Raw genomic sequence first — 72,089 nt, 5'->3', positions numbered from 1 at the left:
TATTGATATTGAGTTCACAAGTCACAGGAGCAGAATTAGGTCATTCCGCTCATCGAGTCTACTCCACAATTCAATCATGGCTGAATTATCATTCCCCCTCAACCCCATTCTCCTGTCTTCTCCCTGTAACTTTTGACACCCTCACTAATCAAGAACCTGTCAAATGTCTGCTTCGTTACTTTACTAGGTTTTATATTAAAGTGGTGCATAGCTGGTAGAGCTGCTGCCTCACTGCACCAGAGACTCGGGTTCAAACCTGACCTCGGGCACTGTCTATGTGGAGTTTGCACGTTCTCCCTGTGAATGCATGGGGTTAACTCCAGGTGCCCCTTTTTTCTCCTGGTCTCTCCCACATCCCAAAGACGTGCAGGTTTGTAGGTTAGACCTCTGTAACTAGTGCCGGGAGCAAATGTGAAAATGGGATAAAATAGAACTAGCTAACAATAAGCCAGTCTACATTTCCTTGACCAACGTCTGCTTTGATCTGTCGTTTTCACACTTTGCCCTTACTTATCTCTAGTCTGCCTCTCCCCTGACTCTTGACCCAAAACATTACCCATTCCTTCTCTCCAGAGATGCCGCCTTTCCTCTGAGTTACTCCAGCATTTTGTATCTTGTCTATGGAACTAGTGTGAACGGGTGATCGATAGTCATCATGCTCAGTAGGCCGAACGGCCTATTTCTATGCTGTATCCTGCAATCCATATATATATACTGCAGATTTAATCATATTTTGCAGTGTTAATATTTTACTCTTCTCACAAGAACAGTTCCATCGCAATAAATATATGAAAGGGCTGTGGTTTGATCCCCAGTTATAGCAATGCATTGCAATGAAGTGCAGGAGATGAGACTTTATTCACATAGATTCTTATCAGAATGGGAGTAGATTATCACAAGTGACAATTGAAAACAAGTCAATCACTACATTGGTGGGGAAATTGGATCAGTGTGCAGCTCTGCAGTGAATGATGGAACAATTTATTCGGTTCTTAAGGCAGGCTTTTTTAAATGAATGATTTTATCATTGTGATGTAATACATTCTCAGAATTATTCAAACAATACCGTGACCAGCCGCATTCAATAGATCTTCCCTGAAATATACCTTAAGAGTCATAGAATATCCAGCTAGATTTAGTTTAGTTTAGTCTTAGAGATACAGCATGGAACCAAGCCCTTCGGCCCACCGAGTCCAAACCGACCAGCGATCACCCGTACACCGGTTCTATCCCACACACTAGGGACAATTTACAGAAACCCATTAACATACAAACCCGCATGCCTTCAGCGTGTGGGAGGAAACTGGAGAAAACCCACACGGTCATAGGGAGAATATACAAACTCCATCCAGACAGTGCCCGTAGTCAGGATTGAACTTGCGTCCCTGGCTCTGTAAGGCAGCAACTCTACCTCTGCACCACCGTGCCGCACCTAGTTGAATGTTATGTTCGGAATATTGGACATTGGGGCATATTAATTTTATGTTGATGGCATTTTGAATGTGAGGTTTTATATTTAGATATTGATAAAAAAAAGAGAACATGTACAGATTTGGGAGAAATATTTTGTTGGACATCTTCATGATTCTGCTGAAGGAAATCTTTCCTTTGTTCCATTACATAGTTATATTAAATCATGAAACATATAGACCTCCCATCTACCTCATGGGTGAACTTTGAACTCTTTAATCGGACTTTATCTTGCGATTAACGTTATATCCGTTTTCCTGTATCTGTGCACTGTAATCACGTGGTCTTTTCGCTGACTGGATAGCATGCAACAAAAAAAACATTTCACTATATCCCAGTACATGACAATACAATAATGAACTAAACTAAACTGAACTAAACAGGACAAAGACACAAAAAGCAGGAGTAACTCAGCGGGACAGGCAGCATCTCTGGAGAGAAGGAATGGGTGACCTTTTGGGTCGGAGACCCTTCTTCAGACTGGTTAGGGATAAGGGAAACAAGAGATATAGATGGTGCTGTGGGGAGATAAAGAACAATGAATTAAAGGTATGCAAAAAAGTAAGGATTCAGATTCAGAAAACTTTATTGTCTGTCGTAACAGAAAATCTTCTTTGACGTGGCTCAACATACAGACAGGACTATGTACTGATAAGCAGTCATACAACACAGATTTCTGCGAGCACACACAGTGTGTATCGATCTTAAGAGCAAATATAAAGATTAAAAACTGTAAAAATAGACAAGATAAAAGTTGAGGATATGTGTAAAGTGACAATGCGTCAGGGTTAATTTGTCCATTGCTCATTTTTTATTTAAGCTGTTTATGGCAATGGGTATGAATGAGTTTTTGTGGATGTTTTTCTTGGATAGGGGGACTTTATATCGGCGGCCTGATGGCAGAAGTTGGAAAGACTTGTGCAGGGGGTGGGTGGGATCCTGTGTAATGAGATTGGCTTTCCTTTTAACTGCCTGGGTGTGGAGTACTGATAAAGGAAACCGGGTGGGGGAGGGATAGAGAGAGGAAATGTCGGGGCTACCTGAAGTGGGAGGAATCAATATTCATACCACTGGGCTGTAAAATATGAGATGCTGTTCCTCCTAAACAGGAAATCCCTCTGCTTTTCATTTCTCCTAGTACCACCTATATCTCTCCCCTGACTCTCAGTCTGAAGAAGGGTCCCGACCTGAAACATCACCCAGTCCTTCTGCCAGAGATGCTGCCTGTCCCGCTGAGTTACTCCAGCATTTTGTCTCTACATCATCACAATCGACCCGTTTGCAGTGTGTAGGTGCATGATAAGGGAAGAATGTTTAGTGCAAGGTAAAGCCAGCACGGTCTGATCAAGGTCAGTCCGAGGGTCACCAAAAAGGTGGATAGCAGTTCAGTACAGCTCTCTGGTTGTGGTGGGATGCTGCCTGATCCGCTGAGTTACTCCAGCATTTTTGTGTGCATGTTTGGCTTAAACCAGCACCTGCAGTCCCTTCCTGCACTAAACAGGAGTACTCTTTGTTTTGTTTCTTTCAGGTTGTGCTGGGCATACAGTGCGAACTGCAGAAGCAGCTGAAAAGCTTCATCTCCCTGGAGCGGCTGCCCCAGGCCTACATCAGGAACTACCACAAATGCCAGGACAAGCGGCCGAGGTTTGCGGCGGTCGCCTCCGTCTTCGGCAGGGGGGTCAAGTTCGCCGTGAAGGACGGCCAGGTGACGGCCGACATCATCGGGGTGGCCAGCGACGACAGCAGGCGTATCGCCGCCATCCTGAACGGGGCCGACTACCTGGAGAACCTCCACTTCACCGTGGACGGCCGGGACACGCACTACTTCGTCAAGTCGGGGCCGCTGGAGGAAGACCTGATCATCGTCGGCAACACGGGGGGAGGCCGCGTGCTGGAGAACGGCGTCAACGTGACCGTCTCCCAGATGACCTCGGTGGTGAACAGAAGGACTAGAAGGTTCGCAGACATTCAGCTGCAGTACGGGGCCCTGGGCTTCAACATTCGCTACGGCGCCACCATCGACGAGGAGAAGGTCCACGTGCTGGAGATGGCCAGGCAGCGGGCAGTAGACCGTGCCTGGGCAAAGGAACAGCGGCGGCTGCAAGAGGGGGAGGTAGGGGCGAGGCCCTGGACTGATGGGGAGAGGCCACAGCTGCTGAGCAATGGACGAGTGCAAGGCTACGACGGCTATTTTGTATTGCCCGTGGAACAGTTTCCGGATCTTTCCGACAGTGCCAACAACATCCAGTTCATGAGACAGAGTGAAATAGGAAAAAGGTAACGGCGTGGGAAAGCCTGCCTTTCAGTCACCAAAGACTGCCTGTTTTTCAAAACATTTATTGATTTGCTGTACTCTTTTTCTAGAATGATATCCTGTACATATTGTGATGGAGAAATGTCGATTTTCAAGCTGCCTTCAAATGTGATAAAAAATATGGTATTTGAATAATACCATTGTTTAGCATTCCTTTGAGAGGTTGGAAACTGATCGGGCTCATAATCAGACGTCACACCAGGGGTGATCAGTCCAGATCAGACATAAATCTATACTATAGTTCCTGATTACACTAGTAGGAGTTGAGTGCATTCATTAAATACTGTACTTTGTCCCTAATGTACAACGAGAAAAATGCCAACTGTGTTCCTCGCAAGAGTTCAGAGTCACTTATTTTCTGTCACACAATGACTGTCCACGGATACATGGCATTACTGGGCGACATAGGATAGCTAAAGATGTTTAATTTTGATATTCTTTATTTTTTATTTAATTGTGAATGGTCTATAATACTGTGAGCAAGAAGACTATGTCGATCGGTGTGTAATGCACAGTACACCTATTTTAAACTGCTTTTGGTGGTGGGTGGTAGTGAAAGGCTGATGTTCATTATTTTCCCAGTAAAAAAACATATCTTTGTTGTTCACCATTAAAAAAAAAACAGTTATTTCCTCAATTAAAAAAATCAATTTGATGGTGTAATTGCTAGTTTAAAGAGCAATTTGGTTTTATTTTTCAGGTATAACCATACCAAGAGGTATACATTGAGATGTGACTTCTTCACTAACTTTTGTGTAATTAATTTTAGAATGTAGTCTTGGCCTGACCCCAGTACATATTTACAATATGCGCAGGGCAAGCCGGACAAGTTGTTAATATTTTTAATTATGTTGTAAAGTTCCTGGTAAACACTATTAATGCCAGCCATTGCGACCTGCTAATTGTTACGTGTTTTCATGTACTAAGTATGCAATCTGCATTCAAAAGCAAGATATGATGGACATTAGTTCTGGATTTGTGGAATCAACTGATTCTGTATGGAAGTTTATAAATAAATGTAGCGCAATGGGGCTGGATATTAAATCTCATTCATTCACCAATAGTTGAGTGAATCAATGCAGGACTATGCCAAAATGTGATGTTGCTCAACTTCTCACTGGTCAAGAGTGGTTTATTGTCAAATGTCCCAGACAGAGCAATGAAAATTCTTACTTGCAGCAAGCACAATATACAAACATATGCAGAATATGTAAACATAGTACACTATAAATGAGATAATAACCGATAAAAAGGTATATATATATATGTGTGTGTGTGTGTGTGTATGTGTAAATTGTGTGTGTGTATAAATGTACGTGCATATACAGTATATATCAGTGTATATATATACGCATGTGTGTGTGTGTGTGTGTGTATATATATATATATATATTTCACACAATGTACACACAAATGTATACACACAGACACACACACACACAAATATATACATATGTATGTGTGTGTGTGTAGTTTGGGCTCTACTCCTGGACAGGTTTAGGAAGATTTGGAGGGATATGGGACAAATGGGGCATCTTTGTCGGCATGGACAAGTTAGGCTGAAGGGCCTGTTTCCGTGCTGTATGACTGACTCTATGACATTGGTTTGGGTCAGACCTTGGTAGCCACCCCTGCCTCACCTGGAAAGACTTCTTGGGTCCTTGGTTAGAGTCAAGGGGGGAGGTAAAGCGACACGTGTAGCATTTCCTGCGGTTGCAAGGGAAAGTACCAGGGGAGGTTGGGTGGTTTGGGTGGGAAGGGACGAATTGACCAGGGAGTTATGGAAGGAGCGGTCTCTGCGGAAAGGTACCGAAAGGGGAGGAGATGGGAAGATGTGGCCAGTGGTGGGGTCCCGTTGGAGGTGGCAAAAATGTTGGAGGATTATCTGTTGCCTGGGCAGTTTACACCCCAGCTGTATGAACATTGACTTCTCCAATTCCAGGTAGTCCTTGCTTTCTCCCCCCCCATCCTCCACATCAGTCTGAAGAAGTGTCTCGACCCGAAACGTCACCTATCCCTTCGCTCCATAGATGCTGCCTCACCCACTGAGTTTCTCCTGCATTTTTGTCTAACTTCGATTTTTCCAGCATCTGCAGTTCCTTCTATTCTGCCATTCAATCATTGGCTGATCTATCTCTCCCTCCTAACTACATTCTCCTGCCTTCTCCCCATAGCCCCTGACACTTGTACTAATCAAGAAGCTATATACCTCTGCCAAAAAATATCCATTGATATATGTAACATATATTGATAATACATTATAATATTTTGTATAATATATGAAATTACATTATAGCACATCTAGGTGAGTACCTCGATTTCCTAGTGGTCAATGATTAGTGTGGCCGCCCACATCTACATCATGGAGCTAAACGACTCAATGTTTAGCTTATTGTGAGTAGCACTAACTTAATATCCAATTGATTATTGGTTCTTGAATCAATAGCGCTTCAATGTGGCATTTAAGAGGCTTTTGGTTATGCAGGGAGAGGAGAGATATTGATTACATGCAAGCAGAAGAGATTGGTTTAACTTGGCTTCATATTCGCCATGGATATTGTGGGTCTTTAGACGTTAGTGATACAGAGTGGAAACAGACCCTTTGGGCAACCGAGTTTGGGCTGACCAGCGATCCCCGTACACCAGCAATGGGGTTAACACTGGGGTACGCTAGAATGGGGTTAGGAGGAATAGATAGATCTGCCATGATTGAATGGCGGAGTAGACTTGATGGGCCGAATGTCCTAATACTACTTTTATCTCTCATGACGCTGTCCGACACACTAGGGACAATTTACAATTTATACCACAGGCAATTAACCTATAAACCTGTACGTCTTTAGGATGTGGGAGGAAACTGGAGCGCCCGGAGAAAACTCACGGGGAGAAATACAAACTCCATACAAACAGCACCCGTATTTAGGATGGAACCTGGGCCTGTTCCTGTGCTGTACTGTTCTATATTGTCTTCACGTTAAGCCAGTCCACCACACCTACACTAACGCCTTCATTGGCAAGACCTCAAGTGATGCCTTGACGATCAAGAGAACTCAGGAGTCGTCGTGCACTTTCCAAATGACGTAGAATTAAATAATATTTTGACACAAAGGGAGCCTAACTCCATTGAATCTATGACCGGTTTTAATTTTGCAACAGTGGAAACCGAAAATGCCAGAAATGCTCAGGGGTTTCACGTAGAACCTGCTGAGAGAATAGAGCAGAGGGCAGTGTAAGGTAAGGTGCTAAAAGGGTACGTTTTGGTGGGCCAAAGGGCCTGTTTCCATGCTGTATCTTTCAAATAAACATATTCCAAATTTAACTATAAAATGAAAGAAGATTGCTGCTTTTCTAATGTAATTCCCTAATTATTAAAATATACAGCAAATGTGATGGTGTGTTGCTGACATCCCAGCAATTTACAACAGATACCAGCAGATAAAGAGAATGCAGCAGTACATTACTGCTTTCCTTTCCCATTGTTGTCAAAATTAAGTTGGCGACTCATCTTAAAGCTATAAGATTCTGACTCATCTGATAGGATTGGTGACACAGCATCCATGTGTTGTGTTATGAAACACATCACTCGGGTGGCAGTGTGGCCCAGCGGTAGAGTTGCTGCCTTACAGCACTTACAGCGCCGGAGACCTGGGTTCGATCCCGACTGCTGTCTGTACGGAGTTTGTACATTCTCTCGGGTTTTCTCTGAGATCGTCGGTTTCCTCCCGCACTCCAAGTGTGCAGGTTTGTAGGTTAATTGGCTTGGTCTGAGTTCAAATTGTCCCTAGTGTGTGTAGGATAGTGTTAATATGCGGGGATCGCTGGTCGGTACGGACTCGGTGGGCCGCAGGGCCTGTTTCCGCGCTGTATCTCTAAACTAAACTAAACTTGAGACTGCGTGTGATATCGTGGTTGATATTAAAGAATGCCCATATGGACTCACCTGTGAATTTTGCAGACAATCAGCATGTTTTCTGCTGGTGTCAGAACCTAGCTTCAAACGCAAGAAAGAATGATGGATTGTTGCTATTTCAGAAGACTGTTTCATTGCAAGTACTCTTGGTGGATAGGTGATGCTTGGAAAGTCAATCGGAAACAATAAAAGGATAAAAAGTGCTGGAGTAACTCAGCGGGTCAAGCAGCATCTCTGGAGAACATGGATGTTATATGGAGGTTACAAATAAAAGGAACAGAAACAACACCTTGTGTTGTTGTTCACGTTTAATGGCTTCTGCCGTGCACTATCTTCTGGAAGGACATTCTTGCTATTGAGGGAGTGCAGCGTAGATTCACCAGGTTAATTCCCGGGATGGCGGGACTGTCATATGTTGATAGAATGGAGCGGCTGGGCTTGTATACTCTGGAATTTAGAAGGATGAGAGGCTATCTTATTGAACCATATAAGATTATTAAGGGTTGGACACGCTAGAGGAAGGAAACATGTTTCCGATGTTGTGGGAGTCCAGAACCAGGAGCCACAGTTTAAGAATAAGGGGTAAGCCATTTAGAACGGTGATAAGGGGAAAAAGATTCACACAGAGAGTTGTGAATCTGCGGAATTCTCTGCCTCAGAGGGCGGTGGAGGCCAATTCCCTGGACGCTTTCAAAAGAGAGTTAGATAGGGCTCTTAAAGATAGCGGAGTTAGGTGATATGGGGAGAAGGCAGGAACGGGGTACTGTTTGTGGATGATCAGCCATCATCTAATTGAATGGCGGTGTTGGCTTATGCTGAATGGCCTACTCCTGCACCTATTGTATTTGTCTATTGTCTATTGCTCTCATGATGGCATGGTGGCACTGCGATAGAGTTGCTGCTTTACAGCGCCAGAGACCCGAGTTCGATCCTGACTACTGGTGCTGTCTGTACAAGTAAATAAGTTTTGTTTTCTGTATAACAATTTGCTGTGATTCCAGGCACATCATTCTGCTGTGCTTCTAACTCACCATGTGGCACCTTGTTTGCTGTTCCAGCAACATCATTTAAGGGCCTGTCCCACTTTACTGAGTTATTCACGAATTCTCCCGACTTTTCAAACTTGCAGAATGTTCGTAAAGAGTCCGTAGGAGGCTGTGGATATATCGTAGCGGCTCGTTATGCCGGCCATTTTTTTACTCGTGGACATTTTTCATCATGTTGAAAAAACGTCCCGACTTACCTGATGCCCCGAGTACCTACGGCTGGCATTACGAGCTGCTACGATATATCCACGGACTCCTACGGACTCGTTACGAACATTCGGCGAGTTTGAAAACTCGGGACAATTCGTGAATGACTCGGGAAAGTGGGACAGGCCCTTTACTGTTGACACAAGGAACTGCAGATAGACACAAAATGCTGAAATGACTCAGCGGGTCAGGCAGCATGTCTGGAGAACAAGAATAGGTGACGTTTCAGGTCGAGACCCTTCTTCAGACAGGGGAGAGGGAAACTAAAGACATGAAAAGCTGCAGAACAAACTCGAGAAGGTAATTTACTGTCCTAGCTCAAGCAAGGCCATCCATACTAACCTATTAAAACATCTTTCCACAAAGGACATAGCACAGATGTTTCCATTGCTGTCACACGATATAATAATCCTCAACTATTGTAAATATATCTTCCTTCTATTTTTCTAAAATCAATTATTCACCATAATTAAACTCGCCTTTCCAGAAAGCCGAATTAGAAAAGAAATGTGGCATAACCATATTAATGTAGCCTTTTCATTAATAAAATTCATGCTTATCACAAAAGATAAGATGAAGTAAAGCACAGACTAGCCAAGGCTTTTGATTGGTGTTGAGAAATGTTATAATTAATAAGATGGCACGACAGAAATAGAAAGAGGGGAGATTTTAATTAAGGATCAAAAAGAAATATTAAAAAATAACTATCTCAATCGTGCTCGAGACAGTAGAATGGAAATAAAAGAAAGGAAAAATATATGTAGTAGTTTAGCATAATATACAATCAGGTGAAAACTGTTATCTAAAGATATGGAACCGTGTAGGAAGGAACTGCAGATGCTGGTTTAATCCGGAGATGGACACATAATGCTGGAGTAACTCAGCGAGTCAAACAGAATCTCTGGAGAAAGGGAATAGGTGACGTGTTGGGTCAAGACCCTTCTTCAGTCTGAGAGTCAGGGGAAAGGGAAATTAGAAATATAGACAGTGATGTTGCGAGAAATGGAACAAATGAATCGAAGATATGCAAAAATGTAACACTGTTAAAGGAAACAGGCCAATGTTAGCTGTGATTCAGATCAGATTCAGATTCAATTTAATTGTCATTGTCAGTGTACAGTACAGAGACAACGAAATGCATTTAGCATCTCCCTTGAAGAGCGACATAGCAAACGATTTGAATAAATAATAATAAGTGTCCGGGGGGGGGGGGGGGGGGGGGGGGGGGGGGGGGTGGTGATTGGCAGTCACCGAGGTACGTTGTTGAGTAGAGTGACAGCCGCCGGAAAGAAGCTGTTCCTCGACCTGCTGGTTCGGCAATGGAGAGACCTGTAGCGCCTCCCGGATGGTAGGAGGGTAAACAGTCCATGGTTGGGGTGAGAGCAGTCCTTGGCGATGCTGAGCGCCCTCCGCAGACAACGCTTGCTTTGGACAGACTCAATGGAGGGGAGCGTGGAACCGTGGAGCGTGGAACTGTGTGTTAGGTGAGAATGAGTTACAGGTAGTGAGACTGAACAAGACGACTTTGAAGCTGGTATTACTTGGCTGGGGGAGGGATGGAGAGAGAGAGGGAGGGAATGCAAGGGTTACTTGAAGTTAGAGAAATCAATATTCATACTGCCGGGGCATAAGCTGCCAAAGCGAAATATGATATGCTGTTCCTCCCATTTGCGTTTGGCCTCACTCTGATAAAGGAGGAGGCCTAGGATAGAAAGGTCTGTGAGGGAATGGGAAGGGCAATTAAAGTGTTTGGCAACCAGGAGACCAGGTAGGTCCAGGTGGACTGAGCGAAGCTGTTCAGCGAAACGATCGCCCAGTCTACGTTTGGTCTTGCAGGTGTATAAGAGTCCACATCTGGAACAACGGACACGGTGGATTACAGTCCTGGAACTACTGTTCACCATTCACATTTATTATTTGTTTGCTGGAATTGGAAGTGTAACTTTAAAAGCATGAGGAATACATTAATGAACGTGAATAAATGGGTATGCAACTGGAAAGTAAACTTCAGGATAAATGAGTGGGAAGTAGTCTTCTATGATTAGAAGGGTAAAGGGCCTGTCCCACTTAGGCTATTTTTAGGCGACTGTCATAGTTGTTGCAGGTCACCGAAAAACCGGCGACTGGACGCCCCCTTCGACATAAAATTTGAAATAGAATCACTACTTTAACAACAACAAAAAATGAAGTCGTCACCTGGCGACAACCTACGTTAATCTGGCGACAACCTATGACAGCGCCGACGTCAGGTGAAGTCAAGTTACGCTCATTGGCATCAAACCCACTGTCGCGGGCTGTCTCCGAAAATTTTTCAACATGTTGAAAATCCAGCGGCGATCAGATAAACGCTACGACTCATTGGGCGACTGAGGAGACGACTCACGACCATACAGGCGACACCCCAGCGACCATGTGTCGACAGCCTGGCCGCCTGCAGTCGCCTAAAAAATAGCCTGAGTAGGACAGGCCCATGAGACAGCCACACAATTTTTAAGTGAGGTTGAAGAAATCAAGCATTACTCCAATTAAAAGTAGCGTCGTCGGCAAGGCCATAAAACATGGAAGTACTTAGATTGAGTTCACAAGGGTCAGAATTGTAAAGTAAAATGTTAAAGTAAAGGCAAACAAAGTTAAAGAAATATAGACACAAAGTGCTGGAGTAACTCAGCGGGACAGGCAGCGTCTCTGGAACGGAGGCATGGGTGAGGTTTAGTGTCGAGACCCGTCTTCAGACACCCATTCCTTCTCTCCAGAGACGCTGTCTGACCTGCTGTTACGTACTCCAGCATTCTGTGTCTATCTTCGGTGTAAACCAGCATCTGCAGTTCCTCCCTGCACAATGTTAAAGGTATGCTTGATCTAACCACTCGATACGTTCGAGAATTAGCTGGACGGTCTGTACGGAGTTTGTACGTTCTCCCCGAGACCACGAGGATTTTCTCAGAGATCTTCAGAAAGAGATGAAACAAGGTGGGAGAAAATCATAGAAGAATCGTCAAAGGGCACAACAAGCTTGAGAAGCAATTGAGCTGAATATTATGTAACCCCATATAATAGAGAATATTATAATTGCATGTGTTCATCACACTTATGGACTGGTACAGAATCACAAAATAAGATCACACCAATTATTTTGTACACAAGGAGATCATTTGTCTCATCTTGGGCCAGCTATTTAAAATCTTTCCAATTAATCCTAATCTTTTTATTCCTTCACACCGCCCCTGCATCTTATTGTTTGCTGTGATTTATCCCTTTCATTTTCAGCATTTCACATTGTAATCATTTGCACTGTAAAAAAAATTGCCTTATGGTTTGTCTGTGTCCTCTTGACATTAACACTCCCTTCATTAGAAACATTCTCTCTGTCAATTTTCTGTATCAGGACTACGGAAGATTTGCTGAATACATTATATCTATCTTTACTGAATATCTCCATAATCTTCTCTGATCTGCAGTGAACAACCACTCTACCCTAAGTTCATAAGCCCGAGGGGCAGAATTAGGTCATTCGACACCTCAAGTCTACTCCGCCATTCAATCATGGCGGATCTATCTCTCCCTCTCAACCCCATTCTCCTGCCTTCCCCCCATGACTCCTGACACCCGTATCGATCAAGAATCTGCCAATCTCCACCTTAAAAATATCCATTGACTTGGTCTCCGCAGCTGTCAGTGGCAATGAGTTCCACAGATTGACCACCCTCTGAGTACAGAAATTCCTCTTCATTTCCTTTCTAAAGGTACGTCCTTTTATTCTGAGGCTATGGCCTCTGGTGTTAGACTCTCCCACTAGTGGAAATATCCTCTCCACATTCACTCTATCCAGGCCTCTCACTATTTGGTAAGTTTCAATGAGATTTACCCCTCATCCTTCTAAACTCCAGCGAGTACAGGCCCAGTGCCTGGAATGACCATTAATGTCACAAAATGCCTAGTATCAGTTCTTTATAAGCAAAAAAATGTCATTATTACTTCAAAAAAAAGATATAGCAGTAGATTTTTAGTTTACCCACTGCTGGTACATTACAAATGTCCCAAAAGCCAAAACAGCCAGGATGCCGGTAGCTATGGCGCAGAGACTGATGGAGCTGGTGAGAGATGTGGGATGGGGGAATTGGTATACAATGGTTCTATACCGTCACATACGCACTGCACAGTAACATTCTTGCACAGGGCGGCACAGCGGTAGAGTTACTGGCTTACAGCGACGGAGATCTGGGTTCGATCCTGACTACTGGTGCTGTCTGTACGGAGTTTGTTCGTTCTGCCTGTGACCAGCGTGGGCTTTCTCTGGGATCTCCGGCTTCCACCCACATTCCAAAGATGTGCAGGTTTATAGGTCAGATGTCTTGGTGTAGTTGTAAATTGTCCCTAGTGAGTGTCGGATAGTGTTAATGTGCGGGGATTTCTGGTTGGCGCAAACACGGTGGGCCAAAGGGCCCGATTCCACGCAGTATATATAAAGTAAACAAAACTAAACTAAGGTCACCATATTTTGGCAGCATTTACAAAAGAAAAAAAGTCCACAAAGTCCCGTCCACATGTTGGATGCACTGGAGTGGCCCTGATCAAGTTAAGCCAAGTTCAGCCCAGGGCCTCCTCCGTCTCCCTCGGCCTGCGAACCAACGTCCCTCTCCTTGCCCGACCGCCTCTGTGTCCCGAGGATGACACCTGTCAGAAAAGGGATTGCCCTCTTGAGTGTGTTGTCCGTCCTCTAAAGATAACTGTATTCATAGCCCCACCATTGGAACTCTGCCAATGCATGTTACTTGTTAACCAACTAGTCCAGACTCCCAGAGAAAACTGTGCATTCCCCACCCCATATGATATAGGGATAGAGCAGGAATGTGGTGGTGAGGTTGAATATTAGCTATGATATGGATAAATAGTGTAGAGGCGGGAAGAGATCTCTGGCACAACTTGTGATATATAGTGGAGATAGATATGCTGGAGTAACTCAGTGGTCAAGGCAGTATCTCTGGAGAAAATGGATAGGTGATGTTTCGTGTTGGGAACCTGAAGTCTGAAAAAGGGTCCCGACCCAAAACATCACGTCCATTTTCTCCAGGGATGCAGCCTGGCCTGCGGAGTTACTCCAGCATTCTGTGACTATCTTTGGTGTGAGCAGGAATCTGCAGTTCCTTTTTGTTGCATTGCGACATGATGGATTAGTTGGCTGATGAGGTGATACAGAGCAAGAGTACTGGCAGAGAGACGATGTTGTATTGTATAAAGGAAGTCATCCAGACAGTGGGCAGAGCTCCAACTCACAGCAGAATGCCTCAACATCCCACACTAACTCTACAATGACAGGTTGTGGAGCTACAGTGAAACCCTGCCAACTCGTTTCTACATGGACGCCTAGATGCACAACGGCAATGTCCGAGCTCACAATGACAGACGTCTTATATAATCTCAAGCCCCAAGTTTTCAGCTGGAACCTTGGCCACTCCATCGCTCTTTTCCGCGGTTTGACCATGTGCCCACAGTCTAACCCTATGTACGCCCTATTTCTCAGATAACGTACACAGGGCAAAGTCTTCAGGAGCACCTAAGCTGGTGGGGAAAAGCCGCCATGTTGGATGAATCCTTCACTCATGCTTGTTAAACTTCCAACAACTTGGCAGCACAGTGACCCAGCTGGTAGAGCTGCTGCCACACTGCGCCAGAGACCCGGGTGCAATACTGACCTCAGCTGCTGTTTGTGTGGAGTTTGCACACTCTCCATGTGACCAGGTAGGTTTCCTCCGGGTGCTCCAGCTTCCTCCCACACCCCAAAGACGTGCAGGTTTTTAGATTAACAGGCCTCTGTAAATTGCCCCTTATGCCCCTGTCCCACTTATGCCCCTGTCCCACTTAGGAAACCTGAACGGAAACCTCTGGAGACTTTGTGCCCCACCCAAGGTGTCCGTGCGGTTCCCGGAGGTTTTTGTCAGTCTCCCTACCTGCTTCCACTACCAGCAACCTCTGGCAACCACCTGCAACCTCCGGGAACTGCACAGAAACCTTGGGTGGGGCGCAAAGTCTCCAGAGGTTTCCGTTCAGGTTTCCTAAGTGGGACAGGGGCATGCAGTGTGCATGGGAGTGGATGACCTGAAGAAGGGTCTCGACTCAAAACGTCATCCATTTCTTCTGTCCTGAGACGGTGCCTGTTCCGCTGAGTTACTCAAGCATTTTGTGTCTATTATGGGAAATGTATGTATTTGTTCCCAAAATTGTCTGGGGGCCTTTGATATTCATTTCCTGATACTGCCATAGCCGAATAAAAGGACAGACGACTGCAATAATTTTAAAGCACTTTGAAACCTGACACTAATAGCAATTAGCTCCCAACTTCCCGACCTGTGCTGCCATCAGCAGAATATTAGTGGTATTGTCATTTTCAACCTGCGCATTTGTGAAATTTTACAATTGCAAATTTGGATCTATTCACTAATCGCGCCCTTATGTGACATTGGTTGAATTATAACTTGTTATTAATGCAGTATTCAATAATCATTGTGCTAATTTTCACAAAGGGATCCAATAGAGAAATCTCTAATAAAATTCATTAGAAATTGAATATCCAATACTATCGTGCTATAAATTATTTTCAAACTTCCCAAAATCAATTGGAGATTCCATTCGGTACTCATAAGTCTCGACCCGAAACGTCACCTTTCCCTTCGCTCCATAGATGTTGCGACACCCGCTGAGTTTCTCCAGCATTTTAATCGCACCTTAGTTTTTTTTCCAGCATCTGCAGTTCCATCTTAAACAGATGGAATCTATAGTCATTTTTGTAGATCAGGTCATAGAAACATAGAAACATAGAAAATAGGTGCAGGAGTAGGCCATTCGGCCCTTCGAGCCTGCACCACCATTCAATATGATCATGGCTGATCATCCAACTAAGTATCCCGTACCTGCCTTCTCTCCATACCTCCTGATCCCTTTAGCCACAAGGGGCCACATCTAACTCCCTCTTAAATATAGCCAATGAACTGGCCTCAACTACCTTCTGTGGCATGAAGTTCCAGAGATTCACCACTCTCTGTGTGAAAAATGTTTTTCTCATCTCGGTCCTAAAGGATTTCCCCTTTATCCTTAAACTGTGACCCCTTGTCCTGGACTTCCCCAACATCGGGAACAATCTTCCTGCATCTAGCCTGTCCAACCCCTTAAGAATTTTGTAAGTTTCTATAAGATCCCCCCTCAATCTTATAAATTCTAGCGAGTACAAACCGAGTCTATCCAGTCTTTCTTCATATGAAAGTTCTGACATCCCAGGAATCAGTCTGGTGAACCTTCTCTGTACTTTTTTCACACAGAGAGAGTGGTGAATCTCTGGAATTCTCTGCCGCAGAAGGTAGTTGAGGCCAGTTCATTGGCTATATTTAAGAGGGAGTTAGATGTGGCCCTTGTGGCTAAAGGGATCAGGGGGTATGGAGAGAAGGCAGGAACGGGATACTGAGTTGGATGATCAGCCATGATCATATTGAATGGCGGTGCAGGCTCGAAGGGCCAAATGGCCTACTCCTGCACATAATTTCTATGTTTCTATGTAAAGACACACTGAATCTAAAGTGAGTTGAGTTTAAGATGCAGCTGGACACAAGGTGAAAATTGGGTGGGATATTCATGGATGTAATTTATTCCCAACCAGTGTGAGGTAATACATTTTGGGAGTCAAATAGGGAAAGGAAATAGGCTGTAGATTACAGGACACTCGGGAATTTTGGTGAACAACGGTGCCTTGGTGTCCAAATCCATAGTTCCTTCTTCTTAGGCCTCCTTTGGTCATGGCTGACCACGGGTGTCTCCAGGGTGCTATTCCCTAAATGAAGGACGCCAGTGTGTGGCTTTCTTTAACGTGGGGAGACTGGTGCACAGACAGCCACCCCACGGTCCTCGACAGATCTGGGTCAGGATCCAGTGGCATGGAGTCCAAAACGACCGGAGACCCTTTCCTGCTGCAGCCTTCATCCGCCTTCCCAGCCGTTGTGACGCTCCACTAAGGTCAGCCATCGTCCTCCGCCTGTTCCACCGTTGAGGTCTTGGTTGGATTGCTCTTTGTCAGAGACCTTCCCCTCGACCTTACCGCGATGGGCAGCCCTGCAAGGAGCATCGCTCCAGACGGCATCGCTCTCAGGATCTTAAGTCTACACAAGCTTCTCCACCACGAAAAAGGTGACAATCCACAGAGAAGAAATAGTTTTGTGACAGTGGCCACACAGCTACATAGAGTGCTGAAGATTGCATATGGCATGCTTGCCTTCATAGGTCAGAGCAGAGAAAGTAAAAGTCTGAAGAGGCATCCCCACCTATCTGTGTTCTCCAGAGATGCTGCCTGGCCCATTGAGTTACTCCAGCACTTTGTTAGTTACACTACGATTTTACAAAACACTGGCGAGAGAAGGTGCTGCAGACAGATACAGTCATAACATTTAAGAGATATCCAAACAGGAATTTGATATAGGCAAGACTCAGAAGGATATGGACCCAGTGTGGGCAAATGGGATTATTGTGAATGGGCAAAGGGATCGGCATGGATGTAGTGGGCTGAAGGGCCTTTGGTTGGGATTTACAACTCTGTGACTCTATTTGGTTCTTTAGTGAATAGTATGCAATGCCACCACCAATATAGCTGCTGCCTCATAAATGTAATGACCTGGGTAAATCCTACAGCTTTGCTACTGTCTGTATGGAGTTTGCATGTTCTACTTGTGACTGCATGCACTTCCTCTTAGTTAGTTTTGTGTAGACATGCATTGCTGAAACAGGTCGTTCGGCCCACCCAGTCTGTGGCGACCAGCGATCCCTACACACTAGCACAATCCTACACACACTAGGAACAATTTACAATTTAACCGAAGCCAATCAACGTACAAATCTGCATGTCTTTGGAATGTGGGAGGAAGCAGCAGCTCCCGTGGAAAACCCACTCAGTCCCAAGGAATGTCTAAAACTCCATACAGACAGCAGCCGTAGTCAGGATCAAACCCGGTTCCCTGGCGCTGTAAGGCAGCAATTCTACCGATGCGCCGCCGTGCATCAGTTTTCTTCCTATTTCCCAAACGATGCGCTGGTTTGTCGAATAATTGGCTGCCGTAAAATTACCTCTGATGTGTATTCAATATTGTGTAGGGATTTGATGTGAAAGTGGGAGAATAAAGTAAGATTAGAGTGGGATTAGTTTAATTGGGTGTTTGATGGTTAGTGTGGATTCAGAGGCCACAAGGTCGGGTTCCGTTATCCTAGGCAATGATCGATCTTGGTTAGCTGCTCGTGGAGAGCGCCTTGATTAAACAAGAACATGTTCTCAATCGCCCAAGATGTGGAAGCTTTTGTTATAGATTTTACAGCAGAGAATTTAGATGATTATCAGGGAATGGTTTTGCGAAATGAAAATGATGTTTGACCAACTTATTGGAATTCTTTGAAGTTATAACATGTGTTGTGGATCAAGGAGAATCAATTAATATACTGTACTGGGATTATCAGAAGGTCTGAGATAAGGTATCAAATCAAAGGGTATTGCAGAAAACAACAGCTCATAGTGTAAGAAATAACATATCAAGTGGATCGACATTTGGCAAAGTAACAGGAAATAGGGAGTAAGCATAAATGGTCCGAAGATAGACCCAAAATGCTGGAATAACTCAGAGGGACAGGCAGCATCTCTGGAGAGAAGGAACGGGTGCCTTATCGAATCGAGACCCGTCTGAAGAAGGGTCTCAACTTGAAATGCCCTTATTTAAGGATGGATACAACTGCAATGGAGGCAGTTGAGTATTACTAGACAATACCCAAGTGGTTAGGGTGAAGCCTGAGATAAGGAGATAAGAATGGACAGGCTTGGCTCACATCGGTTGGAATGTAAAAGACTGAGAGGGGATTTGATTGAAAACTCTACAATCCTGATGAGTCTTGACAGGGCGAAACAAGAAAAGGTCTTATTGTAGGGCAGTCTACAACTGGGTGCCATTGATTAAAAGATGGGATTGCCTATTTATGATAGGAATTGGATTTTGCTCTCAGTGAGTGTTGTGTCGAAAGGAAGTGGAGGAGGGAGGTATGCCCTAGATTGGGGAGAGAGTCCAAACATTTTCCCCAGAGTCAAGAACCAGAGAACATCGGGTTCCTCGGGACATCGGAACCAGAGAACAGCCTGGGTTTCAACAACTAAGTTACAGAGATAGGTTGAATAAGTTAGGTCTTTATTCTCTGGAGCGCAGAAGGTTAAGGGGGGACTTGATAGAGGTCTTTAAAAGGATGAGAGGGATAGACAGAGTTGATGTGGACAAGCTTTTCCCTTTGAGAATAGGGAAGATTCAAACAAGAGGACATGACTTCAGAATTAAGGGACAGAAGTTTAGGGGTAATATGAGGGGCAACTTCTTTACTCAGAGAGTGGTAGCGGTGTGGAATGAGCTTCCAGTGGAAGTGGTGGAGGCAGGTTCATTGGTATCATTTAAAAATAAATTGGATAGGCATATGGATGAGAAGGGGATGGAGGGTTATGGTATGAGTGCAGGCAGGTGGGACTAAGGGGAAAAAAAGTTGTTCGGCACGGACTTGTAGGGCCGAGATGGCCTGTTTCCGTGCTGTAATTGTTATATGGTTATATCAATAACCCGTGCCTGCCTTCTCCCCATATCCCTTGACTCCACTAGCCCCTAGAGCTCTATCTAACTCCCTCTTAAATCCATCCAGTGACTTGGCCTCCACAAATTCACAACCCTCTGTAATTGTTATATGGTTATATGGTTAACATAGGTTTACGGTGAGGGGGGAAAGATTTTAAAGGAACCTGAGGGGTTTCAGGAACAATTTCTTCTCAACTGAATCATCCTATCACAACCAGAGAGCAGTGCCGAACAACTATCTACCTCTTTGATGACCCTTGGACTATCGACTATCTTTGGTTGGACTTTGCTGGCTTTACCTTGCACTAAATGTTATTCCCTTATCATGTATCCATACACTGTAAATGGATCGATCTTTCTGCTGTCTGGTTAGCACGCAACAAATGCTTTACACTGTACCTCGGCACACGTGACAATAAACTAAACTGAACTGAGCTGAACTGGTAACTCTGGAACGAGCTGCCAGAGGAGGTATTTGCGACCAGATCAACGTTTAAGAAACATTTGTACTAGTACATGGATAGGATTGATTTAGAGGGATATGGCCCAGACACAGGCAGGTGGGACTAGTGTAGATGGAGCATGTTGGGCGGTGTGGGAAAATTGGGCCATAGGGTTTGTTTCTGCACTGCATGACTCTATGACTCTCATTGAGTGGAAATGGCAAATACTAGAGGACATAACTTAGTATAGTTTAGTTTAGTTTAAAGAAACAGGCCCTTTCGGCCCACTGGGTCCGTGCCGACCAGCGCATTAACACAATTAACATTATCCTAAACCCACTAGGGGCAATTTTTACATTTACCAAGACAATTAATCTACAAACCTGTATGTCTTTGGAGTGTGGGAGGAAACCGAAGATCTCGGAGAAAATCCACGCAGGTCACAGGGAGAACGTACAAACTCCGTACATAGAGCACCCTTAGTCGGGATCGAACCCGGTTCTCCAGCGCTGCATTCGCTGTAAGGCAGCAACTCTATTGCAAAGTTTAAAGAAGACGTGCGGGGCAAGTTTTTTTGACACAGAGAGTGGCGAATGCCTGGAATGGTGGTGGAGGCGGATATGATAGTAGTGGTTAATAAGCTTTTAAGTAGGCTCTTGGATATGCAAGGAAATGAGGGATATGGATCATATACGATGAGAGTAAATCAGTTTAACTTGGTATCATGCTCGGCACAGATATTGTGGACCAAAGGGCCGGTTCCTGTGTTGTACTGTTCAACGATTAATGTTCCACCAGACTAAGTGGGACCCGTTGGGCCCCGTTCCCCCAACGCAAAATTCCACCACTCACCCATAGTACCCAACTGCGCAGGTGCCGCTCATTTCCCCTCATCCCCCAACACTTCTTCCCTCTCCTCGTCACCCCTCCCTCTTCTCTCCCTTCTCCTGCTCTCTGGGAGCACGCATGCACACAGAATCACAAACAAGATGAGAGTTTTAGTAATATATAGATAGATAATCATTAAATGCTCTGCTCCCCATTATATCTGCATATCTACAATGTTTGCTTCATATCTACAACATTATCTTCATCCTCAAATTCATCTTACATTCCTGTGTCTCCAAGATGATAAAACAAAACAATCTATAAATATTTAATAAGGTATGCCACAGTTGTAGTTTACCGTGGTACAGTGAAAAGCTTTTGTTGCGTGCTGACCAGTCAGCAGAAAGACATGATTACAATCGAGCCATTTACAATGTACAGATACATAATGGGGGAATAATGTTTGGTGCAAGGTAAAGTCCGATCAAAGATAGACCGAGGGTCACCAACGAGGTAGATAGTAGTTCTAAGGTACACAAAAATGCTGGAGAAACTCAGCGGGTGCAGCAGCATCTTTGGAGCGAAGGAAATGGGCAACGTTTCGGGCCGAAACCCTTCTTCAGACGAAACGTTGCCCATAGAATAGAATAGAATAGTTTCTTTATTGTCATTGTAACATGAACCATGTACAACGAAATTTAAAATGTCAGCCAGTCAGTGCAGCATTCAAACATTTCTAAAAGCTAATGATACATACAAGGTAAAATATTAAAGATAAACAACTAAATAAATATCACGGACAAAGCACGCATACACACCCAACCCTCCATCCTTCTGTCGATTCCACAGTTACCACAGTCCCTTAGTCTGTATCGCCCCTGCGTTCCTTGGCGGCTACATTTAGTGCTTTTATAGCAGTGGGGTAAAATCTGTTTTTTAGTCTATTTGTCCTTGTCCTTGTAGATCTGTACCGTCTGCCTGACGGCAACAGTTCAAACAGGGAGTGTCCGGGGTGGGAAATGTCCTTTATGATATTCTGGGATTTTTTGGTGCGGCGGGAACTGTGTAAGTCCTCCAAGGTAAGGAGAGGGCAGCCGACAATCCTCTGGGCGTTGTCAATGGCCCTCTGGAGCGCTTTCCTCTGAGCCGCTGTGCAGCTGGTGTACCACACGCATACACAGTATGTTAGTATGCTCTCAATGGAGCACCGATAAAAGGACAGCAGCAGTCTCTGAGTGATGTTATTCTTCCTGAGCACCCTCAGGAAGTGCAGTCTCTGCTGGACCTTTTTCAGCAGCGCAGTGGTGTTCACGCTCCACGTCAGGTCCTCCTGCATCCATTTCCTTCGCTCCATGGATGCTGCTGCACCCGCTGAGTTTCTCCAGTATTTTTGTGTTCCTTCTTGAACAGATAGCAGTTCTATGTAGTTTCTAGAGAAACAAAGTTAACGGTATCATTTTTGGCACAGGCATTGTGGCCTGTTCCTGTTCTATGATCTATATAAGACTTACTCTGTTTAGTTTAGAGATACAACGCGGAAACAGGCCCTTCGGCCCACCGAGTCCACGCCAACCAGCGATCCCCGCACATTGACACTTTCCTACACATGTAAGGGACAATTATTTTATACATACACCAAGCCAATTAACCTACAAACCTGCACGTCTTTGGAGTGTGGGAGGAAACCAAACATCTCGGAGAAAACCCACACTGGTCACGGGGAGATCATCCAAACTCCGTACAGACAGCACCCGTAGTCGGGATCGAACCCAGGTCTCTGGCGCTGCAAGCACTGTAAGGCAACACCTCTACCGCTGCGCCACCGTGTCGCCCTTGTTATTGTAACAATTGCCTGAGCTAGATCTAGTTAACTCCATCGAAGCAACCAACATCTTTTGAACTTCATGGGTTGATGCTTTCGAACATCTATCCAAAATTGAATTCCTTAACTGCTGAATTTTTGCTCCTGCTGTTTCAATTATTCTATTTAACTTCAATTAGAATAACAAAGAAGGGGAACTGATAATGATAAGCGTATTTAGATGCTTGTGAGTGGCAGATAATTAATTAAACATTAATTTAAATTAAATACAGTGGAGCATTATTGTCAGACAAAGGAATGGTATGGTACAATTATTAAACTTTAGATTAATTGTTCAGATTATTGAAAAGAGAACAATCTTTGGACATGGTACATTGACAGAAAAAATTGTTCAGTAACTTTATTCTAAGTCCGTGTAGGAACTGCAGATGCTGGTTTAAACCGAAGATAGACACAAAATGCTGGAGTAACTCAGTGGGACAGGCAGCATCTCTGGAGAGATGTCTGAAGAAGGCAGTGAAGAAAGCGAATGGTATGTTAGCTTTCATAGCAAAATGATTTGAGTTTAGGAGCAGGGAGGTTCTACTGCAGTTGTACAGGGTCTTGGTGAGACCACACCTGGAGTATTGCGTACAGTTTTGGTCTCCAAATCTGAGGAAGGACATTATTGCCATAGAGGGAGTGCAGAGAAGGGTCTCCAGACTGATTCCTAGGATGTCAGGACTGTCTTATGAAGAAAGACTGGATAGACTTGGTTTATACTCTCTAGAATTTAGGAGATTGAGAGGAGATCTTATAGAAACTTACAAAATTCTTAAGGGGTTGGACAGGCTAGATGCAGGAAGATTACTCCCGATGTCGGGGAAGTCCAGGACAAGGGGTCACAGCTTAAGGATAAGGGGGAAATCCTTTAAAACCAAGATGAGAAGAACTTTTTTCACACAGAGAGTGGTGAATCTCTGGAACTCTCTGCCACAGAGGGGAGTCGAGGCCAGTTCATTGGCTATATTTAAGAGGGAGTTAGATGTGGCCCTTGTGGCTAAGGGGATCAGAGGGTATGGAGAGAAGGCAGGTACGGGATACTGAGTTGGATGATCAGCCATGATCATATTGAATGGCGGTGCAGGCTCGAAGGGCCGAATGGCCTACTCCTGCACCTAATTTCTATGTTTCTATGTTTCTATTAGTCTGAAGAAGGGTGTTGACCTGAAATATCACCCATTCTTTCTCTCCAGATGTTGCCTGGCCCACTGAATTACTCCAGCATTTTGTGTTTAATCAAAGTCTCTTCCATTAACTCCATTCATCTCTCACGCTGCCTCGCCAAGGCCAGCAGCATAATCAAGGACGAGTCGCACACTGGCCACTCCCTCTTCTCCCCGCTCCCATCGGGCAAAAGGTATAGAAGTGTGAAAACGTACACCTCCAGATTCAGGAACAGTTTCTTCCCAGCTGTTATCAGGCAACTGAATCATCCTACCACAATCAGAGAGCTGTCCAGAACTATGATCTACCTCAATGGTAACCCTCGGACTATCTTTGATCAGACTTTGCTGGCTTTACCTTGCACTAAACGTTATTCCCTCATTATGTATCTACACACCATAAATGATACAAATGTAATCGTATGTTGTCATTCTGCAGACTGGATAGCACGCAACAAAAACATATCATTTTTAAGGCAGAGATAGATATATTCTTGATTAGTACGAGTGTCAGGGGTTATGGGGAGAAGGCAGGAGAATGGGGTGAGGAGGAGGAGAGATAGATCGGCCTTGATTGAATGGCGGAGTGGACTAGATGGGCCGAATGGCCTAATTCTGCTCCTATCACTTATGTACATGACTCTATTTCTACCATCTGTTCGACCCGTGTTGTTTTCACTGCCCAGGGAACGATCAGGAACAGACAATAATCGCCAGCCCTATCGTGGCATCTCCATCCCGTGAATGAATGAATTAATCTCAACTGCCTGGTGGGCAGTTCGTTCTTTTTTTAGATTACGGAGAGGAGAGTTATTTTTAACCACAAAATCAAATCTGATTTGGCTAACGTTTCTTGCATCCGTGGAAGATCAAATAATGACAAGTTTGATTTCAGAATCAGAATTGATGTAGGATTCTGCAGTGGAACACATATCTGACAGCAGTCTGTGTCCATTTAATTTAATCATTCAATAATCACCCTCTTTCATGATAAATTGATATTAATTATTCATAAACTGTGATAACCATGAACCTGGTCAGATGTCAGCAACTTCCCTCATTCCTTTTGAAGCTCCATAAAGTTTTGTGTCCACCACCTGTACACACAGACTGCTTCGCACGTCGATTATTATTTTGCTGAGGAAATTTTGCCACAGCTGCACCTTTCACTTTTGGTCCATTTTGTATTGAGTTAAGTGTACCCACACCTCCAGATTCACTGAAGAAGGGTTTTGTCCCGAAACGTTGCCTATCTCCTTCGCTCCATAGATGCTGCTGCACCCGCTGAGTTTCTCCAGCAGTTTTTTGTACCTCCAGATTCAGGGACAGTTTCTTCAGCCCACAGCATCAGGCAAACCATCTTCACTTCCACTAACAGTTGACAAAAGTGCTGGAGAAACTCAGTGAGTGCAGCAGCATCTGTGGAGCGAAGGAAATAGGCAACGTTTCAGGCCAAAACCCTTCTTCAGACTGATGTCGGGTGGGGAGAAGACAGGAGAAAGGAAGAGGAGGAGCCCGAGGGCTGAGGGAGAGCTGAGAAGAGGAGGAGACAGCAAGGGCTACTGGAAATTGGAGGTCAATGTTTATGCCGCTAGGGTGCAGACTGCCCAAGCGGAATATGAGGTGCTGGTCCTCCAATTTCCGGTGGTGCTCACTCTGGCCATTAACTCCATCTACACCTCACGCTACCTCGGCAAGGCCAGCAGCATAACCAAGGACCAGTCTCACCCCCGGCCACTCCATATTCTCCCCTCTCCCATCAGGCGAGAGATACAGAAGTGTAAAAACGCACACCTCCAGATTCAGGGACAGTTTCTTCCCAGCTGTCAACAGTCAACTGAACCATCCTACCACCAACTAGAGGGCAGTCATGACCTCCCATCTACCTCATTGGAGACCCTTGGACTATCTTTAATCAGACTTTACTGGACTTTATTTTGCACTAAACATAATTCCCTTCATCCTGTATCTGTACACTGTGGACGGCTCAACTATAAGCACATATAGGCTTTCCGCTGACTAAATTAAATAACTAACTAACTGGTGCATCTTTCTACACATAGAAGTGCAGCTTCAAATAATCAAAGATCTTCAATATGAAATGTTTACAACTTTTCCTTATCAACACCCCTTTCCTCCCACCCCCATTCCCACTCCCTGCATCCCCCCAGCTACAGCCTGTTCTTGGTGAGAACAGAAAAACGCAAAGGTTCTGTATCAACCTATTACCTTCCACGCTTTGTCCTGCCCCTTCTCACTTCCAGTTTTCTTCCCCCCTACCCCCCCATCTGCAATTACCTTCCCCCCCGACCCCCCCCACCCCCCCACTCTCTCCACCCCAATCTGTCAAAGACAGGTCCCACCCCAAAACTTCACCTATTCGCCTGTCCATATTCATCAGGGATGCTGCCTACCCCATTGAGTTACTCCAGCACTTTGTGTCTTTTGTCCCACAAGGTTCCCTGATGTTAAAGGAAGGATGTTGCAGAGCTGGAAAGGGTGCAGAGATTTACAACAATGTTGCCAGGACTCGAGGGCCTGAACTATGGATAGAGGGAGCGCAGGTTAGGACTCTATTCCTTGAAGCACAGGAGGGTGAGAGTCTCTTGCCCAGAGCCCAGGGAATCAAGAACCAGAGGACATAGGTTTAAGGTTGAGGGGGGGAAAAGATTTAATAGGAACCTGAGGGGTAACTCTTTCACAGAATGGGTGGTGGGTGTATAAAACGAGCTGCTGGAGGAAGTAGTTGAGACAGGTACCATTGCAATGTTTAAAGAAACATTTAGACAGGTAAATGGATAGGACAGGTTTGGAGGGATATGGACCAAACACAGGCAGGTGGAACTAGTGTAGATGGGACATGTTGGCCAGTGTGGGCAAGTTGGGCCAAAGGGCCTGTATCCACGCTGTAAGACTCTATGACTCTATAATGCAATAGTTTGTAGTGTTTAATAGCCGGATGGCTGTAGAGAAGAAGCTGCTCTTTACCGTGTTCAGACTCCTGTACCTTCTTCCCGATGGTAGGGGTGAAATGAGAGTGTAGGTCTCCGACGATGCTGGCTGCCGTTTTGAGGCAGCAACCCCTTGTAGGTACCTTAGAGTTCAAGTTCAAGTTCAAATGAGTTTATTGTCATGTGTCCCTGTATAGGACAATGAAATTCTTGCTTTGCTTCAGCACACAGAACATAGTAGGCATTTACTACAAAACAGATAAGTGTGTCCATATACCATGATATAAATATATACACACATGAATAAATAAACTGATAAAGTGCAAATAACAGATAATGGGTTATTAATAATCAGAGTTTTGTCCGAGCCAGGTTTAATAGCCTGATGGCTGTGGGGAAGTAGCTATTCCTGAACCTGGTCGTTGCAGTCTTCAGGCTCCTGTACCTTCTACCTGAAGGTAGCAGGGAGATGAGTGTGTGGTCAGGATGGTGTGGGGCTTTGATGATACTGCCGGCCTTTTTGAGGCAGCGACTGGTGGGGAGGTGATGGACAAGGCAGTGTTCACCACTTTCGTCAATCTTCTTTCTCCCTGGGCATTCAAATTGCGGAGCCTGGCCCTAGTGCAACCTGTCACTATGCTCTCCACTGTAGACCTGTATTGTACTGCAGTCAATAAACGATCCTGATTCTATAATGAAGCCTACAATATTGCACCCACCATTGCCTACCTAAATCTTTTACAAGCTCCACATCTGTGGAATTCCCTGCCACAGAAGGCAGTGGAGGCTAATTCACTGGATGTTATCAAGAGAGATTTAGCTCTTAGGGCTAAAGGAATCATGGGATATGGGGAAGAATGAAGAACGGGGTACTGATTTTAGATGATCAGCCATTATCATACTGAATGGCGGTGCTGGCTCGAAGGGCCGAATGGCCAACTCCTGCGCCTATTTTTCTGTTTCCACATCTGCTAACTGGAAGTGTAAGCTTCACAAACTTGTCAGATGCAAAGGGTTTTAACGTATTTTTCGAATCATTGGATGGTAAAATAAAAATCTTTCTCACAGTCGACTAATCATATTGCCACGGAAACTGAAAAATGAAATGTGCGCAGGAATAATTCCACACATTGAATCAGGCATAGAATAATAATGACCATAGATTCTATGCTTTGCAATCTAAATTAAAGCATACAGTTGCTGCGAGATATGTAGCTACTTTGTTACATGTGCTAACCTTTACACTGTTCTAACGGCCTTGCAAAAATGCCCAGCGTATTGTGGGATAACAATGACACTGGGTGTACAAATTATGGTGGACTTCCACTTTCAGAACTCCTAAAGGGTGGCATGGTGGCACAGCGATGGATTGCTGCCTTACAGCACCGGAGACCCGGGTTCAATCCTGACTACAGGCACTTGTCTGTACATGACCTAAGTGGGTTTTCTCCGAGATCTTCAGTTTCCTCCCACTCTCCGAAGGCGTACAGGTTGGTAGGTTTATTGACTGGGTGTACAGTAGATGTAAATTGTCCGTAGTGTGTGTGTAGGATAGCATGATTGCTGGTCGATGCGGACTCGGTGGGCCGAAGGGCCTGTTTCCGCTCTATATCTCTAACCTAGGGTAAATTTGTGGGTTCTGCGAGCTTACATTAGTAAAACACTTCACAAGTCAGGATGCCATGTGAATGAGAAGCAATGCTGGAGGTTGTGTTACAGGTGTACAGGGGATTGATGGAATCCAGTATCACTGTCCAATATGGAGCAACTCTTTCATTGCACTCATCTAGAGCCTGCTTGCCGCTTGCAGCCTGCAAATATCATCTAAGAAAGTGAAAGTCTTTTTTTAAACTTTGAAAGTAAAACAAGATGTAATTTTTTTTCACTTGGGCAAAATATAGCACTGATTTAGCTGACAAACAATGAGTGAAATCCACTGTGATGCCCAAATTTTCTAATTTTGGTATTTTAACACAACGTGTTAAAAAATGAGGAACTATCAGATTTAAATAAAGCACAAAGGAAATTTAAGGAAATATATTAAACAGAAGGTTTCAGAGATGACTAGGGCAGGATGGTGGCGCAGCGGTTGAGTTGCTGCCTTACAGCGCCTGAGACCCGGGTTCGATCCTGACTACGGGCGCTGTCTGTACGCCATTTGTACGTTCTCCACTGTGAGAGCGTGTCCTTGCTCCAGGAGCTCCGGGTTCCTCCCACACTCCAAAGATCTACAGGTTTATAGGCTAATTAGGATCAGTAAAATAGTCCGTAGTGTGTAGGGTAGAACTCGTGTATCTGGTGATCATTGGTCGGCGCGGAATCAGTGGGATGAATGGTCTGTTTCTGCTCTGTACTTCTAAAGTCCAAAAGTTGAAATCTCTCTGAATTGGATTGATAGTGTTGTAACTACAATGTCTATTCCCTCTTGTTCTCAATTCACCCACTCAGGATAAGAGACTCAGTGCGTCTAATCCTCCCATGATTTTACACATCTCGACAAGATTCACACATACTGCCTGACCTCCCTACATTTCCAGTACTTTATTTTAAATTTCCAACAACCCCAGCATTTGTGTTCTTCTGCTTATTGGAATAACGTCACATGCAATGAAGGTAAAGAAAGTGGCAGCAGTTAAGGTTGGAAATACTTTTATTTTGTTTTATGTGGATTAATTCAATAGAATACTTAATGAAATCCATGATATAAAAATAAACATTTAGTCTGATAGAATGTATTTCCTTACTGGTATTAACTATGAAAGTTGTACAACTATGCTGCAAACTATTGATTAAGTACAAAAGGCAATGGCAATAAAGGCAAAGTCTTTGAGTATGTATAGGCTCTATACATACCCATACATACAAGGGTGGTCAGTCATGGTTGGGGCACTGAGAGAACAAAGAGGGACCATTGGGGACTGTAATTAACCTTTGTTGGTGCCCTTCACATAGCGACTCTTTGCATACCTTGTGAATGGTAGGCAGAAGGAAGAATTACATTGTGACACGTCACATGTGATAATAAAGTATCAATATCAGCCAGAAAGATTCAGGCTGGTTTTGTTTTTCATTGTTCTCAATCATGTCAGAGGTTGGTGTGTTCCTGAAGAAGGGTCACAACCCGAAACGTCACCTATTCTTGTACTCCAGGGTTGCTGCCCAACCTGCTGAGTTACTCCAGTGTTTCGAGACTTTCTTCTTTAGTCCATTAAAATTAATCTGAATATTAATCCTATGCTGGCACATGACACCTTTATATCAGCCAGAGTACCAACATTCATAAGATCACAAGTGATAGGAGCATAATTAGGCCATTCGGCTCATCAAGCCCACTCCGCTATTCAATCTATCTTTCCCTCTCAATCCCATTCTCCTGCCTTCTCCCCATAACCGCAGACACCCGGACCTAGTCAGAATTATTGTTCAATAGCTGCTGGATGTAAGAATGGTTGATCACATTAAGGTCACTCTAAGTAGATAAAGGTCTGCGGAAATATTTCAATATTTTACTTCAACAACGGCTTCTAACATCCATACTTGAAGAGTATCCATACTTGGACTTGAAGAGTTCTTTCTGGAGATATTGGTGGAGAATCCAAAATAATTATTACACAAAAACAATTTCATATCCTCTTGTAGGTACACAAAAAAGCTGGAGAAACTCAGCGGGTGCAGCAGCATCTATGGAGCGAAGGAAATAGGCAACGTTTCGGGCCGAAACCCTTCTTCAGACATATCCTCTTGTGATTTTATGTGATGGTTTGTGTTAAAATGGGATACGTTGTAACGCAGTCGGTGCCCTTTATATGGCAACTCTTTGCATACCTTGGGTATGCAAAACAAAGAATATCACTGTGACTTGTCACAATTGACAATGAAGTATCATTCATTCATTCTTTTTTTTTTTAGCTTTACAAATAACTTTGTTGGGTTTTTTTTTAAACACTTTTTCGGAAGCCTGTGGAACAACAACTGATCTGCCGTAGATGAAAAATCCAAAAGCAAATTGTTGCCAAACCTTAATGTCTAACCAAGTAGCCAAATGCATTAATCAAACAAAAAACTATGTATCATCAAACTTCACACTTTGAATTAAAGGGTGTCACGATTACAAAAGAAAGGTTGCAGAGAACACGATTATTGGTAAATCACACACATTTTAAACAACAAAAAAATTAGACTTTAAAGAAAATCAGGAAATATATCAAGTGTGTTTCATAGAAACAAATTTTCTTTAAAAAATCACTGTAGCAGTTATCCTAAGTGTCAACTTCCTATGTATTATCATATCTCAGAACTCTTTACATGTTAATAGACAAAATACCTTGGAATACCAAGTATTGGAAGGAACTCCTTGACTACTGGTAGAACTTTTTCTTGATCACAAATACTTGCACACATTTATCTAATCTCTAATATTTCTTAATAAATTTAAAGGGAAAGTCATTGTGAAAACCTAGAGGCTTGATATTGTTGATAAATTTGGCTCATAATGAAATGTTACTCAAGGGGCTGTCCCACTTGGCCGTCATTTGCGCGTAATTTACGCGACATCATTTACGCATCACGACACACAATGTGCGCATCGTGACACGCACGTGATGCGCGTATGGTGCGCATTACGCGCACATGGTACGTGATGACATAGGCAGTGACGCGCGGCCACGTGCGGCGTCGCAGGATTTTGTGATGTACAAAATCTTTGCGTGCCATGCAAATGACAGCCAAGTGGGTCAGGCCCTTTAAGCTGAAGAAGGGTCTCGACCTGAAACACCTCCTATTCCTTCTCTCCAGAGATGCTGCCTGTCCCGCTGAGTTACTCCAACATTTTCTGTCTATCTTCGCTATCTTTGAGTTTAGTTTATTGTCATGTGCACCGTAGTAGAGTGAAAAGCTTTTGTTGCGTGCGAACCAGTCAGCGGAATGACAATACATGTTTACAAACGAACCATACACTGTGTACAGGTACATGATAAAGGAAATGTTGCTGCATCGGTAGAGATTTCTAAGTAAGGAAGTGATTGTAATCGTGTGATTGCACACAAAGAGTTGCCTGGGTTGGGCGCCATCTTGCATTCAGCATCGATGTTTATGTGTTCAATTCAACGTCTCCAGTGATCACCATCTTGTCATGTGAAGATGTTTGGGCGTGCCTGAGATCCTGAGAGCTAAACTGCCTGGAGCTGTTCTCCTGACAGGGTCACCCATGACGGGAAGGACAATAGAGACGTTCCTGACAAAACCCCCTCCCAAGAAGAAGACCTCGATGGCAGAGGATGGAGCCTGGCCAACGGTGGAGTCAAGAAGGTGGAAGAAAGCTGCAGCAGGGAGAGACTCCCAGCTGTGGTGGAGTCCATGCTGTTGGACCCGGGTCTGTCTCTGTCAAAGGCCGTGTGGTGGGGGGGCTGTCCGTTCACCAATCTACTCACGGAGAGACATAATGTCTGCGGCTCCAGTATTGGCCTCTTCAGCCATCTCAAGACCTAAATGTTTCTTAAACATTGCGATAGTCCCTGCCACAACTACCCTCCTCTGACAGCTCGTTCCATTCACCTGCAACCCTTTGCGTGAAAAAGTTACCCCTCAGGTTCCTATTAAACCTTTCCCCCCTCATTGTAAATCTATGTTCTCTGGTTCTTCATTCACCTACTCTGGGCAGGATGCTACGCAATCTATTTTGTACGCCTCAATAAGATCACCCCTCGTCCTAGCCTGCTCAACCTCTCCCTATAGCTCCAGGCCCTCAAAGGTGCTGGAAAATCGAAGGTAGACAAAAGTGCTGGAGAAACTCAGCGGGTGCAGCAGCATCTATGGAGTGAAGGAAATAGGCCTATTTCCTTCGCTCCATAGATGCTGCTGCACCCGCTGAGTTTCTCCAGCACTTTTGTCTACCTAGTCGTAGTAGGTCGTAGTAGGTTTGTATGTTAGTTGTAGATAATCGAGGGTAGTCAAAGCAAGTCAAGGGTAGTCGTAGATAGTCTTCATCATAGTTGAAAGGAGGTTGAAGGGAGGTTGAAGGAAGTCGTCTTCACTCTTCACTATTCGGTGTCCAATTTTCCCGAAGTTAGTTGTAGCTGGTCTTCAACATAGTCGAAGGCGGTTGAAGGAAGTTTTCTACATAGTCAAAGGAGGTCTTCAACATGACATTTTTTCAAACTCTTCTAAACTCGCCAATTAGGTCACCCAAGTGGGACAGCCCCTTAACTCATGCTTTCTTTGCAGGATGTGACGGGATCAGGAACATGTAATTCAATCGGACATTTGCACCTACATTATTGTTATTGAGAGAAATTGAGTGTTTGCTCAGTCTTCTAGGCAGGACAGGAGTACATTGGAGGAATGTCAATAGAATCCAATTCACCAAGAAATCAAGACAACCCTTGAATAAATTCAAGGTGCCACCCATTCAAAGAAAGTTTTTTGTTGACACTGTCACCATTACGATTCACAGATATTCAGAATGTATTAAAAGATGTATTCACATTTTAAACAGAAAATGCTGCAAACACTCTGCAGGTCACTAGCACATGTGGAGAGTGAAATAGGGTCAGCACTTCTTGCTTTTATTTTAAAAAACACATCAAGCAACTTTTGAAAAAAAAAATATCCTGATTTTTGTTTTTTTTTTCCAGGAAGCTACAGAGTACTGCCATTTGCTTATCTGTTGGTCTGTGCAATTAAGAACTTCATTGTTCCGTTTTGGGACATGCACGACAATAAAACTCTTCATTCTTCTCACCAGCTGCCTTGAAACAATTTAGAACATGCAGACGTCCCTTCTCAAACAGGTTTGAAGCAAAAATAAATAAATACATGGAAAATTAAGATTCCTTTTTTTCGTAGAGTATACTGATAGAAGACAGAATATATTCTTCAAACTTATTTTGGAAAGGACTAATTGCATATTAAGCATCTGGTACTCTGAAATTAAAAACAAAAAACTGAAAATGATATTGTTGAATAGTGGGTCTGACAGTCAATGAATGATCAGTGAAGATGTCTGCAAATTGACTGGTGCATAAAACACTACTGGTGAATTCAGTCAAAATTCAGGTTGATATTGAAAAAACGCAGGCATCATTCAGCACTTTTCATCATTTGATAATCTTCCTCGTTTACAGTGCCTGCGGAATAATAACAAGATAAATACAATTTCAGCAAACAAAAATGTGCAGTGTTTCATAAATTATCATCAGAGTCTATCAACTGAGTTCAAATATGAGAAGGTATGTGATATGAATGGATATCTGGTCAATACTTCATCTGAATTGTGCCTTTGGCCACAATATCTAAGCTGGATCATGAAAGAGAAAAGAATAGATGGGCGATCAGATGCTTCCTGCACCATTGTAACCTCACTACCAGCGCACACTGCCCTCGGGACGGCTGCTTTGGTGAGGAGACGGTTTCCCACCTCTTGTGGGTTGTTGGGGGAGTTCAGAGCCAGGGGCCACAGTTTAAGAATAAGGAGTAAGCCATTTAGAACGGAGACATGGAAACACTTTTTCTCACAGAGAATGGTGATCCTGTGGAATCCTCTGCCTCAGATGGCAGTGGAGGCAGGTTCTCTGGATGCTTTCAAGAGAGAGCTAGATAGGGCTCTTAAAAACAGTGGAGTCAGGGGATATGGGGAGGAGGCACTAACGAAGTACTGATTTAGGTTGATCGCCCATGAACACATTGAATGGCGGTGATGGCTCGAAGGCCCGAATGGACTACTCCTTCACCAATTGTCGATTGTCTATTGTCTCTTTGCAGAGTGTGGATTTGCAATGAGAGTCTGGGGAAGAATGCAAGGGTCCCTGTCACGGTTTATCCCGAACAGCTCTGTAACAGAGGACTCTCAGACTTATGGACTGTTCCCAGGGACACATTCGGAGATGGACGTCAAGTGCTGCTGGAAGGTCATCAACTCGGTGAAAGACGCTCTTTGGTCTGCGCGAGCGTTGTTGACCACCCAGCGGAGCGAGCTGTCCGTCGGGGAATGTTGCCGACTGGTCCTCTGCAGACTGCAGGAGTACGTGCTGAGGGACTCACTGAAGCTCGGTGCAGCCAACGCCAAGGCTCTGTGGGAGAGGACCACAGTCTAGGGTCCATCCACAGCTGGATGTTGAGGGGCAGCATCTGGTGGAGACGCCCCTCAAACGAAGAGAGGGATCTCACCCCAGGGGGCCACATAATCATAAGATCATGTGATAGGAGCAGAATTAGGCCATTCAATCATAGCTGATCCAACTTTCCCTCCTAACCCCATTCTCCTGCCTTCTCCCCATAACCCTATACTAATCAAGAATCCATCTATCTCTGCCTTAAATATATCCACTGACTTGGCCTCCACAGCTTCTGTGGCAAAGAATTCCACAGATTCACCACCCTCTGACTAAAGAAATTCCTCCTCATCTCCTTCCTAAAACAACATCCTTTAATTCTGAGGCTATGGCCTCTGGTCTTAGCCTCTCCCACTGTAAATAAGCTGTTTCTAAGCTTCCCCCCAGTCTAGGTGAGTCAATAAAACACTGATTCATGTACTGGAACAACTAAACCACTGCAGGTTCGATCTTTGTATCTGCCTGGCCAAGGCTTTAAGCCTCGTGCAAGCAGAGACACTCCAAAAGGTCACGCAGTCCCAAGCGCTCTTGCAGAAGATCAACAACGGATCTCGTGGGGGCTGCCTTTTTTAGGTCCCCAAACCTTGAGGGGCCGAACTACAGAGGGGTGGGATATTTACAATCCAATCAAGTATAACAAATTACAATAGTACATTACTGACAGGTACACAGGCCGATTACAGAAACTTCTTTCATTGTTGCAGGTGAAGCTTCCAGAAGAGGCTAACAGAACCTTGAATAATGCAACATTTACCCTGGGATTCAAACAAACCTGACAGGGCTCAACATTTCAACCAATCGACACTTAACAGAGCAACTGTCTTGCAACATTATTTACAATACGTACACTTAGTTTGCATCTATCCAATTAACCTCAGGCATTTTCCATTTCCTAGGATGTCTTCTGCAAAAATCCCATCCATCTGTCAATTGACTATGCAACACTGATCTAAACCACAGACTTGCTGGCACCATTCAGAAGCTTGTCCCATATCTACAGAGCACACCAACTTGACCAAAATGGCCTAGCAATACATAAGTCCTGATAAATGTTTGGGTACTATGGCTGCTCGGTTTCAGCCAGGATTAACACCACTAGTGGAAACATCCTCTCCACATCCACTCTATCCAAGCCTTTCACTATTCTGTACGTTTCACTAAAGTCCCCCCCCCCCCCCCCTCATTCTTCTAAACTCCAGCGAGTATAGGCCCAGAGCCAACAAAGGCTCATCATAGGTTAACCTACTCATTCCTGGGATCATTCTTCTAAACCTCTTCTCGACCCACTCCGGAGCCAGCACATCCTTCCTCAGATATGGTGCGCAAAATTGCTCACAATGTTCCAAATGCGGCCTTACCAGCGTCTTATAGAGCCTCAGCATTACATCCACCCTGAGTGGCAAAGCTGTCGGGAGTAATGCTATGCGAACACCACAATACCACACTAGTGAATGCATGTAAAGCCTCTGACAATGTTGGAAGAATTTTTGCACCGCTCTTGCTTTGTCTATCATTTTTATTCTGGATAAAGATTATTTTGATATATTTTATTAAAATGAAAGAGATTGGACTTAGCTCAAATTTGCATTCTTGGTCACCCTGCAGTTGCATCTATTGTGCAAGTTGCAAAGAGCAGCTATCACACATTGCGATCACTTGCCTAGCCAATATCAATTACCGATCAACAGCTTGCACTTGCAGCTCAAATGCAACATATGAAATATCATCAGCCCCAAGAATCATTCAATGTTAAAAAATAAATAAACTCTGAACACCAGACATCAATAATCAATAGGAGTAATAAATGATGATGAGTATATGGAACGAGCTGCCACAGGACGTAGTTGAGGCAGGGACCATAGATTGGCTGTAGCGTGTATAAGGAGTGGATGCGAATGTGGGATAACTTGGACCTAATGTGAATGGGCGATCAATGGTCAGCATGGGCTTGATGGGCCGAAGAGCCTGGTTTACATGTTGTATCATTCAATCAATCAATCAAGACGCACTTGTACGAAAGATGCATTTGGATGGATAAGAACAATATTATTTTCAATCACGTACGATTCACTTTAGCAAAGACTATTTGATACCTTTCTGCTTGTACACTGGGTACAATAAGGGTATCGCTAAACCTTGACCTTCCTTCTGGTAGGCTGCAATTAAATTCTTCACCTTTCGAAACAATCTCTTATGGACTCCAGGCGCTGTCTATGAACACATGAGGAAAGAAAGAAAAGGAGAATTTAGTCACAAGTTAAGTTAATTAGTTCATTAGTTGTCAGAGCAGAATTCAGCCATTGGGCCCATCAAGTCTACTCTGCCATTCAATCATGGCTGATCTATCTCTCCCTCCCGACTCCATTCTCCTGCCTTCTTCCCATAATCCCTGACACCCTTATAATCAAGAATCTATCTATCTATGCCTTAAAAATATCCATTGCCTTCTGTGGCAATGAATTCCACAGATTCACCACCATCATCTCTGAAAGAATCTCTACAGAAAATCTCATCAAGGAATTCCTCCTCATCTCATTTCTACAGGTACATCCTTTTATTCCATAGCTCTTCTTAAGCCACCTTCGGTCATGGCTGACCATGGGTGTCTCCAGGGTTGGAGGACGCCGGTGCGTGACTTTGTTTAATGTGGGGAGACTGGTGCACAGACAGCCACTACATGGTCCTTGACAGATCTGGGTCAGGATCCAATGGCACGGAGTCCAAGACGACAGAGACCCTTTTCTGCTGCAGCCTTCATCCGCCTTCCTGTGACGCTCCACTAAGGTCAGCCATCATCCTCCGCCTGTTTCCACCGTTGAGTCTTGGTTGGTGCTCCCCTTCAACCTTACCGCCATGGGTGGCCCTACCAGGAGCATCGCTCCAGACGGCATCGCTCTCAGGATCTCAGGACCACACAAGCTTCTCCACCACGACAAGGTGACAATCCACGGTGCTCAGATTAGACCCAGCTATATTCCTCATCTCTCTATAACTGCAACATTAATAAGAGACATATTTTACATCTCACAAAATCTTGGCCTAATGGTTATTCTAACAAATCTCGTTGATGGCCATTATTACTCTTACTTCATTAGTCACATCCTGCAACGTAACTCTTTTGCTCAGGTGACATTCATGATGATTTCATGCAATTCTACAATTCAGGGGGATTATCACATGCATTTCGAGGACAAACTTGTTTATTTTAGCTTGGTTGAGAGATACAGCATGAAAACAGGCCCTTCAGCCCACCGAGTCCGTTTGATCCTACACACCAGGGACAATTTGGAGAAGCCAACTAACCTACAAACCTGCACGTCTTTGGAGTGTGGGAGAAAACCGGTGGACCTGGAGAAAATCCACGCAGCGACAGGGAAAACGTGCAAACTCCGTACAGACAGCACCCGTAGTAAGGATCCAACCCGGATCCCTGCCGCTATAAGGCAGTAACTCTACAAATTAGCCAAAACAATTATTTGGTTAAGATATAGAAGGAAGTGAAAACAATGAAGGAGTCAAATTGAAACAGTCGGGATATAAATTGGGTCGAGTGCTTAAATCCATGAATACATCCCACACTTCCTGTTTTTAACGTCTGCTTTCGGCTGCATCTTGAACACTCTTCGGAATTTATTGTAAATTCCCTGCAAGTTAAAAATTCACTCACACATAATAACACACGAGCAACAATCCACAGGTGATTCACAAAGTCACATTAACATTGTGACGACCCAAGGTAGTAAAATATGAGATTCGTCCTATCAGGCAAATCTTCCAATTCTTAAAGACTTGGTCTCCATTTATCAACTTATTACCAGCATATGGTGCAACACAACCTTGAAATTAATTGTTTCAGAACCGGGCGAAAGGTGGGTAAAGACACGAAGGAGGTATATCCCTCTCAATTTCTCTTTTGTTTCTCTTTTTCTCTTCTCGATTCTTTTTATTTTAGCTTATGTCACATCACCTTCTTGTTTTGTTTTTCGAGCTATTCTCGAGCTAGAGAGCTCTTTCTATTTCTTGCTTTTCTTACTCTTCGTCTTTGCTATTAAATTAAAAATAAGAAGTTGTACATGAAATGTAATATTATTGGACATCACTTCTAATAAAAATATTATATATAAAAAAAAATAAAAAAATAAGCTGACAATGATCAGAAAGGAGGAGCGCAGAAATGGGGGGCTGGTGAAATAAAAATTAGGGGCAGCTAATCCTGCAGTTGCAGGATCACGGAGAGAGAGAGAAAGGATTCCACGGTTAAATGGAACTAAAAAGGAATAAGATGATGGGTAGACACAGATTGCTGAAGTAACTCAGTGAGGTCAGGCAGCATCTCTGGAGAAAAGGAATAGGTGATGTTTCGGGTCGAGACCCTTCTTCAGACTGAGAGTCAAGGGAGAGGGAAACTAGAGGTATGAAGTGGTCATAAGGTCATAAGGTCGTAAGGTCATAAGGAATAGTAGAATTAGGCCATTCGGCCCATCAAGTCTGCTCTGCAATTCAATCATGGCTGATCTATCTCTCCCTCCTATCCCCATTCTCCTGCCTTCTCCCCATAACCCCTGACACCCGTACTAATCAAGAAAGGTGCAAAGAACAGATGAATGATAGTTATGAAAAGAACAAATCAACGGCAGCAATGGTGATCAAGAACAAATGGAGCCCACAATGGTCCATTGTTGGCTGTGGGGAAAGGTGATAACGAGCGGATACAAAAAATGATGTCAACGAAGCAAGGGTTATTTAAAATTAGAGAAATCAATATTCATACCTCTGGGATGTAAGAAGCCTCTCTCTATAGCTCAGACCCTCGAGTCCTGACAACATCTCTGCACCCTTTCCAGCTTGACAACATGGTGCCCAATACTGACCACAGTACTCTAAATGTGGCCTCGCCAACTCCTTAAATAACTTCAACACGACTTCCCGACATCTATCCTGATTCCCATCGTTGGACAGAAAGTAGAAAGCCTGAAATCCCACATCACGAGGTCCGGGGTAATGTGGGACAGCAACAGAAAGTTATGAATCACCTCTTGCACTACATTGGACCTGTTTTCTTTTGCAGCTTTTTTTCTTTTTACTGTCTTGCAGAATTGAATTGAATTGCATTGAATACTGTATTGTCGCAGTGAAATTCTTTGCTTGCACACCCATATAACCATATAACAATTACAGCACGGAAACAGGCCATTTCGGCCCTTCTAGTCCGTGCCGAACACTTATTCTCCCCTAGTCCCATCTACCGAGAAATTGCAAAAAAAAAATTTCAACCAGAACTGTGAGATTATTATTATGACCAGGAATGACTAAGCAGTTCATCTTTCTCAGATGCAAACCGGAAGCTTGAGAAAAAGGAGGAACTCATCAGTGAAATGGAGAGTTGATGTTTTAAGTTGGGGCCCTTCATCTGATGTTAATATCGGGTTCTGCGCGAGAGTTAATGTTGTAGAATACCCGAAATGAAAGTAACGAGCGTAAGATAGTCAGTGGTAGTTCTTTATTCGCCTCCAAAGATGTCTTCATACTGCATGATCAATATGAGTCAATTCGGGGGTAGATTGGGAAATATGTAACCCAGGGGCAAGTCAGAATGTAAAACCCACCAACACATGGTTGAACTGAAAAAAAAAAACGTTTGACGTGCAGCTAAGTAAGTATTTTCAGATTCAGATTCAGATTCAGATTCAGATTCAACTTTAATTGTCATTGTCAGTGTACAGTACAGAGACAAAGAAATGCAGTTGGGTCACAAGGTAGTGCAGATGCTGGAATCTGGAATGAAACACAAACTGCAAGTAACTGCAGATGCGAGAATCTTGAGTAAAACAAAGAGAGGCTGTCTGTCCCACTAAGTTATTCCAGCACTTGGTATTTTGCGTAAGTATTTTAGACAATAGACAATAGGCGTAGGAGTAGGCTATTCGGCCCTTTGAGCCAGCACCGCCATTCACTGTGATCATGGCTGATCATCCACAATCAGTACCCCGTTCCTGCCTTTTCCCCATATCCCCTGACTGCTATCTTGAAGAGCTCTATCCAACTCTCTCTTGAAAGCATCCAGAGAAGTGGCCTCCACTGCGTTCTGGGGCAGAGAATTCCACAGATTCACAACCCACTGGGTGAAGAAGTTGTGTTTGTGGCAGCTATTTTGGGGAATAGTTTAAAGAGGATGAAAATTGACGTTGGTGCGGATGGAATTTAGTTGTGTGTGGGGTATAAATATCTGCAAAAACTAGATGATGTAAGCAATCTGTATTTGTTCTTTTTATATCATCAACTGCAATGATGCTGACTTTTCTGGCGTTAAATTTAATGGAGGCTCAGCAGACAATAATTTCCACCAACACGTTATTTAGCATCTTTATTTATTGAGTTGAAAATCCCCACTGTCCCTCTGCTCTCCAGAGCATATTAAATGATTCTGCCCTTTACCCCATCTACTTACAGAATTTAAATAAGCTACATTATAATGGGAAGATAAATAGGACTGATTAATAGAAACAGTGAATTCACGGCAGGAATTAAAGAGATAAATTTGAGTAAGAATTAAGCCAGTGGATATATGTTTAGCTCAGTAATGAATTGCAAAGTTGCTGAAGATCAAACCACGATAAGGTCTGAATCTCATTCTATCTTTCTGTAAACCATTCAGAATGTAATGTTATTGCTTTAATGGGACAATCAAAATGATATGAGATGGTCAATTAGACCATTCTAATACTGAAAAATTATTATCTTAGATCATTTCATCGCTATTGGACCAAGTCGTGCTGGGTGGGGCCGCAGTTAGGAGGAAGATGAATATATGCATTTGTATATATAATTCTGGGCGGCACGGTGGCGCAGCGGTGGAGTTGCTACCTTACGGCGCCAGAGGCCCGGGTTCAATCAATCAATGCTGTCTGCATTGAATTTGTACGTTCTCCCTGTGACCACGTGGGTTTTCTCCAGGAGCTCCGGTTTCCTCCCACACTCCAAAAACGTGCAGGTTGTAGATTAATTGGCTTTGGTAAAAATGTCAATTGGCCCCAGTGTGTAGGATAATGCGAGTGTGCAGGGTGATTGCCGGTCGGAGCGGGCCCGGTGTGCCGAGGCGCCTGTTTCCGCGCTGTATTACTAAAGACTGAACTCTAAACCTTAAGCACCCTTCTTAGGTCATCTTTACCCTTTAGTGCTTGCACGAAATATTTGCTTGCCAAATCCAACAGGGGAATCATATCCCAGACAAGAAATACCACGTCTGCTGAAAACAGCCTCTCTCTGGTCTTACCCAACATGGGTTAGCCGATCATGTTCTGCCAAAACCATACGTAACCACACTTTGTAAGTTCACAAGTTCAGATTCACATTCACATTCACATTTATTGTCACATGCACCAATTAAGGCACAGTGATATTTGAGTTACCATGTAACCATACAATTAAAAAAGAACACAACACAATTAAAAGGAAAGATGGAACTTAATATAAACATCCACCATGATGGAAGGCAATAAAGCTCATTCAGTCTTCCTCCTATTGTTCACCCGTGTTTGGGGCCTTGACCCTACGGACAGCCCGATGTACAAGCCCTCTCATCGGGATGATCGAACCTCCTAAGATTCATAGGTGATAGGAGTAGAATTAGGCCATTCGGCCCATCAAGTCTACTCCACCATTCAATCACAGCTGATCTATCTCTCCCGCCTCACCCCAGTCTCCTTTCTTTTCCACATAACCCCTGGCACCCGTACTGATCAACAATCTATCTATCTCTGCCTTAAAAATATCCCTGACTGAACGGCTATTCCACAGCCTTCTGTGGCAATGAATTCCACAGATTCACCACCCTCTGACTAAAGAAATTCCTCCTCATCTCCTTCCGAAAGTAACGTCCTTTAATTCTGAGGATATGGCCTGTGGTCCTAGACTCTCCCACTAGTGGAAACATCCTCTCCATGTCCAGTCTATCCAAGCCTTTCACTCTCCCGGACAAGAACTACCGGGTCTGCAGAAAGCACCCTCACTCTGTTATTACTTGGAAACATAGAAACATAGAGAATAGATGCAGGAGTAGGCCATTCGGCCATTCGAGCCAGCGCTGCCATTCAATGTGATCGTGGCTGATCATCCACAATCAGTACCCCGGTCATGCTTTGCAAAAACCCTTACAAGTAACAACATTTAACATTGTCATGCTTTGAACTCGATACCCTAAACGTCCACATATACAGTGAGAGACCAACTCTTCGAACTGAATGGAAACAGTGCTGTCAAATTTTGTTTACAAAGTAAATTTCTCTTACTTCAACAGTCCACGAATCTGATGGCGTCTTGAACACACGATATGTGTAAACTACCCCGGAACATCTGTCAAATAGAAAACTGGGTTTTAATTACCTCAAAAGGCAGTTGTTTAAAGAACAAAGTAAAACAGCCTCAACACATTAATTTCACATTTTATCAGATGTTTTTTTATGTGAATCTGTTTTTCTTCCATCGAAAAACACATTTGTACCATTGTAGTGGTTCGTAAGTTCTAGGAGCAGAATTAGGCCATTCGGCCCATCAAGTCTACTCCGCCATGCAATCATGGCTGATCTATCTTTCCCTCTCAACCCCATTCTCCTGCCTTCCCCCCATAACCCCTGACACCCGCAGAGTGGTGTTATAAAAGTCCAAGAAACACAGTCAACTTCAATTGTGGCCTCTCCAGAATGGTAGTAGAAGTTTGCACTGTAAACCAGTTTTAACGTGTTACTCTATTGATGTGTTACAAGATCTCACAAATGTGAGCACTTAACTGAGTAGCTGTGACCTCAGCAACCATAGAGCCATCGAGTCATAGTGATACAGCATTGAAACAGGCCCTTCAGCCTAATTTGCCCACGCCGACCAACATGCCCCATCTAAACTGGTCCCACTTGTCTGCATTTGACCCATATCCCTCCAAAACTACCCTACCCATGTACCTATCTAAATGTTTCTTAAACATTGCGATTGCACCTGCCTCAACTACCTCCTCTTGCAGCTCGTTCCATACACCCACCACCCTTTGAGTAAAAAAAATTACCCCTCAGGTTCCCGTTAAATCTTTCTCCCCTCACCTTAAACCTATGTCTATCGAGCCAGAAGAGGACATCTTCTTGGATAATCCCTCAGGATTCAACATGATTTGTTTTCATAAGTTCTTTAGTCATAGGAATAGAATTAGCCCATCAAGACTACTCTGCCATTCAATCATGGCTGATCTATCTCTCCCTCTCAACCCCATTCTCCTGCCTTCTCCCCATAACCCCTGGCACCCTGACTAATCAAGAATCTGTCAATCTGCGGCTTAAACATACCCCACCGCTTGGCCTCCACAGCCGTCTGTGGCAAGAATTCCACAGATTCACCACCCTCTGGCTAAAGAAATTCCTCCTCATCCCCTTCCTAAAGTCTCCTTTCACTCCAGTTCTGTAGGATCTGAGAGAAATTACGCCCTTCCACTCTCATGACAAAGTTCTTGAACTGTTCTGCATCCTCAACTTCTCTATCTTCCTGCCTTCTCCATCTTTCAGTCAGAAGAAGGGTTCCGCCCTAAAACACCACGTAGTCCTTTTCTCCAGAGATGCTGCCTGACCCGCTGAGTTACTCCAGCATTTTGTGTCTACCTACATTATTTTACATTCGAGATACAGAGCGGAAACAGGCCCTTCGGCCCACCGAGCCCGCGATGACCAGTGATCCTGCACACCAGCAACATCCTACATGCAGTAGGGACAATTTACAATTTTACCGAAGCCAATCAGCCTGCAAACCTGTACATCTTTGGAGTGTGGGAGGAAACCGGAGCACCCGGAGAAAACCCACACAGATCACGGGGAGAGAGTACAAACTCCGTACAGACAGCACCCGCAGTCAGGATCAAACCCGGGTGTCCAGCGCTGTAAGGCAGCAACTGTACCACTGCACCACCGTGCCGCACATCGACTTACTCCTCCCAGTTGGCGCGTTAGCTTTTAGTGTCCACACAATCTCCTTCATCTCACCATTTTTGCTCTTCCCGTGGTTCGAGAGTTGACAAAGTGTAACCGATAAAGCCTTTCATTCATGCGGCTCATTATATTAGTGGACAATGAATGTTTCACATACTAGCTTGTAATGTAATCACTGATACGGAATTCATGAGACTGCATTTTCAACTACAGATATTCCTGAAAGTGACGATGGGAACATGGGGGGAGGGTATTGACATGGACAGAGAACTGGTTGGCAGACAGGAAGCAAAAAGTAGGTATAAACAGGTCCTTTTCAGAATGGCAGGCAGTGACTAGTGGGGTGGCGCAAGGCTCAGTTCTGAGATCCCAGCTATTTACAATATATACTCATGATTTAGACGAGGGAATTAAATGTAACATCTCCAAGTTTGCGGATGACACAAAGCTGGGTGGCAGTGTGAGCTGCGATGAGGATGCTCTGAGGCTGCAGGGTGACTTGGATAGGATGGGTGAGTGGGAAGATGCATGGCAGATGCAGTATAATGTGGATAAATGTGAGGTTAAGAACAAGAAGGCACATTATTATCTGAATGGTGTCAAATTAGGAAAAGGGGAGGTGCAACGAGACCTGGGTAGTCTTGTACATCAGTCACTGAAAGTAAGCATGCAGGTACAGCAAACAGGCTGTTCAGGAAAGCAAATGGCATGTTGGCCTTCATAGCAAGAGGATTTGAGTATAGGAGCAAGGAGGTCCTTCTGCAGTTGTACAGGGCCCTGGTGAGACCACCCCTGCAGTATTGTGTGCAGTTTTGGTCTCTTAATTTGAGGAAGGACGTTATTGCTATTGAGAGAGTTTAACTTAGGTTCACCAGGTTAATTCCCAGGATGGCTTGACTGACATATGATGAAAGAATGGGTCAACTGGGTTTGTATTCACTGGAATTTAAGATGAGAGGGGATCTTATAGAAACATGTAGAATTCTTAAGCATTTGGACACGCTAGAGGCAGGAAACATGTTCCCGATGTTGGCAGAGTCTAGAACCAGGGGTCTCGGTTTAAGAATAAGGGGTAGGCCATTTAGGACTGAGATGGGGAAAAATGTATTTACCCAGAGAGTTGTGAATTTGTGGAATTCTCCGCCACAGATGTATTTCAGACTCTGGCTTTTATGATACACCAGGTTTACTGTGTGCTAGAAAGTCTGAGGACTTTACTGATCTTAAAACTGTCCAGTTTATCACAATAAGGAGGTTATCCTCTTCTGCACTGGCAATAAACCGCTGAACTTTGCAAATGATTGGTAGCAGAAGCTGATCATGGGCTCCTCGCGTTTGAGGTGCATTTGATTTATGCGTTTTTGAAATAATGCGGCTGTTCTTTTCATAGCAAAGCCTGATTTACACAGTGGTATTTTGGAACAAGTGCGCTCAAGTTTACTGCTGGCGGCTCAGACACTTGCACGTTTAATGTAAGTGTTTTTGATTCATGATCCGATTCAAGCGCGTGATCCCTAAGTCAAACATGAGGTGCCACTACACATTAAATTGCTGACATGCAAACTGGAGATACGGCATCTCATGTTCCACTTAGGTAGCTTCCAACCTTGTGCAGCACAGTGTCTTAGTGGTAGAGCTACTGCCTGACAGTGCCAGAAACCCAGGATCGATCCAAACTTCGAGTTTGGAACATGGAGTTTGCACGTTCTCCCCGTGACCTGCACGGGTTTTCTCTGAGATCTTCGGTTTCCTCCCACGCTCCAAAGAACAACAGGATTGTAGGTCAATTGGCTTGGTATAAATGTAAATTGTCCCTAATGTTTGTAGGGTAGTGTTAGTGTGCAGGGATCGCTGGTCGGTGCGGACTCGGTGGGCCGAAAGATCTGTTTTCACGCTGTAACAGTAATGTATTATAGAGGCATATTGTGATACAGCGTGGAAACAGACCCAACTTGCCCACACTGGCCAACATGTCCCAGCTACACTAGTCCCACCTCCCACGTTGGGATAGTCTTCTACAGCCCAATGAAGGTCTCGACCCGAAACGTCACCTATTCCGTTTCTCCAGAGATGCTGCCCGACCCGCTGAGTTACTCCAGCTTTTTGTGTCTATTTTTGGTTTAACCCAGCATCTGCAGTTCCTTCCTACTCAAAGTGAAGGGATTCAGGAACAGAGAGCACTGGGGAGGTTGAGGGGTCAAGGAGTGGATGGGTAAACGGGTGGACAAATGAAGAGGGAAGAGAGGGTTAGATTAGCTCTTAGGGCTAAAGGAATCAAGGGGTATAGGGAAACAGCAGGAACGGGGTTCCTGATTTTAAATGGGCAGCCCTGATCATATTGAATGGTGGTGCTGGCTCGAAGGGCCGAATGACCTACTCCTGCACCTATGTTTCTATGGGTCTACGTTTCGATCCGATTGTTCGTGTGCGTTTGAGAGGAAAGTTGCCTACGTGTTAAATGGCTCACCGACAAGCGAGCATTCATACTGAAGTAGCAGAGACTGGTCACCCATCGTCTGAGTTGCTGCACTCCACAATGGCCGTGTGGTGTCTGGTGTGAAAAAGCTTCCTCACGTTGATAGAAACCACACGCATGCAATGTTCACTGCACATAATGTGTTAGGCATGGATTTTGCAAACCTTGCCAACACTGGAGACAGGTCAACAAAGTGTTCTCTTAATGAGGTTTTATCAGGTATATTATGAAGAATTTATGTTCTTATGAAAGATGCATCGATGATGTCACTTTTAATTAGATCATGCGATCATAAGGTCATAAGTGATAGGAGGAAAATTAGGCCCTTCGGCCCATCAAGTCAAATCCACCATTCAATCATGGCTGATCTCACTCTCCTTCATAACCCCATTCTCCTGCCTTCTCCCCATAACCTCTGACACCCGTACTAAGCAAGATAGGTCAGAATAGATCAAGTAAAAAAGCAATCGAGACCCAGGGGACATAGGTTTAAGGTGAGGGGGGGGAAAGATTTAATGGGAATCTGAGAGCTAACATTTTTTACACAAAGGGTGGTGGATGTATGGAACCGGCTGCTGGAGGAGGTAGTTGAGGCAGGGACTGTTGCAATGTTAAAGAAACATTTAGACAGGTACAGAAGCCCCAGAGATGAAGGAGATTGAAAAGTTTGGTGGACACAGCCCAGTCCATCACGGGTACTGACCTCTGCACCATCGAAGGGATCTTTAGGAGACACTGCCTCAAAAAAGGTACTCAACGTCATCAAAGACCCTCACCACCATGGCTATGCTCTCTTTATAACACTATCATCTGAAAGAAGGAATAGGAGTCTGAATAACTTGAGCTTCTTCCCAACAACCATAACACGAAACAACACGAACATGAACCTCAACTATGAACTATGGATGGTCATTGGTTTCATTAAGGACTTTGAATGAATGAATGCATGAATGAATAAATAAGTTTATGAATAAGTTTATTGGCCAAGTATTCACATACAAGGGATTTGCCTTGGTGCTCCGCCCGCAAGTGACAACATAACATACAGTGACACATTAGGAATGACACATTAAACTTTGGGGGGTTTTTTGCACAACTATTGAGGTTATCGAAAGTTTGTTCATTATATATTATCTGTGTGCATTGTGTTTCCAGGTATGTAATACTAGCATTTCACTGCTCTGTCGTTGGTACGTATGCCAATGAAACACTCATGACTCACTTGATCTGGCAAAGTCGGGTAAGTTTCCACCGTGCCCTCCAGCCGCACAGCTCCCATTAGACAAGACACTACCATCATTAAAACAGGTTCCACAACCGATCAGTCATATTGTACATTGGTGGTTCTACAATGAAGGTTATTTGGTCTGAGTGTGTTGGCTTTCACGTTGACTGTGCCGCCTTCAACAAGAAATTACTGAAAAGTGAATGGACTGAACAGTACGTTGTTCAAAAGAAAGACACAACCCACAAGAAACATTGCACTGCAGATCCCATAGGTCCCCTTGATGGTGCTACAACCACTTTCCAACTGCTTAGATGTAAGTCAACATCTCCATCTCAGACTGCAAGAAACTGCAGATAGCTGTGGAAACAGCCCAGTGATTATACAAATCAATCTCCCTTCCATTGACTCCATCTACACTTCACGCAGCCTCGGCAAGGCCAGCAGCATAATCAAGGACCAGTCTCACCCCGGTCACTCCCTCTTCTCCCCTCTCCCATCAGGCAAGAGGTACAGAAGTTTGAAAACGCAGATTCAAGGACATGTTTCTACCCAGCATTTATCAGGCAACTAAAGGGCCCGTCCCACTTGGGCGTCATTTGCGCGTCATTTACGCAACATCGTTGCTCGTGATGCGCGCATGGCGTGCATTACGCGAGCATGGTGCGTGGTGACGTATGCAGTGACGTGCGGTCGCGCACGGCGACCCAGCATATTGGGATTCACAAAATCTTCGCGCGCCACCTGCGTGACACGCAAATGACGCCCAAGTGGGACAGGCCCTTTAATCATCCTCTCATCAACTAGAGAGCGGTCCCGACCTCCTATCTACCCCATTGGAGACCTTCGAACTATCTTTAATCAGACTTCACAGGACTTTATCTTCCACTAAACATTATACCCTTCATCCTGTGTCTGTATACCGTGGACAGCTTGATTATGATCATGTATAGTAGGTATGTTACAAAGCCTACCTGAATCGTGGCTGAGCATCTGCCCTACCCCGTGTGTGTGATTTTGGCGCTGTTTAGAGGGGGCGGGTTTAAAACGCGATTTTTACTAGGCTGTTGCAATCGAAAATGTTCAGCCTAGTAAATCATTGACGGAAAATCGCTGAAAGACCCCGTCGCAAAAGGTATTATTAGATTTTATGGCCTTGTATAATAGTTATAGTAGTTTAAAAACCACTCTCTCAACCCGCAACCTCTCGCAGCCCCAGGGTTTTATAAAGCAAACAATTAAAGGTATGTACCTTATTTTTACATTAAAAGGGGCTTCTTAAGAACCCTGTATATAAAGTTTTCTATAGCGAATAGTTCATTTTGGGCTCTTTGTACCCCGCAGTATTTTTCTGGGCATTTGGGGGCACAAATCCAGCGCAATGTGAACGTTCTAAACCAGCGCGTAAATGGACTTTAATTTACAGCAATTGAACACTAAATTCCTTCCATTTGGCCTATAAATTAATGTAAATGAGATTTTAAAATCATGTTTTATTGTGAATTATTTGTGAATATTATTTGGACACTTGGGCTATTTAAAAACGTTAATCATTTATTAAGAAATGGATAGATGTTTAGATCTAGTAATTGAAGTTTGAAATTAGCTACAATTGGGGTAACTAATTATATGCTTTAATTTCAGGTCCTCCAAGTAAGATTATTTTATATTTGTTTCAGAATGGTTCAATCTATGATAACTGAAAATTTCATTCAGTTCTCTTAATTTTTAAGGAGGTTATGGGCTTTTGACTGTCCTCGATCACAGCTTTTTTGTTATGTCCATAGAAAATCAATAGGGAACAAGATGCTAATTTCTGGGTATGAAAATGGCCATAACTTTTTTATTACTTGAGATATGAAAGTGAATTAGGTGTCAAATTAAACTTATTGTTATGCTTTATCTGATGGGATAAATTGCAGACTTGATTTTTTTAAATCTCAAAATTTTGTAACATTGCTATGTATAGTCTTTTAACAGACTGGACAGCATGCAACAAAAACACATTTCACTGTACATTTGACTATAATAAAACTAAACAAAATTATATTTTATTAATGCCGTGGTATGTGGTAATAATGTGTCGAGTTTTATTATTCATAGATTAATAAGACAGCACCCGTAGTCGGGATCGAACCTGGGTCACAGGCACTGTAAGGCAGCTGCAGCGCGACATCTTCGCCACTGTGCAGTCCATTTATGCATTTCTCTTTGGTCGACTTAATGAACTGCATTTAATGAAAGCCACTGGTTGTGAGCTCTGACTCTGAGTGCACAGCACTCAAATGCCTTCTGGTTTGCCAGCTGGAGGTAATGCAAGCAGACAGATCTTGCAATCACTATCTGGCAACCTTTCCAGGTACAATTGCAATGACAATGATAGATTCGAGGTGAAGCAGCAGACTCAATAATTGAGATGCGTTCGTGCATGAAAGAAATAATAGGATTGGCGACGCTTGCAATCCCTTCAATGAAAACCACAAATGAGGAGTGGGTTACAATTTGATGAACCACAAGTTAGAAGTAACACGATCACAAGATGCAACGATCTAATACGACCAATTGAGGTACTACTCCAGAACGCAGAATTTACAATGTCAGGGAATGTTGGTAAATAGGGACATTTTCACAGAGATAATCCAGTGAGAATCGAACTGGAACCAAAATTGCACAGTAGCACAGCAGTAGAGTTGCTGCCTCACAGCACCAGAGACCCGGGTTTGATCCTGACTATGGGTGCTGTTTGTACTGTGACTGCACGGGTTTTCTCCGGCTGCTCCGGTTTCCTCCCACATTCCAAAGACATGCAGGTTTGTAGCTTGAAGAAGCGTCTCATAGATATATACACAATCGATGCAGGAGTAGGCCGTTCGGCCCTTCGAGCCAGCACCGCCATTCAATGTGATCATGGCTGATCATCCACAATCAGTACCCCGTTCCTGCCTTCTCCCCATACCCCTTGATTCCGCTAGCCCAAAGAGTTAGAAACATAGAAACATAGAAATTAGGTGCAGGAGTAGGCCATTCGGCCCTTCGAGCCTGCACCGCCATTCAATATGATCATGGCTGATCATCCAACTCAGTATCCCGTACCTGCCTTCTCTCCATATGTTATATATACGATCCCCTTAGCCACAAGGGCCACATCTAACTCCCTCTTAAATCTCTAACTCTCTTTAGAATGCCACCAGTGAATCGGCCTCCACTGCCTTCTGAGGCAGAGAATTCCACAAATTCACAACTCTCTGTGTGAAAAAGTATTTCATCTCAATTCTAAATGGCTTACCCCTTATTCTTAAACTGTGGCCCGTAGTTCTGTACTCCCCCAACATCAGGAACGTGTTTCCTGCATCTAGCGTGTCCAATTCCTTAATAATTTGATTTGGTTCCATAAGATATCCTCTCATCCTTCTAAATTCCAGTTAATACAAGCCTAGCCACTCCATTCTTTCATCATATGAGAGTCACGCATTCCAGGAATTAACCTGGTGAACCTACGCTGCACTCCCTCAATAGCAAGAATGTCCTTCCTCAAATTTAAAGACCAAAACTGCACACAATATTCCAGGTGCAGTCTCACCAGGGCCTTGTACAACTGCAGAAGGACCTCTTTGCTCTTACACTCAACTCCATTTGTTATGAAGGCCAACATGCCATTCGGCCATTCATTGTAATCATGGCTGATCATCCACAATCAGTAACACGTGCCTGCCTTCTCCCCATACCCCTTGATTCCGCTAGCTCCTAGAACTCTATCTAACTTTGGCCTCCACTGCCTTTTGTGGCAGAGAATTCCACCAATTCACAACTCTCTGGTTAAAAAAGTTTTTTCTCATCTCAGTTTTAAATGGCCTCCCCTTTATTCTTAGACTGTGGCCCTTTGTTCTAGACTCCCCCAACATTGGGAACATTTTTCCTGCATCTAGCTGGTCCAGTCCTTTTATAATTTTATATGTTTCTATAAGATCCCCTCTCATCCTACTAAATTCCAGTGAATACAAGCTTTCCAATCTTTCCTCATATAACAGTCCCGCCATCCCGGGGATTTACCTTGTGAACCTACGCTGCACTCCCTCAATAGCAAGGATGCCCTTCCTCAAATTCCTCTTGTTATGAAGGCCAACATGCTATTAGCATTCTTCACTGCCTGCTGTACCGGAATGTTTACTTTCAGTGACTGGTGTACAAGGACACCCACATCTCGTTGCATTTCCCTTTTTCCTAATCTGGCACCATTGAGATAATAATCTGCCTCCTTGTTCTTGCCGCCAAAGTGGATAACCTCACATTTATCCACATTATACTGCATCTGCCATGCATCTGCCCACTCACCCAACCTATCCAAGTCACCCTGCACCCTCATAGCATCCTCTTCACAGTTCACACTGACACCCAGCTTTGTGTCATCTGCAAATTTGCTAATGTTACTTTTAATTCCATCCTCTAAATCATTAACGTATCTTGTAAATAGCTGCGGTCCCAGCACCGAGCCTTGCGGCACCCCACTAGTCACTGCCTGCCATTCTGAAAGGGACCCGTTAATCCCTCCTCTTTGTTTCCTGTCTCCCAACCAATTTTCTATCCATGTCAATACCGCACCCCCAATACCATGTGCTCTAATTTTGCCCACTAATCTCCTGTTTGAGACTTTATCAAAGGCTTTCTGAAGGTCCAGGTACACTACATCCACTGGCTCTCCCTTGTCCATTATTACATTGTTACATCCTCAAAACATTCTGGAAGATTTGTCTAGCATGATTTCCCCTTCGGAAATCCATGCTGACTCGGACCGATCCTGTTACCGCTATCCGAATGTGCCGACCCGAAACGTCACCCCTTCCTTCTCTCCAGAGATGCTGCCTGTCCCGCTGAGTTACTCCAGCACTTTGTGTCTTCCGTTTAAACCTGCATCTGCAGTTCCTTCCAACAATCACTAAGTACAGTTGTGATTGTATAGCAGTCCTGTAGCTCGCAGGCAAGTAGACCAGCTAAAGATCAACGATGGAGCATGTTGAGAAACAGAGGCCGCATAATGAACCATTTGCCATTGCCAACAGGAAACTGTGGGGAACAACCACAGAAGGGTCAGCTATCCAAATAGCACCACCCTCTGTATGAAAAGGTCGCCCCTCATATTCCTACGAAATCTTTCACCCCACAGCTTAAACCTGTGTCCTCTCGTTCTTGATTCCCCTTCCCGGGAAAAAGACCCCGTGCATTCACCCTGTGTAGTCCCCTCATGATTCTATACATGCATGATAATAAAGACTTTGAAAAAGGAGTGAATACGATAAAAGAGGAAACTGGTGGGCAATGGAAATGATACATCATTTGACAAATCACAAACCACAGAGTTTACAGCCAGTCCTCAGTTTTCAATGTATATATATATATTTTTTTTAAATTTACAACAATAGTTAAATACTGAAGGAATCGAGCTTCATATTTATGAAACCTCAGTTTTAGTTGTTAGTTTTAGTTTTAGAGATACTGCAAGGAAACAGGCCCTTCGGCCCACCGAGTCAGCGCCGACCAGTGATCCCCGCACACTAACACAATCCTACACACACTAGGGGCAATTTACAATTTTACCGAGCCAATTAGCCTGCCAACCTGTACGTCTTAGTGTGGGAGGAAACCGAAGATCTCGGAGAAAACCCACACAGTTCATGGGGAGAACGTACAAACTGCGTTTAGACAGCACCCGTAATCGGGACTAAACCCGGGTCTCCAGCGCTGCATTCACTGTAAGGGAGCAACTCTACCGCTGCGCCACCGTGACTGCCTTTCTAGTGCTGGAATTGACAGATTTATGAACCCAAAATGGTTAACTGAGGCCAAGCATAACATGAATAGTGCTGGCACCATAGATGGCAGCCACGCCAACAGCCCGACTCCTCTTTTTCTTCTTTTGCTTACTGGGTTTACTTGTATGTTTTTAGTGAACCTTTAGTTTTTGTATTATGTGTGGGTGTGGGGGGGGGGGTTGGGTCGAAACCTTTTTCATCTCTTTCCTCGACGGAGATGTGACTTTTTCATCGTATCTCCGTCTGCACTGTGGCTTCAACATCGTTGAGCTGGCGGTCCCTTTATTAGGGATCAACTGCGGGAGCTCCAACCGCAGGAGCTGTGACCGCTCTGAGCGTGAGAACTTCGATTGCCGCCTGCAGGAGTTTCCATCGCCCCGACTGTGGGAGTTTCGGTCGCCCCGTCCGCGGAAGAAAAGGAGGAAAGAAGGTTTCAGTTATTTGCCTTCCATCACAGTGGGGAATGTGAGGTTTCCGAAAAAACAAGATGGATGTGCTGCCTGCGGTGGTGAGGACTTGGAGGGAGCGCCGTGAGTGCAGTGATCGCGGTGTTTTGCGGGGACATGGCTCCGCGAGGACATCCTGGAGTCTAGTGCAAGTGTGGACGGCTTTCTGACTGTTCGTGCTGACTGGGACTGCAGAGAGAGTGATAGCAGTCGGTACAACTGGTCACATCACGGTGAAGGAGCGTGTGTGTGGCCTGGACATTGGACAGTGGGTCTCTGCTTATGCTGTGTGCCCTGGGGATTCTCACACGCCATTGTGGTGGCTGTTTAAGTCTATGTTTAATTTTTATGTGGTTATGTATCTTGTTGCTTTAGAAACATAGAAACATAGAAATTAGGTACAGGAGTAGGCCATTCAGCCCTTCGAGCCTGCACCGCCATTCAATATGATCATGGCTGATCATCCAACTCAGTATCCCGTGCCTGCCTTCTCTCCATACCCTCTGATCCCCTTAGCCACAAGGGCCACATCTAACTCCCTCTTAAATATAGCCAATGAACTGGCCTCGACTACCCTCTGCGGCAGAGAGTTCCAGAGATTCACCACTCTCTGTGTGAAAAAAGGTTCTTCTCATCTCGGTTTTAAAGTATTTCCCCCTTATCCTTAAGCTGTGACCCCTTGTCCTGGACTTCCCCAACATCGGGAGCAATCTTCCTGCATCTAGCCTGTCCAACCCCTTAAGAATTTTGTAAGTTTCTATAAGATCCCCTCTCAATCTCCTAAATTCTAGAGAGTATAAACCAAGTCTGTCCTGTCTTTCTTCATAAGACAGTCCTGACATCCCAGGAATCAGTCTGGTGAACCTTCTCTGCACTCCCTCTATGGCAATAATGTCCTTCCTCAGATTTGGAGACCAAAACTGTACGCAATACTCCAGGTGTGGTCTCACCAAGACCCTATACAACTGCAGTAGAACCTCCCTGCTCCTATACTCAAATCCTTTTTTGTATGACTGTTGGCAAATCAAATTCCTTGTATGTTTGGCATACTTGGCCAATAAATTAATTACAATCAGAATCATTCAATTAGATCAGAATGCAAATCGTACGTTTCTTCTGCATTTGTTATCAGTCCCATGAAGCAAAATACCTCAATAGGCAACATGCTTGTAAATCTTATAGAGGTGTATGAAATCATGAGAGGAATAGATCGGGTAGATGCACAGAGTCTCTTGCCCAGAGTAGGTGAATCGAGTAGAGGGCCAGAGGACATAGGTTTAAAGTGAAGGTGAAGGGGAAAAGATTTAATAGGAATCTGAGGGGTAACTTTTTCACACAAAGGGTGTGGTGGGTGTATGGAACAAGCTGCCAGAGGAGGTAGCTGAGGCAGGAATTATCCCAACAAATAAGAAACTGTTAGACAGGTACATGGATGGGACAGGTTTAGAGGGAGATGGACCTAACGTGGGCAGGTGGGACTAGTGTATCTGGGACATGTTGGCGTGTGTGAGCAAGTTGGGCTGAAGGGCCTGTTTCCATACTGTATCACTCTATGACTCTATGATTCAATAATGTGATTGTCCCAATGTTGGACAGGCACCCAAGTGCATTAACGCAACATTTCACATATCTAACATGTGAAAGATGGAATGAACAATTTCAAATTGGCGGATGATGAATGAGTGTTGGCCGTGTGATACACTTACAGCTCTTCTTCGAATGAAACAATTGTTTTAGTTTGTTTCTAAAATTTGTTTTTCACAATTGTTCTTTTAACACTCAGATAATAGAGGTGTATGAAGCCACGTGTATGAGCCACGTCACATTTTGTGGCTCAATGGACCAGGAAATCCTGTGGCTGTGAAAGCTATGGTTGCAAATTGAACATAACTAATTCTTTTCACTTTGCAGAAAATACTTCCTTCTCTTTCAAAATTGAGACGATTAGGAAGAACAGCGTTTTAACCAGGATAATCCCGTATGGTCATAAGATGGATCATGGGGCCATGCACACAACTGTGCCTTAGTTTGGCTCCTATGTCATTCATTAAGCATTCATGTCGGAATCATCGCTGTTAGGCAATCAACTTAAACCAACATGAGTCAACATTGCGGTCTGAAGATGGGTATCGGCCCGAAACGTTGCCTATTTCCTTCGCTCCATAGATGCTGCTGCACCCGCTGAGTTTCTCCAGCATTTTTGTGTACCTTGCTATCTGATAGATCATTTCCTTATGCTTATGAGCATTAAGTGAAGCATTTCAACAACGCAACCTTCTACGCCCGCACCTCCAGACTCAGGAACAGCTTCATCCCCAGAGCTATAGCAGCTCGGAACCGGCCCTGCTGAGTGCCCCCCACCCCCATGGACTGTCTCCCACAGATGGTCACGTCGCACAGACACATCTGCACTTTAGTCTGGTTGAACTGTTTTGACTGTTTTACTGTTCTTTTTACAATCCATGTTCTCGGGGTATCTAAATCTAAATGTTATTAGTTATTTAAGTCATGACATCGGATGGAAGCTGCATTCCAAATCTTGTTGCGCTTATGTGCAATGACAATAAAATATATTATTATTATTATTATCACCCCATTTGAATATAACCTCGGACAAACTCCTTGGGACTGCAGTTGTACAGGGTCTTGGTGAGACCACACCTGGAGTATTGCGTGCAGTTTTGGTCTCCAAATCTGAGGAAGGACATTATTGCCATAGAGGGAGTGCAGAGAAGGTTCACCAGACTGATTCCTGGGATGTCAGGACTGTCTTATGAAGAAAGACTGGATAGACTTGGTTTATACTCTCTAGAATTTAGGAGATTGAGAGGGGATCTTATAGAAACTTACAAAATTCTTAAGGGGTTGGACAGGCTAGATGCAGGAAGATTGTTCCCGATGTTGGGGAAGTCCAGGACAAGGGGTCACAGCTTAAGGATAAGGGGGAAATCGTTTAAAACCGAGATGAGGAGAAAGTTTTTCACACAGAGAGTGGTGAATCTCTGGAACTCTCTGCCACAGAGGGTAGTTGAGGCCAGTTCATTGGCTATATTTAAGAGGGAGTTAGATGTGGCCCTTGTGGCCAAGGGGATCGGAGGGTATGGAGAGAAGGCAGGTACGGGATACTGAGTTGGATGATCAGCCATGTTCATATTGAATGGCGGTGCAGGCTCGAAGGGCCGAATGGCCTACTCCTGCACCTAATTTCTATGTTTCTATGTTTCTATGACATATGATGAAAGAATGGGTCGACTGCGCTGGAACTTAGAAGGATGAGAGGGAATCTTATAGAAACATATAAAATTCTTCAGGGATTGGACAGGCTAGATGCAGGAAAATTGTTTGTGACGTTGGAGGAGTGCGGAACCAGGGGTCACAGTTTAAGAATAAGGGGTAGGCCATTTAGGACTGAGATGTGCCTGCAATTCCAATTGCACTGCACTCATGAAGTACTTTCTCATTTGTCAAGAGTCAAGAGTGGTTTATTACCATGTGTGCTGACAACGGAACAATTAAATTATTGAATTACAATAATTAGCACAGATGCAACAATGAAAGATCACTTTGACAAATGCAAAGTTGTACAAGACACACATTTAAATGATCTACCAGATACAAATTATGCTCAACATCCATTTGGGTTATTCAACGTTAAATTCACATTTGCCTAGGGTGTCTAATCAAGATATATAATCTACACAACACTCTCCTATTAACATTTGTCTGTTTTAATTTGGGTGGCAGAATGTGATAAGTATTGCATAAAACAATGCTTCACCATGTGGAGAGTGATAGTGTATATCTATGGCCCATGCTGTGCTTTCAACTCTAAAACAGGAAGGGTAGAGGGGCTAAATCAAGCTGGCAATCACACTGAGTTTATTTTGTGAAAGTTTTGCCTTGTTCAATCTACTTAATCCAATAGAAAGTCCCTAAACCGACTGCTGTGCAATTGCAATCACATCAAAATGGATCCCCACATCTTTCCCTCAGGTAATCTTCAACTTCTCTGATATCTCCTTAATAGCCCTGATGCTTTTTACTACTCCAGGTAAGTTTCACATTCTAACCATTGTCTGATTGAATGTTTCTTCCAGAATTTTTATCGGTAAATAACATCTATTGATGGCCTCTACACTTGTATCTTGCTTAGCGTTCAGCCTTTGTCACCATGAATAACATGACTGGAATTACCACTGTGGGGGCCATTATAGAATATAAGTGCTGGAGTACTCTGGAGTACTGGAACATGGATAAGTGGCGTTTAAGATCAGTAGACTGAAGAAAGGTCCTGACCCGAAACGTCGCCTATCGATTTTTTTCAGGGATGCTGCTTGACCCGGTGAGTTTGTGTCCAGCACTTTGTGTCTCATTTTGTAAACCAGCATCTGCAGTTCCTGGTACCTATATAATTGCTGAGTACAACTGGAAATGCATAGAATATAAATACACAGATGCAACAGAATTTCACCGTGCTGTGAATATATAAGATAACAAAGGGCACATTGGCGCTGTGGTAGAGTTGCTGCCTTACAGCGCCAGAGACCTGGATTAGATCCTGACTACAGGTGCTGTCCGTACGGAGTTTGTGCGTATCCCCGTGATCACGTGGGTTTTTTCCGAGTGCTCCGGTTTCCCCCCACGCTCCAACGACGTGCAGGTTTGCAGACTCACTGGAAATTTACAACTAAATTGTTAATTATCCCTCGTGTGTAGGGTAGTGTTGGCGTTTGGCGATCGCTGGTCGGCGCGGACTCGGTGGGCCGAAGAGTAACTCAGCAGATCAGGAAAGTAGGTGACCTTTTGTTCGAGGAACCTTCTCCTGAACTAGACCAGCACTGTATCTTTTTTTTCCGAGTTAAAGTGTCCATTACTTGCTTGCATGTCAGTTGCCAATTAATGTACTGGTAGTTGGCCGAACCATTTCATGTTTGCAGACGCAAAGAGATGCTTCTCAGTAGCCGAGTGGGCTGGAAGATCCATGGACATCAAGGCAGCATTTGACCGAGTGTGGCATCAAGGAATGCAGATAAAATAGTCAATGGGTCAATTGTTGTTGTTAGAGGTTGAGCATCTCAGTGCCACGATATGAACACGAGTTCTTCACGAGCGTATTCTAAACGTAACCATCTTCAGCTATCTTCCTTTCATCTAAGATTGGGAGTTTTGCTAACGATTCCATAATGTTCAATACCATTCATACTCTTCAGCGAAGGCAACAGTTCATGCCTGTTCACGGCAGGGCATAAAGGGCCTGTCCCACTTACGTGTCCTTGACACGCAAATTACACGACCTCGTCGTCACGTTGAGGCGCACAAGCATCGTATGGCTGCGCGGGGCAGGTCCCACTGAGAAGCGCGGAGGGGTATGTAGTTGTGTGCGACCGCGTGGGTCTCTGAAATTTTTGTAGCGGACAAAATCTTTGCGCGCCAACGGCCTGTCGCGGAACAGACGGCCAAAGTGGGACAGGCCCAAGACACTGGCGCGACACCTTCAACAGCAGCAGAAGCAGGCAAACGATCGCCGAATTCGGCCTGGGGCTCACGGCCGTTGCGGTCCAGATCCACCCCCACTTCTACTCCCAGAGCGGGGCCAAGAAAATTGAAGATAGACACAAAATGCTGGAGTAACTCAGCGGGACCGGCAGCATCTCTGGAGAGAAGGAATGGGTGACGTTTCGGGTCAAGACCCTTTCAGACAGAAGAAGGGTCTCGACACGAAACATCACCCATTCCTTCTCTCCAGAGATGCTGCCGGTCCCGCTGAGTTACTCCTGCATTTTGTATCCATCTTCAAATGACGTCATGCGCTCCAGACAGCTGTGCGTAGGCATGAAATCGTGCGTGACCTTCGCGGGTCCGTCGCAGCCCAACGCGACCACGAGATCGCGTAATTACCGTGCCAAGGACACGTAAGTGGGACAGGGGCTTAAGGATCATTCAGAAAAGGGGCAAGTAATGTTTAGGGCACAAAAATACCAGGTAATGGCCATCTCCAAGAAGAGAGTGTCTAAGCAACAACCCACAGACTACAGAGGCATGACCACTGCTCACTCACCATTGAAACTCAACTGGCCATTACTCTTACTATTGTGCGGTCGAATTCCGCTTCAACTCCATTTACAAATTTTCAGATGATATCACCATAGTAGGCCTCAAACAATGACGAGGCAGAGTAAAGGAAGGAGATAGAGATCCTAGCAACATGGTGTCACCCTCAGTGTCAGCAAGATGAAGGAGATAGCTACCTAAGGTACACAGAATTGCTGGAGAAACTCAGCGGGTGCAGCAGCATCTATGGAGCGAAGGAAAATAGGCGACATTTCGGGCCGAAACCCTTTTTCAGATAGCTACCTCCTTCAGGAAGCAGGGTAGAGTACATGTCACAATCAGCAGCAATAGTGCCAAATTAGTTTGAATATTGAATGGCCTGGATACAGTGGATGTGGGGAGGATGTTTCCAATTGTGGGAGAATCTAGGACCAGAGGTTCACAGCCTCAGAATTAAAGGACGTTCCTTTCGGAAGGAGATGAGGAGGAATTTCTTCACTCAGAAAATGGTGAATCTGTGGAATTCTTTGCCACAGAATGCTGTGGAGGCCAAGTCAATGGATATTTCTAAGGCGGAGATAGGTAGATTTTTGATTAGTGCGGGTGTCAGGGGTTATGGTGAGAAGGCAGGAGAATGGGGTTAGGAGAGAGTGATAGATCAGCCGTAATTGAAAGGCGAAGTAGACTCTGTGGGCCGAATGGCCTAACTCCTCTCTTATCACATGACCTTATGAAAGTGAAGATGGTTCCTCTGAGTAAATGTCATCAACAATTTGTCCTGGCCCAACCACCGTGAGGCAATGGCCAAGAAAGCACAACAACGCCTCTACATCCTAAAGAGGTTTGGCGTGTCTCCAATGACTCTTACCAACGTCCACAGATGCACTGCCGAAAGCATACTCTCGAGATGCATCACAGCTTGGTTTTGCAACAGCTCAGCCTGAGACCGCATGAAATGTAGAGGACAGCTAAAGATGCTGCCTGTCCCAGTGAGTTACTCCAGCATGTTGTGCCTAGCTTGTCAACACCCAGGACAAGTCAAAACACTTGGTTAGTGTGCCAAAGCCCTACCATACACATTCATTCCTTCCACCATTAGTGCATGGTGGAAGCAGTGTACTCCATCAACTACATATGTCATGTCTTGGCTACTCTCAAAACCTCTTAGAAACTCATACGGACAAGGAGAGTTGGTCTTTGGGAACTCCCCAATCCCCAGATTCTCCAAGTCATATTTTGCTTGGGCAGCTTACAACCCAGTGGTAGGGTTCTTGATTTCTCTAACCAAGTAACCCTTGCTTTCCCTCTCTCTCTCCATCCCTCCCCTACCCTAGTTCTCCTACTAGTTTCACTGTCCTCCTGATTAATTTGTATGCCTCGTTGTCACCTTCCCCTCAGCCAACAATGAACCATTGTAATTTTCCAGCATCTGCAGCTCCTTCTTAAAAACAATGAACCATTGTACATGTCCTTGATCATCGTCTACTTTGATCTGTCCTTTTCACACCTTACGTGCTCTTTGTACCCTTCCACACCTCTAGTTCCCCTCTCCCCTGACTCTCAGTCTGAAGAAGGATCTCGATCTGAAATGCACCCATTCGGTCTCTCCAGGGATGCTGCCTGTCCCGCTGAGTTACTTCAGCATTATGTGTCTATCTTTGGTTCATACGCCATTCTGATTTCGAACTGAATCCAGCAGCTCCGTACCTTGTCACACCACGGGAAATAACGTGGTCAGAGAGACTGCAACAAGTCAATGGGCAACTAGGCAAAGCAGCAAATGCTGACTTTGGAAATACTTTTCAGCTCTTGAGAAATGTCAGTTTCTCTCAGAAGAAAAGAGAAGCAGAGGGACAATTATGATAGCTATCCGTAAGTTTATAAAGGTTTGATGAAGGAAATATGCTTCCTCATTTAGGAAAGTCAAAACCTGTTCGAGGGAGGATTTTGGAGAAACCTTTTTGCACGATAATTCCTCAAGGGCCTGTCCCACTTGGGCGGCATTTGCACATCATTTACGCGACAGAATTTACGCGTCACGACACACGAGACGCGCGTGGTGACGCGCACGTGATGCGAGCATGGTGCGCTTTACGCGCGCGTGGTGATGTAGGCAGTGATGCGCGGTCGCGCGCGGCGCCCCAGGATTTTGGGATGTACAAAATCTTCGTGTGCCATCTGCATGACGCCCAAGTGGGACAGGCCCTTTAGAATGCAAAACTCACCACCAAAAGCAGCAACTGTATCTGATAATGCAGCTGCAACTGGAGACACCTTGGCTGAGTACACAAAGGAAGGTGAATAATCTGTCAAGGATAAGGGCTAAAACAGTGAGGGGCAAGGCTCATGTGGACCATGATGTTCAACATGAACGATTAAGGCAGAGATAGATAGATTCTTGATTAGTACGGGCATCAGGGGTTATGGGGAAAAGGCAGGAGAATGGGGTTGAGGGGAAGAGATAGATCAGCCAGGATTGAATGGCGGAGTAGACTTGATGGGCCAAATGCCTAATTCTGCTCCTATCACTTATGAACTTATGATATTGTCCGAATATCCTGTTTCATTGTAAATCTGCGTAAGCGGAAATTGGCAAAATATGTTCATTATGTGAATGAACTCAACACCAGGTTTAGAAACCAATTCTTAAAAATGTTACGATACAATATGAAGTGCATGGATTATTGGTTCTAGATATTACAAATATATTTTACAACTGTGATTGAATTTTAATCAAAACCATTTATTTTATGTAATAGCAAATTGGTATCTTTGAGATTCTAAAATTATATGTGGATATTATTTTATTAATGAAATGGATATAAAATTAGACACAGGCTATACATTTGTAAATATTTTTTTAATTGAAATATTCCATCATCTAATCCCCTCCTTCTTTACAGAATCTATATTTGCTGTGATCATTTTTAAGGCTTAATCCTACCCAAAGATATCTTGGCTAAAGGTTAATGGTAGAAGTCAAATTGAAGATAGCTTTGATAGAGTCACAGAGTCATAGAGGCCCTTCACCCCAACTTGCCCACACCGGCCAACACGTCCCAGCTACACTAATCCCACCTGCTTGCGTTTTGCTCATATCCCGACAAACATGTCCATTCCATTTACCTGTCTGTTTCTGAAACTTTGGGATAGCCCCTGCCGCATCTACCTCCTCTGGCAGCTAGATCCATACACCCACCACCCTTTTTGTGTGAAAACGTTACCCCTCGGATTACTATTAAATCTTTTCCCCCTTCACCTTAAACCTATGTCCTCTGGTCCCCAGTAGACAAAAATGCTGGAGAAACTCAGCGGGTGAGGCAGCATCTATGTAGCGAAGGAAACAGGTGACGTTTCGAGTCAAGACCCTTCTTCAGACTGATGGCCATGGAGGAGGCCCAGGACAGAAAGGTCGGATTCGGAATTGGAGGGGGAGTTGAAGTGCTGAGCCACCGGAAGATCAGGTTGGTTATTGCGAACCAAGCAGAGATGTTGGGCGAAGCGATTGCCAAGCCTATGCTTGGTCTCACCAACGCAGAGCAGCTGACACCTAGAGCAGCGGATGCAATAGACGAGGTTGGAGGAGGTGCAGGTGAACCTCTGCCGCACCTGGAAAGACTGCGTGGGTCCTTGGATGGGGTCAAGGGGGGAGGTAAAGCGACAAGTGTAGCATTTCCTGTGATTGCAAGGGAAAGTGCCAGAAGAGGGGGTGGTTTGACTGGGAATGGACGAATTGACCAGGAAGTTACGGAGGGAGAGGTCTCTGCGGAAAACCAAAAAGGGAGAATTCTGGTCCTCTGGTCCTCGATTCACCTATACTGGGCAGGAGACTCTGTGCATCTAACCCGATCTATTCCTCTCATAGAAACATAGAAACATAGACAATAGGTGCAGGAGTAGGCCATTCAGCCCTTCGAGCCTGCACCGCCATTCAATATGATCATGGCTGATCATCCAACTCAGTATCCCGTACCTGCCTTCTCTCCATACCCCCTGATCCCTTTAGCCAAAAGGGCCACATCTAACTCCCTCTTAAATATATCCAATGAACTGGCCTCAACTACCTTCTGTGGCAGAGATTTTATACACCTCATGATTTTATACACCTCTATAAGATCACCCCTCATCCTCCTGCGCACCAAGGAATATAGTCCCATCGTACTCAACGTCTCCCTATAGCCCAGACCCTTTAGTCCTGGCAAAATCCTTGTAAATCTTCTGATGAAATCTGTTTCAAGATCAAGATTCAAGATTCAAGATTCAAGATTCAATTTAATTGTCATTTGGACCCCTTGAGGTCCAAACGAAATGCCGTTTCATGTAAACACTGATAGTTGCAGATTTGTTTAATTAATTTTGTCTGATCAGGACCATGCATCTGTCGTGTAGTCACTGCTATAAAAAAAACACACACAACCAACAATCACATTCAAAAATATACACAAAATGCTGGAGTAACTCAGTGGGACAGGCAGCGTTTCGGAATAGAAGGAATGGGTGATGTTTCGGGTCAAGACCCTTCTTCTTCCTACCTCCTAACAAAAACCTACCTATTATTTCTGTTCTTCCAACCAAATTAAATAACCTCACATTTCCCACGTTATACTCTCTCAACAACTTTCTTAACTGCTCATTTAACATCACTCATCCTCTCGTGGACAGAAATTCAGTTTTATTTGGTAGCTCAAACGTACAATGTATTAGTGACAAATAAATGACGCCAACCTACTTCTGAAAGTCAGTCCCATTGACTTTGTTGAACGAGATATCTGATCGATTTAAATTTCCAGCTGCTTGCAAGTTCTTCACAGTTGAACTTGCCAGCTGCCTTTGCATCTCTGACAAATTTAAAAACATGCCACTTTGTTCTACAGATCAAACTGTTCGTCCTCGACTTTTAGCGAAAGGAACATGCGTCAGACAGATCATAAACAGGTGCACAGAGACACACACATACACACACAGGCTTAACTGAAAACAGCTTGCCATTGTTATCTCACCATCAACTAGACAGCTGTCCTGAGCTACTATCTACCTCATTGGAGACCCTCAGGCTATCTTTGATGAGACTTTACTGGACTTTACCTTGCAGTAAACATTATTCACATTATGCCATTTATCATGCATTTGAACACTGTGGTTGGCTAGACTGTCTTTCCGCTGACTGGTTAGTTTACAACAAAAGCTTTTTTCACTGTAGCTCAGTACACGTGACAATAAACTAAACCACACTAAATGTTTAAAAGAATGTTATGAAATCCAAGAACTGAAGTGACATGTGTATACTTTCTCACAGTAATTTCTTTTGATACTTGTATATATTTCTTTAAGGCAGTGCAAATATACTTCTTTTCAGCATGAGAGCTAACCTACGATCTAATTTTTTTAGTTAGTGTTAACGATGAATATGAAACTTAAAAGTGAATCGCTATGAAAGTTTCGAATGTAGAAATTAGGATCTGCAGCAGCTGGTTTACAAAATAATGACACAAAGTGCAGTAAGTCAACAGGTCAGGTAGAATCCCTGGTTAGAACATGGATAGGTGACGTTTCAGGTCGGGACCTTGCTATGAAAGGTTTAGTGTGCTCATGTCCGCAGCATATTTTCAGTACATAGAAACATAGAAACATAGAAAATAGGTGCAGGAGTAGGCCATTCGGCCCTTCAAGCCAGCACCCCCATTCAATATGATCATGGCTGATCATCCAACTCAGTATCCTGTACCTGCCCTCTCTCCATACCCCCTGATCCCTTTAGCCATAAGGGCCACATCTAACTCCCTCTTAAATATAGCCAATGAACTGGCCTCAACTACCTTCTGTGGCAGTTCCAGAGATTCACCACTCTCTGTGTGAAAAATGTTTTACTCATCTCGGTCCTAAAGGATTTCCCCTTAATCCTTAAACTGTGACCCCTTGTCCTGGACTTCTCCAACATCGGGAACAATCTTTCTACATCTAGCCTGTCCAACCCCTTAAGAATTTTGTAAGTTTCTATAAGATCCCCCCTCAATCTTCTAAATTCTAGCGAGTACAAGCCGAGTCTATCTGGTCTTTCTTCATATGAAAGTCCTGACATCCTAGGAATCAGTCTGGTGAACCTTCTCTGCACTCCCTCTATGGCAAGAATGTCTTTCCTCAGATTTGGAGACCAGAACTGTACACAATACTCCAGGTGTGGTCTCACCAATACCCTGTACAACTGCATAGAGCCATACAGCATGGAAACAGGCCCTTCAGCCCAATTCATTCATGCCGACTAAGATGCCACCTCTAAGCTAGTCCCATTTACCCACGTTTGGCACATATCCCTCTCAACGTTTCTTATCCATGTAGCCGATTAAAGATTAATGCAGATAACCATATAACCATTACAGCACGGAAACAGGCCATCTCGGCCCTACAAGTCCGTGCCGAACAATTATTTTCACTTAGTCCCACCTGCCTGCACTCATACCATAACCCTCCATTCCCTTCTCATCCATATGCCTATCCAATTTATTTTTAAATGATACCAACGAACCTGCCTCCACCACTTCCACTGGAAGCTCATTCCACACCGCTACCACTCTCTGAGTAAAGAAGTTCCCCCTCATGTTACCCCTAAACTTCTGTCCCTTAATTCTGAAGTCATGTCCTCTTGTTTGAATCTTCCCTATTCTCAAAGGGAAAAGCATGTCCACATCAACTCTGTCTATCCCTCTCATCATTTTAAAGACCTCTATCAAGTCCCCCCTTAACCTTCTGCGCTCCAGAGAATAAAGACCTAGCTTCATAATCTCAAAAATCTAAATGCTGCTTAGCATCGTTTTGTAAGGATATTCCTTAAATTTAAACATTGTTCAAAATTATAAACATGGCCACAGCTTCAGGTAAGACAACAGCAACAAAGCGTGCAAGCAAAAATGAGTGAAAAATAACATTTTGCAAAAAATGGCTTCAGAATATAAACTATTTTCCTAGATTGCATCAGTTGGCTTTAACCTGCACCAAATGATATGCTTTCATGCAGTGACTGAACGCTCAAGTTGCTAATGTATATGTGGCTAAAGATCAAAAGCAAGCAAATGGGGTTTGAAAGTTGGTATAGACACGGTGGGTTGAATGACTTTATTTCAGCTCCTTAATTTATTTACTTTTGATGTGTAGAAAGAAAGTGCAGATGCTGGCCTGCACCAAGATACACACAAAATGCTGGAGTATCTCAGCGTGGTGCTGCCTGACCCGTTGAGTTACTCTAGTGTTTTGGGTCTGAAGAAGGGTCTCGACCTGAAACGTCACCCATTCCTTCTCACCAGAGATGCTGCCTGTCCCGCTGAGTTACTCCAGCTTTTTGTGTCTATCTTTTGACTTTGGATCTCGGTTTCCAACACTTTGCACCTAAAGACAGCCCGGGTCTGGTGGTTGATGGCCTGTCCTCCTGGTGAAATAAACCCCGTGTCAAATTCAAGTCAATGTGTAAAGGTCCTACCAGTTCTACCGCATGCTTGTATCCCTCGTGACTAATCGTGAGTCTGTAGAGATACAGCGTGGATACATGGCCCTTCGGCCTACCGAGTCCACGCCAACATGCGATCACCCCTTACACCAGAATTATTCTACACACTGGGGACAATTTACGATTTTTACCGCAGCCAATTAACCTGCAACTCTACCGCTGCACCATCGTGCCTCCTCCACCTTGTTCTCACACCTTCCCCAGCCAACAATGGGCCGATCTGAAGAAAGTCTGTCTATCTTTCAGTCTGAAGAAAGGTTCCGACATGAAACGTCACCAGTTCTTTCCCTCCAGATATGCCGCCTGACCCCCTGAGTTACTCCAGGATGTTGTCTCTATCTTCAGTGTGTAAATGGGTTGGTTATCTTTTTGGCCACTCGGTTGACTTCTACAATTCCCTCATGCCTAACTACATGTGGCTTTTTAAAAAAATATTTTCTCCTTTAATGTACAGTCTTCAAAAAAAAAGTCTGTCGGATCCTGAAACCGAAAAAACACAGTATAACGAACGTTTTGCCGGAGACCAGTTTGCCCAATACACCTGTGGAAACAAAGAACCGCAGACACTGGTTTACACAAAAGGTCACACAGTGCTGAAGTAACAGCGGGTCAGGCTCCATCTCTGGAGAACATGGATGGGAGATGTTTCAGGTTGGGACTAAGTCTGAACAAGGCTCCTGACCCAAAACGTCACCTATCCATATTCTCCAGAGATGCTGCCTGATCTGCTGAGTTACTCAAGCACTTTGTGTCCTTTTGTTCTCCATCATCCACTTTATCTTACAAACTCCCTTACATATCTTTTCTCATCAACACTAAATGAAAATCAACACATTTTTGCAAATATACTTTAAAATCCAGTTCATTTCATATTTCATTTGTCTGACGTTTCCATTATATTCCACAAAAGCCATTGTAATATTTTGTTTAAGCAGACCGGATTGTATTGTGGAGGACAGGGGCTGATGGAATGTTCTACAAAAAAGCACAAACACAATGGGCCAAATATACTTTTTTCCCTAATGTAACAATGACGCTGAGAGGGAAAGCTAGATCAGCCATGATTGAATGGCAGTAGACCTGATGGGCCAAATGGCCTGATTCTGCTCCCATGAATTTATGATCGGATGAGTCTGCATCTGTTTCAATGGGTAACTTCAAACACTATTTATTTTGTTAATTAGTATCAAACTATAAATCTTGTTACAGTACAAAGTAATCTGACTAGGACTGCATTACAGAGACCTCAAAGAAGCATCAAATCCAACTGTCCCAGTGCAATGACCAGGGACTTTGAACTTTAGAGATACAGCTTGAAAACAGGCCCTTCGACCCACCGAATCTGCGCAGACTAACACCACCTTACGCACTAGGGACAATTTTACAGAAGCCAATTAACCTACAAACCTGCACGTCTTTTGGAGTGTGAGAGGAAACCGGAGCACCCGGGTGAAACGCCACATGGTCACGGGAAGAATGTACAAAACTCCGTACAGACGGCACCCGTGGTGAGGATGGGAACCGGGTCTCTGGCGCTGTGAGGCAGAGTCTCTACAACTGTGCCACCACGCCGCCGTTAGTGGGTGTTCACGATCAGTGTGGCAGTGAATCTCCACTAATCAATCTCATTCAATTGGTATTATAGTTTAGTTTAGTTAATTGTCACGTGTACCAAGGCACAGTGAGAAGTTGTGAAAAGCTTGTGGTCGAACTGGGAGGTGATGGGCGGATAGTTTGATGCACAAATCAAGAGGCAAACTAGGGGATTGGAAAATGACCCGCTGCCCAAATTACAGACAGGAAAGCGTTGAAGGGACTGCTTCACTTGAAAATCTAAATGTACAGTAAAACTTTGCAGGAACAAGCAGTTAAAGGGAAAGAACCAGAACTAATTGAAACCTGCAGAAAGACGGGACTGCAGACGCTGATTTATACCAAAGACAGAGACAAAGTGTCATGGAATCATAGAGTCATACAGTGTGGAAACAGGTCCTTCAGCCCAACTTGCACACACCGGCCAACATGTCCCTTCTACACTAGTCCCATCTGCCTGCGTTTGGCCCTTATCCCTCTAAACATGTCCTATCCACCATGTACCTCGCTACTTGCCACTGGAAGTGCTGGAGTAACTCAGTGGGTTGGGCAACATCTCTGCAGACTTCTTCTGGTCTGAGTTAGTCCAGTACACTGTGTCTATAAATGAAGGCTGTTACCCTTTCAGGTTAAACCCTTGGAAAAAAATAGTGGAAATCTGTGGAATTCTTTGCCACAGAAGCCTGCGGAGGGCGTCGGTGGATATTTTAAAGGCAGAGATGGATAGATTCTTGACTAGTACGGGTGTCGGGGGTTAGGGGGAGAAGGCAGGAGAATGGGGTTAGAGGGGGAGGAGTCTACTCCACCATGATTGAATGGCTAATTCTGCAATGGAACTTAAGAATTTATGAAAAATACGTTGTTGCAAGAAGCTGTCAACGTTTATGCTCTTGTGCAACTGGCAAGGTGCTTCTTAAAGGTATTGATAAGTGCGATTTATCACCCAACGGTGACAGGTGGGTTTGTAGGAAGGACGATCAGCCATGATCACAATGAATGGCGGTGCTGGCTCGAAGGGCCGAATGGTCTCCTCCTGCACCTATTTTCAATATTTTCTATGTTTCTAAGGAACTGCAAATGCTGGTTACACACTGAAGTGCTGGAGTTACTCAGCTGGAGAGGCAGCGTCTCTGGAGAGAAGGAATGGGTGATGTTTGGGGTTGGAGACCCTTCTTCAGACTGAGAGTCAGGGGAGAAAGAGAGGGTGGGGGGGGGGGGGGAGTCTAGATGTTACCGGTGGATGGAGCAGTTAAATGACAGCTAGCTGGAGACAGCAGTACTCACAGAACACACAGGCAGAACACCCCGGGTAGCGACTCGCTGTCCCTCAGCAGGTAGCTGCCGTCCTTGCCGCTCCTGCCCAGAAGTCTCTCGCCTGTCTCTCTGTTAATCTTTCCCTGGTAGACTGGATGGTCCATTCTTCTCTCCTCCACCCCCCTCCCCGGCGTGGCGCACAGACAGCCTTGTGGCCGAGGCTCTGGCAGCCGCTGCTCTAAGCCGCGTTCAGCCTGGTTGCGAAATGAAAGTGACAAGTTGCACCTCTTGATGATCCACTCCCCAAATCCTCGCCGCAGACACACGGGGGTGGATGTGGAAAGTTGGCGTCGTCTGCAAGTTGCCGGGGCATAGAATGTGTTCAACATCAGTGGCTAGATCTACCCTGATACCCACGGCCTCCCAGCACAGTAGCAGGCCCTTCGGCCCGCAATGTCCATGCCTGAACATCAAGTAGGATCTGCAGATGCTGGTTTACACCGCGGGCACAGAAATCCGGAGTAACTCAGCGGGACAGGCAGCATCTCTGGAGAGAAGGAAAGGAGACCCTTCTTAATCCTGAGCCCACCTCATCATTCTGTCTGAAGAATGGACTCGACCCGAAACGCAAACCATTCCTTCTCTCCAGAGATGCTGCCTGTCCCGCTGAGTTACTCCAGCCCTTTGTGCAAGGTTAAACTAAACTCCTCTGCCTCCATATGATTCACATCCCAAAACAGAACTCTAAAACAGATCAGGCTGTAATTAAGCAACAGGTCAACAGAGGTGGTTCGCTCCATAGATGCTGTTGCACCCGCTGAGTTTTCTCCATCATTTTTGTG

The 72,089-nt window shown here is 44.3% G+C and overlaps 2 protein-coding genes across 3 annotated transcripts in view; one reads left to right on the top strand and one right to left on the bottom strand.

The window, feature by feature from the left end:
- tenm1 (teneurin transmembrane protein 1) overlaps positions 1 to 4,986 on the top strand; it is a 1,787,780-nt gene extending 1,782,794 nt beyond the window's left edge. The window contains exon 35 of one of the 2 annotated variants that reach the window (XM_055643570.1): positions 2,999 to 4,986. In XM_055643570.1, coding sequence (XP_055499545.1) covers positions 2,999 to 3,751 — 753 coding nt within the window. In that variant the 3' untranslated portion in view covers positions 3,752 to 4,986. The remainder of the gene's footprint in view (positions 1 to 2,998) is intronic. The other variant, XM_055643571.1, reaches the window with a different exon arrangement.
- A 27,854-nt stretch (positions 4,987 to 32,840) lies between these two features.
- Positions 32,841 to 71,828, bottom strand: LOC129702047 (SH2 domain-containing protein 1A-like). The gene is made up of 4 exons (XM_055643569.1): positions 71,278 to 71,828; positions 43,224 to 43,287; positions 37,029 to 37,146; positions 32,841 to 33,951 (listed from the first exon to the last, which is right to left on the bottom strand). Exons 1-4 carry the CDS (start codon positions 71,634 to 71,636, stop codon positions 33,905 to 33,907), a joined length of 588 nt encoding a protein of 195 aa, XP_055499544.1. The 5' UTR covers positions 71,637 to 71,828; the 3' UTR covers positions 32,841 to 33,904.
- Positions 71,829 to 72,089: the final 261 nt, after the last annotated feature.

The sequence above is a fragment of the Leucoraja erinacea genome, chromosome 12, assembly GCF_028641065.1.
Source record: "Leucoraja erinacea ecotype New England chromosome 12, Leri_hhj_1, whole genome shotgun sequence".
Classification (NCBI taxonomy): Eukaryota; Metazoa; Chordata; class Chondrichthyes; order Rajiformes; family Rajidae; genus Leucoraja; species Leucoraja erinaceus.
The sequence above is the reverse complement of the archived record's forward strand: the minus strand, read 5'-3'. Positions and strand labels throughout refer to the sequence as shown.

Bases quoted from the DNA above. Each gene is read 5' to 3' on its own strand.
- LOC129702047 (XM_055643569.1), bottom strand. From the start codon at position 71,636: ATGTTGAACACATTCTATGCCCCGGCAACTTGCAGACGACGCCAACTT. The intron at 43,288-71,277 runs GTGAGTACTGCT...TCTATTTGACAG, and splicing joins GTGTTCTGCCTGTGTGTTCT to ATGTTCCGGGGTAGTTTACA. The intron at 33,952-37,028 runs GTATCAAATAGT...ATTATTCCGCAG, and splicing joins CCCAGTGTACAAGCAGAAAG to GCACTGTAAACGAGGAAGAT.